Below are 72,089 nucleotides of genomic sequence, written 5' to 3' on the forward strand. Positions count from 1 at the left end.
TTTCTTTGTCATAGATAGATGGCTGGCTTGGGTGTCAGCATCGTGGACAGGTGCAAAGTTCACTGTCCTGTTGGTGGTCTACCTAAAATTAGTCTTGTAATTACATTAACACATGTAACACTAGTGTCATTTCAGATATGAAGAGAGACGCATGTCACCCTGCACACCTAACAGTGCAATCATAGAAACATAGACGGGAGACAAGAACCATTTGGCCCATCTTGTCTGCTCTTTTTTTCCCCTTGACTTAGATCTTGATCAGTCCTTGTTCTCGTCTTTCAGGACAGCATTATGCCTATCCCATGCAAGTTTACTGTATTTACTTCCGATTGTGTGTGCAGTCATTACTCAGAGTGCCAAAGAAGGAATTATGTATGTAAAAATTAGTTTTATTGCAGAAGCGTAATGTGTTGTAACAAGCATTATAAGCGTCGCCTGTGCGTACGACTAGATCTACTCTGCAGAAATGCATTTTCTGGTTTTATATATATATATATATATATATATATATATATATATATATATATATATATATATATATATATATATATATATAATATTATTATTATTCCCCCCCCCCATATATGCTCACAAAACTTCTGTCCTAAAACACAATCATCCCTTTAACATCTTGTTCTTCTGTTTATCTATCCTATTAAGGAGGATGTAGGCTTTTGCTGTCTTCTATAGGATTCTTTCTTCAATAAAGATTATAGCTTAACGCTAGATGATATGTGTATATTCTTCCATGAGCTTGATTTCCAGTTGCTGTTTCGTGCTTCATTTTTGCCTTTTGATTTTTTTTTTTGTCGGATTAGGCATATAGAATCTTTTTTTATGAAAGAGAATTAAGGACCTGCTTTTAAAGGTTTCTTTACAGAAGTAAGTTTTGGTATTACATACTAACACGGTAATTGGTGGCAACTGAAGGCTCTCTGGTCTTCTGTGGATAAAGCACAGTCGGGTAGATTCAAAAGCTTACTTCTTTCATTAGATTTTGACGCGTTGATATACGTACTGTGGAAGAATTATAGCATTAATTTCCTTCTGCTAGGCATACAACACTTCTCGAAGACATGTAGGGGTTGTAGCTATAATAATGTAATCAACATTTAGAACAACTGTCCAAGCATTTTTCCCTAGAATGGGCTTTTTGGAACCTAGCTCTAGGGAATGAAGTGACTGAATATAATTATTTTTTCACCAGTCTCCAAGGGGAAACAAGTCTTTTTTTATTTTAAAATTATTTTTTAAGGGGTAATCCTTTTTTTTTTTTTTCTCATCTTTTTTAACGTTTATACACTGACGCTGTTCTCAGTTAGCCATCCATTGTTGCTATGGAAATAACGCCATTTTGCGTGGATTTAACTAATGAGCCAATTGTGTAGGACATTTGCATATACCATACCTTTGGTCAACAAACAATGGATTTAAAAGTGACTATTTCCTTTTTCCTTCCATTCTATGTGTGTATATATATATATAATATAATATATATATATATATATATATATATATATATATATATATAATATAATCATGCTGATAACTTCTGATTCCTGCATGTGATTGTCAGTAATTATCACCAAGTGACTCACAGGCAGCATTGCTAATTTCAGCCGTGAATTGAATGTAGCTCTCATCTTTGCTTATGTTCCTACAAATAAACTTTATTTCTAGTTTTGTTGTTTTTTTTGCCTGCTGCAGGCTATATGAGAATATTGTCAAAGCATGTTTTAAAAATAAACTATTAAAGATACGCATGAGAAAGGTGATCATAACTGGATCCTCTGATAAGCAGATCATAGGAAATTCACTTTAGAACGAGCCCCGCTATCTCCCAAATAAGATATAATAGACGCGTAGCCTGTTGCCTTGGCAACGACAACATTCTAATAGACAGATCCCCGGTGTAGATGTGACGTTGGGTAACATTTTAAATATATATATTTATTTAAAAATATATTCGTTTAAGGAATTTGGTCAAGTCATAGTGGAAAATTTCACTTTAAGAGGTTAAACAGTACAGTGCACCAATGTTCTATAAATATGAGGCTCTGTAACAAAGCGTCTACCAGCTCCATCATTTCTTTTCTCCCGCTGCCCTTTCTCCTTTTATTTATTGCAATGTCTTACAGTTGCTCGCCAATTCAATGCTCCCTGGCCTCTCTCAACCTTACCTGCTTATAACAAAGCAGCTGAGGAGGTCAAAAATGGAGGGTGGGATATTCTGGAGGGACAGAGCCGTCTTGGCGAGAGCTAGTTATTGAAGTACAACAAGGCCTAAGGGAAAATCTGATAGAGACATTAAGAAAAGAGGAAGGGCAGCTTTGACATTAGAGAGAGGATATAGAAGGGATGTTGAGTGACAGAGCATATGGGCAGTACGGTTACAGATATAGTTACCCGCATACAGATATGGTGTTGGATTAGACTGGCATTATTCCCTCTAGTGTAGCGAAAGCTGGGGGTTAAGAGTTCCTGGTACGCCTTTTGATTTCATCATCTCTTTGTTCATACTCGTGTTGGTTTCATTAAAACATGTTGCTTTAGTTATATTTTTGTTGCATGGTTTAAAATAACATATTATTCAGACAGTGAAAATGTTACAGCATGAAGTTATTTAGGATTTAACTGCATTCTCTGTACGTTATTTTTAGAAGACCATGAGAAAGAACAGCACGTAATAACAAATTACGTGAAATTTCCAATAGCGTATGTTATGTTTTTTTTTTTTGTTTTTTTTTTATATCTATACAAAAAGTTGTTGGCTGTTATGGTGGAATAATTGACGTGTACACCTACAGTGGAACAATAGGTACAATAATAACATTTGTTAGAAATAGAGCTTAAAATCTACAAAGGTTTCATATACAGGAAAATTTAAGGGACTCAAGATCTTTTGGCTGTAGGCCATTTGGCAAGTTATAGTATGGTGCTTTAAGTGCCAACGTAGACTATAAAATGGTTGAAATCTAATTTATCTTCTAAAGAGGTCTTTATCATGCTGCTCCCCAATCCTGAGATGGTTAGATAACATTTAGAAATGCAGTGTTTGTTGACAACACGTACAAAGGGTTTTGGCATTCTCACACCACATATATATATATATATATATATATATATATATATATATATATATATATATATAAATAATATATTTGTGTTATTTAAACACTGTGCTATTATCACCAAGTAGGATAAAGCAGGTTTTGTTATTTCTGTGCTTCAGTTTTAACACCTTGGGATTTTCACCCGCCTCAACTTCCTATTGTTGGAATACCAGCTCTCAAGCTCCACATGAATAGGAAAAAAAGAACAGATGCTTTATCAAAAATGAGAAGCTGCTTTCTAATTCTATCTCGGCTATATATCAATGCAAATATCACTGAACAGGTGGCTTATGGGATCCCCAGAGACTGTTTACAGTAAAGGTTACAACCGGAATCGATTGCCTTGAGCCTCTTCCAATTTCAGTGTGGGCTTGTGTCTTCACCACCCGGAGTAGCAGCATCTCATTAGTGCTGCATTTATTATGGTTCCAACATCTCAGGTTAAAGTTTTTTTTTATTTTATTTTAATAATCCTTCTGCCAAGACAGGCATCTGAGTGATAGACACCCACAGCACCAAAGCTCTTATTAAAATATGTAGGTATTCTTCCAACTATTTTATAGGAAATCAACACGCTGCAGTGTAAAAATTAACCCTGCATATAACAACTAGGCAGCATATAACTTAAAAAATAACATTATTTTTGCTGTGGATCCCACATGGAAGTATATATAACTGAGTACTTAATGCTTTAAATTACACCCCAGCTCTGTGTGAATAGTACATTGTTCTCAAATTGTTCTTTTGGGTGATCCATTACTCTTATAATTGATGCTATAAGCTAAGAGGGTGTTTTTCAGCAAGCAAGGTAGGATCCATTGTATTCAGGGGAGGATTAACATAGATCCCAGAAATATAGTGTGATCAACAACAAATAGAAGGCACTATGTTTAGAGGCCTCTATCCAGCCCCGTCCTACACATTTTCAACAAAAAGGGAATGAAAAAAATATCTAGTCAAGTTACAAATGAGTTGAATAGCCCTTGTTACTCTAAGCCCTAGTGGCAGTATGTGGAATTGCAATTAGAATAAATGAAAATCTTATACTGGGGCTTAAAATCATCAAATCAGAGCAGCATGGGAGCAACTGACCCTTTGTAATAGAATGGGGCATATTAAGACATTGGTCTACGCTCCGTTTTCAGAATTAAATGCAAAATAAGGAAAGCTTGATTTATTTGAAATGGGAGAACAAACAATAGGGGGAAGGTAATCTAATGCAAGATTCATATGCCCTGACAACAACAAAGAAAAATAACACAGGCAGATGTAAGCTGCCTAGGTGTGAGAAGCTGAAAGATCTCTGTGTGCTGCCGTCGGTTCATCTGTCTGTTCCACAATATGTGTGTTCTTAAATTGTTGACAGTATTGACTTGTTGACATACAGAATGAAGCACAAGCCCGCAGGGAAAGGCTATATTGGATGTTTAGGCTAATGCAATACATAAATAGGCATTACATTCAAATAAAATCTCTTGTTAAAAAGCAGATCCTGCAGCAGTTTAAATTATTATGCAGTTAATGTTTATTTTAAGTACAGCATTGGAAGTTTATTTTGCTTTTACTGCTGTCAGAAAGCTTTTGTAATTTGAGACGGAAGGTTCCTAGTTTTGGGAACACCTCTTTATAATGAGAAATTATATCCTCTATATTCCATCTCCTTGTCTATATAGATTATATTGTACATGGGTCTCTGGGATGTCTATTTTGAGCAGAAAATGTTATTTTGAAGGTATCTGTGGGGTGTCCATGTTTTTTGTTTTTTTTTTTTTATTTCTGTCTAGTCTTGCACATGTATGTGGAGTTACCCAGCAGATGGGTCGATTTCAGCCTTAATTATGTATTATAAGAACTGTGCTCATTTCGAGAAGCATCTTTGGCAAATGACTAGCTACGTTTAAATAACTTATAAAGACGGTCGCAAGCAATTTTTAGGACTACTAACTCCATCTCTAGACCGGGATTGGCAGTAGATTGGATTGGCCAAACGATTAACTTCCATCAGTTTCAGTAGAAGGTTTTCATTTGTATGTCTAGAATTTAGAAGAAGCTAGGATTCAGAAGGGTTTAGGTTTACAGATTTATTGAGATTTAAAGATGAATAAAGGCATTGGTGTTTATTATTATATTGTTTTGCATTCATAATGTTGAATATTTCATGAGTTCTTTGATTTTTGTGTACTACATGCCCTAGATAGTTTCACACTTTGCTACACTTTAATATTAATAGGTGCATCTGTTTTAAGTTTGGAAAATTCCCATCGGCACTGGATAGTTAAAAGAGAATATGAAATTTGTTTGAAAATTTGAACAACCGCAAAATAGCAGTATAACTCATATTAAAGTAGATATTTTTTCAACTATGCAACTCTTTCAATGCACGGTTTGGCTATTGTGCAAATATAACTATCTTTTGTGTCAGACTGATAGCTTTTGCAAACATCATTAAAAACTTTTCTTCTTCTTTTGCTTGAACAGGGTGAAGTGAAAAGTTAAGTCTTTGAGCTGATCTACTATGAGGTCAGAAGCTTTGCTGCTGTATTTCATGATACTTCGGTTTGTTGGGGCTGGTTTCCCAGAAGATTCTGAGCCTATCAGCATATCACATGGCAACTGTAAGTAAATCAACTTCAGCAACAATATCTTAAGCTACATTAACTATAACTTGTATTAACTTTTTATTAACATTTCTATGTTTTATGTTACCTGATGTAATAAGGTCAACAATAATGCGACCCCGTGTACCTTGGTTTGTTTGCCAATGCACTTCTTAGCATTGTGTTGGAGTTGTCTTATGTAAACCCCAAGGGTTAGTGTAGTAGCTATATTTACACAAGGTGGGCTGGAAGCCACTGTTATCATTCCTGGGCGGAAGTCAAGCATCACCTTTCAAGCCTTTATGTGTGCTGCACAGATGCGTGACCAGAATCCTGGGTGGTTGAAATTTAGATGAAGCGATACAGTTAATCTAGTCTGTTAACTGGAGATTAAAGTGTTACAATTTGAAAGACAATGTTTCTCTTACATCTATAATATAATGATTGACCTATTTCTAATCAAATCAACTCCCAAGAAGGAAGGTGCAGGAAGGTGTTCATAAGGATCTTTAAGAATTAGCAAATTTAAATATTCATTATTTGTCATGGGGATCGAGAAGTAAAATTACTGACATTTAAGTACAGCTCTGTGAGCATAAATGTATATCTATCTGCCTTTGTCTCTTTCTCTCTCGCTCGCTCTTTCGCTTTAGCTGTATATAGATTTTTCCTATTCCTAGTAAACCCACTCGATGTAAAACCATATAGTATAGATCAGCTATATACATACCCATGGATTTTTTTTAAAGCTGAGAAACTGCAATTGCTGCGTTCCTTGGCTTAGTCAACGAATCCTTACAAATTAGAATATGAATAAAGAACTTTAGAAAAAGGGTAACATTTGTGCTTGCTCCATTGTTTTTTAATCTGTGCCTTTATTGTAACAAAGACAAATCAGTCTACAGGGAAATAACTACACAATGCGAGGTAAAGCACATGTTTATGAAAACAAAAACAAAATGAATATGTCTTTCATCATGTTCAGTACAAGGCCCCGGTGGATTTGAAGAGTCTAGGGTTAGCAAAATATTCGGCCTGTCGAGTCTCCAGCTGAAGAATCCTGTTTCCAAAGAGCTTGTCTGAACAAGGGATAATCTCTTGGCATATCTACTGCTAATCTTCTATGGTAACCTTCTTAAGAGCTGGAGGTTCTTAAATCCAAAACCAGTCTTATCTACCTGCAGGATGTATTTAGAGTTACTGAAAAGTAGACTTCTATCTAGATTAAATAAATTTAAAACTATGCACATATAATGGAGAGTGCTTTACGTCTATACAAATGAGATGTGTCTGTTTAATTTGTATTTAAATTCATCAATTATATATCAAAAAATACATTTAAAAAGGAAAAGGTCTTATCTTTTATATAACTTATAGGGAAGTGTTCAATGTCACATTTTAAATAAGTGCCGATGAATAGTACAGCACTGTTTAAATGAAAGAAAATAATAATAATCTTAGATCTTTGAACAAGGGTAGGGTTATTGGTTCTTATATCCCACAACCTCAGTTAAATAAATGTATGAACTACTATATATTAAAGGACATAGTTTAATATTAGAACTTGGTCTGTATCATTGCCCCCCCAGAGCAATTTTATCTCCATTGTACATATTGGCAGTTCTGATATCGACTGCACACTCCCAAAGCCAGCCATTCATATGTAATTGAAACAGAAATACCCTAGTAATTGAAATGAAAAAGAAAAATTAATATTATTGCAAAATGTTAAAATGTAGATGCGCACAAAGAAAATAAGCACGCCTAGGGTTGCTTAGCACTACTGGGAAAATATAATCAATACAGATTCTTTTATATATTGCATATCAAAACACTGTGTAGGAAATATAATCTGCTGAAAATAAGGCAAGAAAGGATTTCCCATAATGGATAAATTCAGTGCGGGCAATCTGTTAAATTATTAGTTTCAGATTACTAACCATAAATCTTGCACAAACGCTGAAGAGGAAACAAAATGAAAGATGATCGTCGGTACCCTGCAGCACTAGAATTCGAGGGTTTTTAAAAGAAAATCATTGTGAATAGGTACAGCCTGAAATAAGAAACCATTAGGAATAGAATTGTTTTCTTATGATCTTGTATTTCTACTTTTGAACGTAGCCATTGTTAGAGATCTTAAAGCCATAGCCCCTTGTTTGTAATAAGACACACGATGCGTCTGATTTTAACACGAGAATCATATTTTCTCAGGTGACGAGTATATGTTTTAATAGCCTATACCATTGTATTCCACAGATACAAAACAATATCCGGTATTTGTCGGGCACAAACCAGGACGGAACAGCACACAAAGGCATAAGATGGATATCCAGCAGTTCATGATATTGAACCGGACCCTCTACATAGCTGCTAGGTTGGTAGGCTTTTGCTAACTTCATATGAATATGACTGACCGGTCTAGACTTGCGTACTTACTTACATGTGCTGACCATGTCACTTTTGTGGGTTAAATGGACAATATTTACACTTAAGTAAATTTAGATAATTTACTTTTCTACTGGAATGAGATTTTGGACATAAGACAAAGAGTTGAAAGTTTTTAACTGTAGTAGGATGTACAGTTTATGGTATTTGCCCTAAACATAATTTTCTGCTGTAGATGGAGTCCAAAAGGTCAAACTTTAAGCTTAAGTCATGGCCAATTTCCATACAAAATGTATGTTGTCTTATTGGAAATGATATAAAATTGGCTGATCTACACCAGTACCCACGTGTATAAACAATTCTATTTGCTGACTGTACTTTAAAGAGGATTTGTCTATTTTTTGACATTTAATGAGCTTATACCATTTACTTCCTGTTTTCAAGATTTGGATGATTAACCAAAAGCTAGACATCTACTTAGGTTAAATTGGTCCTCCTGTTTGGTGAAAGCAGTTATCCCTTGTAAGAAAAAAAGAAAGGCCAGATTAGGGAATTACTTCTGAGGTTGTTCTTGTCACCTTCTCCCACTGAACTCAACTAATTTAAAATAGTTGTACATTTTACAACATATTTCCCCAAATCAGTTTGACTCTGATTGAAGATCAGGCAGTTATATCTAGCTTTAATAAAGTGATTTACTTATGCTTAGACTATATAGATGATAGTTTCCCTTTAGTGCTTGAAGGTGAAGGATGGCAGTGTTTTTTTTGGGTGGGGATTACAATGTAATGTTATTTAGTATATCCTTAATGTAAAATACGGAGTTTCCCTTAGCCCCTTTGGAACCTATAGTTCATAATTATATAATTTATTATCCTAAAATATAAGGCTGCCAGGGATTATATACAGTTTTGTTCTTTCTAAGAAAAATCTGCAAGAAAACAATGATATATTCCATCCTACAGGTTGTTAAAAAAGCAACAACACAGTATTGTGTCTATGCAGGATATTAAAGATAATATATATATATTATATATATATATATATATATATATGTGTGTGTGTGTGTGTGTGTATGTTGCAAAATGTCAATTTGAATAACAAATGCTTGTTTTTTTATGCAGTGCTTTTCTTGTGATGTCAGAACCTTTACAGCTGATCATATAATTATGATAATATCTTTCATCAGGATTGTTCTGGCTGTGAACACAGAACATGAGAATTAATAGAAGCTTGTGTGGCATTCATTGCCTATCTATAATACAGTAATGAAAAATTGCCTGGGTCATGTACAGTTGCTGCTACAGAATCCTAGTATGACATGGTATTTATTTACCAAATGACATGTCCTGATCATCATCCTCGCTGTGATGTCTATGCCAAAGTATCCATCTCTTTTTAATTACTATGAGCGTTGGCACTTTTGACTTCCATGAGATTGCTGTCACTGCAGTGAATAGTTCCATCATCTAACTCTTGCCCCTATCATTGAGACATTCAGACTTTATGTAATTACCATAACAGACAATACAGATTAGACAATCTGATAACTTTGTGTTAGTAGCTGGCTGGAATAAACGTTGGAGGATGTGTTAGATAAAAATCAGCTCTGATCATCTGCAATCCAACAAGACCATCACAATAAATTCATAGAGGTATTCTTTCTGCAAGGGATAACAATTTACCTTAATATTCACATCCATAGAATTGGCAGGCTCTGTGATGGCTACATCAAAGGTTGCTATACTAGGATAGAGCTGAATTCTATTTACTGTGAACTGGTTAACCCAGAGGAATTATTTCCAGTATTTTGAATACAACCTAGCCTGGAGCTGAAAATCTTTTCCCACTATTGCTGAGAGGCCCTTGTCAAAAGGTTCTCATCCTTGAGAGGACTACTATTTCTACTATCGTTTATCATTCAGCAGATGTTCTAGCAGAATTCCTGCACACACACTCAATATATGCAACCATAGGTTCTGAACAACCAGTGGCTTTTATACAGATACTTCTCCTGCATAAGATCGTGTCATGGCAACAGATTCCAGTATGGCTTGTTGGAGGTCTGAAGAGCAGGAATATTGAGTTAATGCAGCAGAAGTAAAGGGTGGTTTATAACACGCAATTTATGGAACTCTTTGAGTTAGACAAAGGGTTATATTGTTCATAACAGAAGGTGATCTTGTTTAGTACCGACATGCGGAAAAAACAGAGTGGATCAGCAGACGGAGTCTTACAAAAGTGCAATTATTCACTGATTACGTTTCATTGAACACTGGCCTTTTATGGCCTGCCTAGATTTTTTGGGGGGACTGTAAGGCCAATCAAACAGAACACAAAGGATTCTGGGACGTGTGACAAGTCTCGCAGAGGTGTCCTTCATGAACGACCCATTTTAATGAGGTTTCCTGGCATTCTCATTAGAGCTCTAAATTTCATCAGTAAGACTCTGCTGATGTGTGTAATACGGCTGGATTAGAGAGACTGCCACACACTTTGCGGAAGTGAAGCAATTTATGTTTCAATAAACAAAATAACTATTCAGACAAGGGCATGGCATCATGTTGGGTTAGTGCACACTATTTAGCATTTAGGTAACATAAGACGGATAAAATTATTTTATTCATTGTCTGTGTTGCTATGCTATAGAACAAAGTGGGCAAAGCAAATTAAGCGGAAAGCTAATGTTATTTCTCTAATGACCCAGACTGCGGTTGAGCCATTAAAGTGAACGGCATGATAAACTGCAGCATGTAGCTCCCAGGAAGCAAACAGAAGTCCTTTTCTTTAGCAATCCCAAAACACTCCATATTGCAACATTTGGCAGACAACAGAACCTAATTACAAAAGAATTTAGCCACAAGCATTAGTTTGTTGGAGACCCTAACTCATTCCCAGTTGTTTTGGCACTGTGTAAAATGTAAATGGTTTACTATTTAAGCTCTATAATGCGTTTTATTATCTCATTTAATAATGCCAGCTGTGTGTTCTAGAGCTAAATATTACATCACAGAAATAATAAAAAGATAGATCTTCCATTACGTTTATGGAGATAGAGTATTTCCATTTCTCGAAGAGACCAAAAGCTTCACCCCATCATCTGCTTTTGTTTTGTTTTTTTTCTTCATTTCGTGCTGTCTGTGCCTCCCAGACATAAATGCCCCTGTGTCCTTTTCTCACTACAGGAACATTTTAAAAATAGGCTCGCACCTGAGCCTTTCATTCTGTTTTCCCCTCTCCAGAGGCAGAGTAGCAGACTATTGTAAAGACAACCCTGTTTGCGGGAAACCAAGAAGGCAAATGTACTCAAGCTGTGTTAACTTTTTTTTTTTTTAGCTGGGGCACAATTCACAAACTAATGGAGCATCAAAATGTAATGAAAAGAATACCCAATGGAAAGAAATGTAGCTGCTGCGTGCTTTTTCCTTTTTTCACAATGTCAACGAGATGCAGATCATGGTGCGGCTACGGCTTAAAGTTGTTAGCATCTCTCAAACCGCTTACAGATTGTGCTTCATTAATACGTAGAAGCATAGAATTTGACAACAAATAAGAACTATTCTGATCATTTTCCAAATGTAAGATTCGGACCTTAATTAGTCCTTGATCTCATCTTCAGGATAGACTTATGCCTATCCTATGCTTGTTAGGATTCAGCACCGTATTAGCCTCTACCACTTCTGATGGTAGGCCATTTCACTCATCTACCAACCGCTCAGTAAAGTAAAACCTCCCTATAGTACATCTAAACCTCTGATCCTTTCTAACATTTCTCCTCCTTTTGAAATAAACTTCCCTCCTGTATTTAAATGTTTCTATTACATACATACTATCAAGATATTAGAAGTGTTATCTAAATAGGGCCAATAACCAGTGGTTATTCGACAAGTCCCATAGAGGAAGAGTTTTTAGGGTTAAAAAGCCGCTCAGGTTAGAGAACCATAAATTATAGGATATAAACATTTTCACATCCTGTCTTCTAATAACATAATACTGCTCCATTGCTGGTACACGGCTTTTGCTTTGGAATAATCTAGGATGATTAATCCCATCGATACTTTGGCTCCTAAAGTAATGACAAGACATCATTATAATTAGTTGTGTAATTTTGTTCTTAGTATGATCTCTTAATCCTATTAGGAGATGGACAATACTCAAGAAATGTTATTTGGAGAACACCTGGGCTGCTGCAAATGTTCAATAACTAAAATAGAAGAAAAAGTATATGCTTTTGGATAAACAAAAATCACTTAACCTGCATAATTCTGATGATGCTCTATTAGAAAAACTCGTGGTTCTTGTGAGTTAACAAAAAAAAAAAAGTATATGGAACCGAGGAACCTTTCAATGGGATGAAACTCTGATCTCCATCATTTTTATTTTCAGAGACCACATTTATACGATTGATCTCGACACGTCACATACAGATGAAATTTATTTCAGCAAAGTAAGTTGTCTGTCTGTCTGTCTGTCTGTCCGGTCTGGATAAGATTGTGTGAGTCGTTCTCTGGACTGTCATATGTTAGGTGACAAAGCAGATTTGGGAAACAAATTTTCCCACACGTGGATTAGTCATGCCATGTTGTGCCAATGCAATATGCTGTTTTATCAAAATTGCTCAAAATCCCCGTCGGATTATCCACCAAGTGGATAATCTGTATTCTGTAGATTTATGCAATTGCATTGCTTCAGCATTTACTTTTTTTGCATGAACACGCTATATTTTTAATCCTTTTTCCGGGCATAGGCAACACATAACAAATCAATATGTATCACAACCATCTGGCGCATGCAAGGGGTTTATTCACTAAAGTAGGAGCTTACAAGGGGCTCACTACAATTCATTATGAGTCATAACTTCCAACATTTCAAATGGACAAAGAGGGACACGTTTATTTTACATAAGTATCACAAGGGGGTACAACGTGTATATAGATTGTCATTAGCCCTATGCTTTGTGGCAACTGATAAATACTACAGTATGCGTGTGTGTATGGAAAGGTTACAAAATGCTCTCTTGTGGACCATTAACCCCGAGGTGTCTAGTAATGTTTTTTTAATTTGAATAAAAAGAAAAATAGAGAATCTGAAAACCTATAAACTATCTCTCCTGACGAAAGTATTGCAATGCAAGTGACATGCTTACAGAGATCAGCAATTAGTGTCTGTTTTATATGTGACAGCTGTTTTGAAGTAATTGCCTCCATGCTGAGCGGAGACTTGGCAAGGTGTTGGCTTTTTTTTGTTTTTGTTTGTCTACTCCCTTTTAATTTGATGTCCCTAAGCGTCCAGTATACACTTATACAACCACAGCCCTTTCCTCTAATTTCCATAAACACCTTCGCTGTGGTTTGTTTAATAAAAAAAAAGGGGGCTCTTTGCACACAAAGATAAATAACACTTCTACCTGTTTTAATGAGGAATCATTAGAGGAAGTCATTAAAGGGCAAGTATTGTGCTTATTTTTTTAAAAAAAAATCTTATTGAGCTTACTATGCATATAAAGACTTTGTTTTCATGTTGAAATAGGTGCACACTTTCCCCACCATAGCATACCTCTTAACTTGCTGGTATTATTATTCCGGCACATAGTATCATATAAGGATCACAGCTACTGTATCATTTGGTAAATGCCTTTGGTGAATAACTTTAATATGATTAACCTTTCCATGACATGAGAAACAGCATTTCAATAGGTGCCATGATTTGTTGCCATCTTTCATTTTCGATGCAGCACAGATAAAGATAAATCTCTAAATTAGCATATTGAGTGGTCTGGGATAAAAGCACGTTATATAGTTTGACCAACTGTGTTTAATAATGTTGGTGTGACTGTCCTCACTGTACCTTCCAATACTTAATGAATGAATCCTGTAGTATAAAATTCCCCATACCTCTTATACTTGAACTGTCACCTGAATCACATAACCACATACCGCTCAACAATCCAAGTTTTAGCGGGTCACTCTCAGTTTTCTGCTCACTGTCCTTTCGCAGGTGCTGGGGATCAAGGGCCAGTTGTGGAGATGCCCTGATCTCCCCCGACCAGCGCAGGGAGCTGTAAAATCAATTAAGATTTTTATTTTTGCAGCACAGATCTCCACTGTAGCTCCCACATGGCCACCTATGTGCCTTTGTGCCTCCACACCACTCACTTTGAGATGGCAATGACCCCTCGCCATTGTCTCATCGCCATACCCCACAACACACGTGTCCTAATATTGACACCTGAAATATAGGAGGCTGTGTAACAATACTCCAAAAACTGCCTGGGTTTTGCACTGATTTAGTCACTAATAGTCAATTGTGAGAATACAGTATATGCTTCTGTAAAGCACTGTAACAGTCTGAAGCCCGTTACCGTTCTTGGACTATGTCTCTCAAAACCCAAATCTAAATTTACTTTATCACACATCACTAAATCAATCCCATTTTTCAAACAACCTAATTCCCATACAGCTCCTAACCCCCCCATACCTCCTTCCCAATACTTGAACAACATAGCGTTAAGCTACGATCGTATAACTTCTGCAGTCCAAGATATACATCCCTCCAAAAGAATAAGATGCAGAGAAATCCCTCTAAGCCCAGAACACGCTATATAGCTGTGCGTGTTTCTACTAACCCAACCCTGACATTGTGCACCGGGTACAGGGGACATTTGCTGTATGCCTGTTTTAAACTGGATGGTTTAAGGCTAATTAACCATTTGAGATTTGAATGTTTAAAGGAAGCATCTCTCAGACCAGCGTCGCTCAAAGCGCTAAATAGACCATAATCATAAGCGACACAGATATATTCAGTAAACATGTGTCCTGTGGCTGTCTCCTGAATTCAACTCTGACATTATAAATCAAAGGCATCGGAACCTCACGGGCTCTAATTGATTTTTGTTCCTTGATCTTTTCAGAAACTGACGTGGAAATCCAAGCAGCCTGATGTAGACACCTGCAGAATGAAGGGAAAGCATAAGGTAGGCAATTTCCATTTCTTCAGCGCCACCAGGGGTTAGGATTTTGACAGTTGTGTGTGGCCGGTGATTGTGATGTGCTATGGATCAGGGCACACACTGTTTCAGTTGTAATTGCTTTTTCAATTATCTCATTGGCTACTTCAAATTGCAGAACAATTGCTTGCTTACTGTTAAATAGCATGTTAAAGAAATGAATTATTCACCAGTAGCGAAGATCACATATATTGGCATAGATCAGGTGGATATTGCTATGCGTGAAATCCATTTATCTTTCCGTGGAATTAAAATAATGCGTTACAAAATGAATGGCAGCATAATACTCATATTAGATTTCTTATAAACCTTTCATATTGGTTGTCCACTCATAGAAACATCTATGAAACTGTCTGTGACAGAGTAATCACTACAGGTAGCTATCCAGCTGTTGTGGAATTATAGTTTGCCAACACATAGCATGAATTGTGGCATAAGACCTTACTTCAATGATCTTTTTCCATTTCTTTTGTAATTTTGTTTAAATTTATATTTTGCTACTTTTGCAATAGTTCCATCATTTTATTAAATATATAATATAATATTAAATAAAACAATTATAAAATAAATGTGCAAATTTCTTGCAAATAAAATAAAACTTTATCCAGAAAACTTTACATTGTAAAAGAAAAAAAAAGATAAAAGACAAAAATCTCATATAAGGATTGCTCTCACATTTAGAGCTACTGTGTAGATGTAAGCAGTGATACATTTTCATCTTTCACTCCAGCGGTTTGGTCATCAGTGAAACTTGCTAAGCCATAGATAAATTTATATCTGTGCGTAATCGCTAGTGAAGTGCAAATATTAATTTGTCTGCCATATCTTCTGAAATATTCTTAGTAATGAAAATCCTATTGCCATCTGTCAGATTTTTATCCCTACTAAAATTCATTGTTTCAGCTAAAATAACTATCTATATATATATATATATATATATATATATATATATATATATAACAAAAAAAAAAGATTTGGCTGGGTCACATGCCAAACTTTAACTCCCATGACGCCTAGCTTTTTTATTAATTGAGTGCTAAGGTAGATCTTGTTTAATAACAGAAGGGAGAGTCGCATGGTGCCAAGCACAGGTGTAGGGTAATAACTTTATCACATCTGTTCGGTAGATTGTTGCACTACAAGAAAACACAAAATCTCAAATTTGATGTTACATTTCGAAATAAAGTATCTAAAGCAAAAGTCAGATCGTGAGATGTGATTTGAGATTTAGAGAAACAAGACAATAAATAGAGGAGCCTGACCAAGCGCCAGGAGCCCTAAACACATTTTTCTTTTATCTTTAATATACAGGACGAATGCCATAACTTTATTAAGGTTATGCTGAAGCGAGATGAAGACACATTGTTTGTCTGCGGCACAAATGCTTTCAATCCTGCCTGCAGAAACTATAAGGTAAGTAATTGTGTATACACATGAGGCATTGTGCCTGTTACAGCCTGTTAATAGGCTTTGCAAATAAAATGGATCTCAATGACGCCAATGCAACCTTCCCAGATTCCATAGCTAATGCATTTCCATTGTTGTATGTATGCCAGGGAGTTGGGGTAAGTTGTAGGGTTGACGTTGTAGGGTTGACCCCGTATTTGCATATGGTGTGGGCTCTCAGAGGGCTAAGAGGTCCACCTAACTTGTGTATGTTAAATATTTATGGACATCTCTTAAAAAAGGGTAATAATGTTTGAGCTAAATGGCCTTTCTAAATAGATATTAAAATAATATATATTACACACACATTGGTCAGATGAACATTTCACATTCCTGACCCGATATGCCCTAACTGTTTATCTGTGCTTGGAGATAAGCAACATTTGGAAAATCATATGTATGTTGTTTTCTTCTTTTCTTTTTTCTTTTCCTGCTCTACTCCCAGCAGAACGCAGCTGGCTGCTCAATGCTCGTGCCAAGCTGCGACTGCTCTTACTCCCCCTAAACCACATCAATCTCGTTACAATTAATGCATTTAACTACTCCCAAGTAGTCGCCCCAGTTCTCTTACACTGGTCTGTGTTTGAGAACATTTGTAATATAGTTTTATCATTTTTTATTTTTTTTTTAGAGGGAAGAGAGCATAATTTCCAGAATACAAATGATCCTTCTTCTCCCTTCTCACAGACGTTTCCTTAGAATAATCTGTAGCCCCTACTGATTTCATCACCTGCTGCCCATGTCATGTGGACCACAAGTGGGGTGTCTCTGGTAGCTGACAGAAGTTTACATGGACACCTGTGTTTCCCTTGTCTGTTTTTGCTAGCATTACAGATGGCAAACAATCAACCTTTGACATGAGACACAGCAGACAGAGCCTCTTCATGGGCTGTAAAGTGAAAACGCAGATGGGCACCAGATACAGTAGTCCTTGCTTGTAAAATATGCTCAGCTTATTCCCTTGTTCTGACACTTCATGCCCCAGTCTAATTGTGCAGCCAGCAAAAGTAATTGCTTTCAGAAAGGCCGGACAGTGAAGATTCATGACAGGAAACAAATGATGACAGATCCTCAGATGGATGATGAAAGCTTCATAACGAATGAGATAAAAAGTTAATTGCAGCCTCATACAGCAACTTGATTTTTTTTCTCATGAACTCTAAGCTGTTTTTGATTTATGTCAGGTACACCATTCTGGTGAATATATCTGAAAGACGGATTACATTCAAATACACAAAATAGCTGTGGATGATGTATGTCTAGCAAAAAACGCTGTGTCCTCCGCTAGATTCTGTACAGCTCTGAGACCTCTGGGCAGTGCCTCAATCACCGCATGTATTAGTTTCTTGCATATTGAGCTGAAGTCATTTCCCAAGAACAGAGAGTGGCCTAATAACATGATTTGCTAGGGGTTCATAGAAGGATGGAATGGACTGCCATCTCTGGATTTGGTGAATACATTGTCACAGCCTTTCTTCCGCTGATCAGTAACCCGTCATTCACTTCATTCCGATGCAACTTTTCAGTTATGCGTTTCCAATGAATGAATGTTTCACCAGACTCCATTACTTCCCTGTAGGCATTGGGTCTGATTGATCCATCTTAATTCTTCGCCGTCGTTAAGTAGGTTCGCCATTATTCACCAAAATCTGCAACACAATAATTACAGTACACAAAAGTCAGAGCATATAATGGCATTTGCCACATTGTTTATCATCAAGGCTACAGACCCCTAGCAAATGGTTGTCTTCCACCCTGTATAGCTATAACTTGCATGTAACTCGATACATACTTTGTAACAGGAAATTACAGTGAAATTATAGTTTTCTCACAGACATAAATAGTTAAAGCACCATCTTGGCTGCCATTGTTTTAAAGATACGGTAAAAATCAGCGAAAAAAATAATAATAATGCATTACTTGGATTCTAGTTGGTAGAATGCCAAGCTTTTTCCTCTGGATAGAGGCCCCTTTCTTGCATCATAGTACATTGAAGATAACTTCTGAAAAAGTTCCAGACACCACAGACCACATAGTCAGTCACAACTCAGAAAAAAAATCTCATAAATGGATAAAATATCAGCTGAGAACACAAAGTGAAACATTTCTCTTTGGCAGCGGGAAAAAGGGGGGGGAGTCGCAAAGGGTTTTCTAATTATAAGGCATATTTTATTTCATTTCTTGAACCTTAAGATTTTTTTCTAGATGTTTCATTTGACTTTCTATTGTGTGTAATAGAGGCAGAGGCAGCGAGATGGTAATAAGGACCCGGAGATTCTTAAACACAGGGTCATGTTCTTATGCATGCATGTGTTTATTTATAAAAATGATCGTAATCCTTGTAGTCAAGGGGTGGATTAGCAATGCCGGCACAATAAATTAAGTGGTTAAGCCAAGTATATGAGTGCTGCAAAGAATAGTGTAGGAAAGCCGAATGGAGCTTTATTCATTTGCGAGTGAGAACACAGAATGCACCTTCAATGGTTCAGGTTCTTCCAACTGGTCAGGTGGGACCTCCTTATGGATCTCTGTCATTTCATAACGAATGCAATCGTTTCTGCTACACTGGCAGCGTCATAACCTGGTCTTTGCACGGCTACAACGTTTTTAAAAATCTCATACATAAGCTTGTATGCTCATTAACGTTTTGAAATACTATTCCAGGAATTTGTCTTTTAAACAAAAAAACTTTGCTCACTTCTGGTTGTATTCTACTTTTTCAGATGGACACGCTTGACTATTTTGATGAAGAGATAAGTGGAATGGCAAGGTGCCCGTACGATGCAAAGCATGCCAATGTTGCACTGTTTGCAGGTATGGCAAGCAGTTTCCATTAAAAAAAAAAACAACAAAAACATAATCTATGTAGTAAGACAGAGATGAAAGTATGTGGACAAGGCTTTATAGCTGGCCAACAGAGAAAACATATACCCCAAGAGCATATACTGTATTATATAGAATATACTATGTGCATTTTTCACATCTAGCGCTCTCACTTTGTGTAAGCATTAATCTTCTTATGGTGATTTAAATGACATTATGTCTGTTTTCCCCTATTAGAATGTGTATTTTGTAATGTATAACCACCACTTAAATATTCCCTAAAGGAACCCATGATATGTTACTCCTATAGATAAAACTGGCAAGTGTGAAAGGTATTTCAGTGTTCTAGACCGCCGAGACATGAGCTGTTTTTCATTAGTGTTCTTCAAGTGCAACTAAACTCAGACACACACACAAAAAGGGATCCAGAGGGGATAATGAGAGTGAAAGAAAAGATAATTTCCCATGACTCGTTTGTGAGCCTGCAGCATCATCCAAAAAGACTACGTAAACACACAAAAAAAAAAACTTTAAAAAAACCTAAATGGCCGCATCTGCTAAGTTTGATGTTAGAGACATTTGACGTTTAACCTATTGAGTGCCAGAAGGCTGTGCCTTGCATCACTGATCAGTGTTTGGCACCACCTCTTGACAATCAGCGGGTTACATACATTCAGCAGCCATAAAGTCCCACGTTTAGAGTCCATCTCTAAAGTGAAAGCAGAACGCTTTATCGGATATACTGAGAAATGTGTCTTTTTATATGATTTTGTTAGCGTTGCTAAAATTCAATTGTTAACGGGCTAGATAATGAAGAAATGGGAAATTAAAAGTAGATTATAAACCGTCAAAACCCATGGTGGAGCTGCTGTACAAAATGTCACAGGGTTGTCTCTTCTCTTCTTTCCTTCTTAATTCAAACGATATACTTTTGACTTGAGGGTAACATTCATTTCATTTTAACCTTTGACCCTGCTGTCCCAATCATATTAAAATAAAGCCTGGTTAACAACTGGAAAGAAGGAGTTCATGGAATTTAAAAATATTGCAAGCTTAGATGGCTATTAGTAAGGGAAATGTGGAACATTACTCATATAGTCTGGTTTCTCTACCAAGTTAAACAGCGATCTTCCTCAACTCTGATTGTTCTGGAAACAATCAGCCATGAGGCTCAAATCCATAGGAAACATGGTCTCATTAATTCCCGAGGGAGCTACTTGTTTTCCCAATTATGTCTACCTTATAATCTTGCATAAATGGGCAAATGTAATGTAGAACTCCGTGTGCAGCCATGCGTTGTGGAACACAAATTACAGCCCTGCTAATATGAGGATTTAGTCCATTAGCTTAATGTAAGCGTCTCATGCTTGCGAGCTGGGTTCGCAGCACACAAACCTTTGCGTGGCGTACCTTGCATGGAGGCCCATTATACTTCCTTCTGCATAAAATACATTTTCACCGGAGGCGTTCGGATTTTGCGAATGGGTTACCACGCGGAATTGTAAATTAATGTAACGTTTAGTTTACGCAAATGGTTTATTTTTTTTCTCTGCAATTTACCAATTTTTCGCCAGATGGGAAACTCTATTCTGCCACCGTGACAGACTTCCTTGCAATCGATGCTGTCATTTATCGGAGTTTGGGGGATAGTCCGACCTTGCGGACAGTGAAATATGACTCCAAATGGTTGAAAGGTGAGAACAAAATGTAGTGAAGTTATAGTTTTAGCCGATATGTGGGCTTTGTGTCATGACAGGAAGAGCCATGCGTACAAAGAGTAGGTCATGGGGGAAATCTCTATATAGGCTGCAGTCACCATGGCAACCAATGGAAGGTTGTTGCTTCTTATTTCCCAGTTTGCAGAATTCTTTTTTATACATATGGCTTAATGACTTCTGGGCTGTATGTATTCTGTTTAATCCATTTAGTCATCTTTAAAAGTGATTTTGGTTGGGTTCTTTATGTACTTTCCTCATAAGGGCCCTATAAAGTCCAGGTCATATAATTCTTAATTTGTGGCTCTCCATTCCGGTGTCCATTTTAAGAACCTTAAAATTTCCATTTGCTCGTAAAATCAAAGTTATGTGGGTATAATTGCATAAGCAGTCATGTATTTGAACAGTGTGTTCCCTTTACTAGAAAAGTACATGTTACGTTTAAAGTAGCCTTCGGTTAACTTCTATAAACATATTTTTTTTTTTTTATCGTTTCGGCTATATTTTGTTGCAATTTTGAAAAATTTACGGTAATATGACAATTTCCTCTTCAAGCCCACTGAAATAATTGTGTTTGCCAATTTTTCTGAAACATTCCTTTAAAAAAAAATAAGGAAAAATATGATCTGTTTTTGTCGGACAATATTTATTTGTCACTGTTATATATGTACTTACTTTTTAAATGCGTTTGGGTAAAAAGCACGACAAATATTAGTGCCAGCGAGTAAAGATTCACAGGCCTGGGTTTAATGCAGCTTTTGTTGAACTACAACTCCGAAGATGCTCAACCAATACCATACACAGATGAGCATCTTCAAAGACAGGAGATTGTATACATAATGGCCTCCTCCTCCTTTCCTTTACTATAATTTAAAATTTGATAATTATCTAATGCAAGCATATTTATATGCATACAGATGTTCGATTGAGCAAGGGATCTCATCAAGTGGAGCTAGAGTTAACATTTAAAAAAATATATATTATTAGTATTATTATTTTTATAGTAACATAGTAACATAGTTCATAAGGTTGAAAAAAGACCAAAGTCCATCAAGTTCAACCTATATACATATTGTGTCCCTACTGTGTTGATCCAGAGGAAGGCAAAAAACCCTTATGAAGCAGATGCCAATTGCCCCATACCAGGGGGAAAATTCCTTCCCGACTCCAAATATGGCAATCAGAATAAATCCCTGGATCAACGTTCTGTCCCTATTAATCTAATATCCATAACTTGTAATATTATTGCTTTCAAGAAACACGTCCAGGCTCCTTTTGAACTCTTTTATTGAGTTTACCATCACCACTTCCTCTGGCAGAGAGTTCCATAATCTCACCGCTCTTACTGTAAAGAACCCCCGTCTGTGCTGGTGTAGAAACCTTCTTTCCTCCAGCCGTAGAGGATGTCCCCTTGTTATAGATACAGTCCTGGGTATAAATAGGTCCTGGGAGTGATCTCTGTACTGTCCCCTTATATATTTATACATAGTTATTAAGTCCCCCCTAAGCCGTCTTTTTTCCAAACTAAATAACCCCAATTCTGATAATCTTTCTGGGTACTGTAGTCCTCCCATTCCCCTTATTACTCTGGTTGCCCGTCTTTGAACCCTCTCCAGCTCCACTATATCTTTCTTGTACACTGGTGCCCAGTACTGTACACAGTATTCCATGTGTGGTCTGACTAGTGACTTGTACAGGGGTAGAATTATTTCCTTGTCGTGGGCATCTATGCCCCTTTTGATGCACCCCATGATTTTATTTGCCTTAGCAGCAGCTGCCTGACACTGGTCGCTACAGGTAAATTTACTGTTAACTAAAACTCCTAAGTCCTTTTCCATGTCAGTCGTCCCCAGTGTTTTCCCATTTAATACATATTCCCAGCCTGGATTTTTCTTCCCCATGTGCATAACCTTACATTTATCTGTGTTGAACCTCATCTGCCACATCCCAGCCCAAGCCTCCAACCTATGCAGATCCATTTGTAATCGTGCGCTGTCCTCTATTGTGTTAACCACGTTACAGAGCTTAGTATCGTCTGCAAAGATTGATACTTTACTATGCAATCCCTCTACAAGGTCATTAATAAATATATTAAAAAGAATAGGACCCAAAACTGACCCCTGTGGTACCCCACTAGCAACAGTCACCCACTCAGAGTATGTACCATTAATAACCACCCTCTGTTTCCTATCACTGAGCCAGTTACTTACCCACATACACACATTCTCCCCCAGCCCAAGCATTCTCATTTTATGTACGAGCCTTTTATGTGGCACCGTATCAAATGCTTTGGAAAAATCAAGATATACGACATCCAGCGATTCACCCCGATCTAGTCTTGAGCTCACCTCCTCATAAAAGCTGATCAGGTTAGTTTGACAGGACCGATCCCTTGTAAACCCATGCTGATATGGAGTCATACACTTATTTTCATTGAGATACTCCAAAATAGCATCTCTTAGGAACCCCTCAAACAGTTTACACACAACAGAAGTTAAACTAACAGGCCTATAATTCCCCGGGTCACTTTTTGTCCCCTTTTTGAATATTGGCACAACATTTGCTATGCGCCAGTCCTGGGGAACAGACCCTGTCACTATAGAGTCCTTGAATATTAGAAATAGGGGTCTGTCTATTACATTACTTAACTCCCTTAGAACGCGGGGGTGAATGCCATCTGGATCTGGTGATTTGTCTATTTTGATTTTTTTTAGGCGGCACTGCACTTCTTCCTGGGTTAGACAGGCGACATGTACTGGGGCATTTATCTCATCCTGCTGTATATTACCTGGCATTTCATTTTCCTCTGTGAATACAGCAGAGAAGAATATATTTAATAGATTAGCTTTTTCCTGATCCCCGTCTATAACTTCTCCCTCATTACTTTTTAAGGGGCCAACGCTTTCATTGTTAACCTTTTTACTATTTATATAGTTAAAGAACATTTTGGGGTTTGTTTTACTCTCTTTGGCAATGAGTCTTTCTGTCTCCAATTTTGCTGCTTTTATCTGATTTTTACATATTTTATTTTTTTCCCGATAGCTTTTTAGTGCTTCCTCACTGCCTTCCTGTTTTAGTAGCTTAAATGCCTTTTTTTTGCCATTTATTGCCCCCTTTACATTTTTATTTATCCACATTGGTTTTCTCTTGTTCCTGACTCTTTTATTCCCATACGGTATGTACCTTTCACAGTGAGAATTTAAGATATTCTTAAAAATCTCCCATTGAGCGTCTGTACTCTTGTTTTTTACTTATAAATATTATTGATATTGTTACTGTTAGAGTTTCCCATTTTCTGTGTTACCAAATTTCTGTGGGTAACATCGTATCACTTATGCGTAGAGCTATAGGGATGAGAAGGAGTTTTTTGTATTTGTGCGCTGTATGGAATCTTCATTAGTTTTCTTGGCTTAGCCGCATCCAGGTATTTTTTTTTCTCTGCTCGTAGCCTGGATATATCTAACGTGGGACGCGCAGGGCATGCACTGGCTTGCAGTGACATAAAGCAGACACGTCTAATTAGCTCAAAGCATCAATGCTATAATGACTTGCCACTTAGCCACATATACTGATTGGGTTTCTAAGTGAATCCAAGGTCGGTTGCCCTTGTCTCTGCCTAAGCAATCTAGTTACGTTATTATTATTATTATTATCCTTTATTTATATAGCGCCAACAGTTTACGCAGCGCTTAATACAATACATAAATTCAAGGGATATGACAAGACAAGAATTGACAGACTAAGACAAACCGATACATTTGGTGGAGAGAGCCCTGCTCGCAAGTTTACAATCTAGAGTGAAATGTAATCTAGAGTAAAGTGTATTTGCTCCATATTCCAACAAGGAACACACAACGTTAAACTTCTTTTATGTGTGACATAAGGCAGAGGTGAACATTGAGTACCAGTATGCCAGAATGACTTATCACCTCCATGCAATGGAAATATACATTTAAATAGTAAGTAAAGCTACAGACTTCAACAAAGTATTACATTTAGAATGCTATGTGGGATTGGATTTTTTTACTTTGCTTTTATTAAGAAAAAAAATCTGTGCTGTTTCATGTATAGGATTATTCTTTACAAGCAGAATATCTAGCGGCCACCGAGTATAATACAAAAAAAGAATGGTAGACATAATAAAGAAAATATAATATTGATTCTTTACCCCCGTACATCTTGTGTTTTCAGAGCCATACTTTGTACATGCCGTGGATTATGGGGACCTTATCTACTTTTTCTATCGGGAAATTGCAGTCGAATATAACAGCATGGGGAAGGTAAGGCTGGAAATGAACATAAAATTACCTGTTCAATTGCTCTTAAGGCATCTTCTCAATGAATGACCTTGCAATGAGACTCATTAATCACCCTGACAAGGCTACCTTTTGGGAAGATTGCATTGGAGATCCGAAACTTCATTGCAGTGCGTTTCAAGCACTATGCCCTTATGTGATATATTGCGGAGAAAAGATACCAGTCCTTTAATCATTTTAGGGCTAAAAAGATTGGGTTTGCTGCTGAAGAGCCTTTTATACACATTTTAAAGTTGTATATATGACGTGTTCTTTTTTATCTTCTACATGTTAAATATACAACTGCAATTCTTTTTTCAACTTCCAATAAGTCTTATGTATATAAATGAAACCCATCTTTTATATATACAACAGAGCCACTTATCTTCATTTCCTGTTCCCAGGATCTAATGATTATTCTTCCCCATTAGGTTATCTCTGTAACATAGTAACATAGTAACATAGTTCATAAGGTTGAAAAAAGACCAAAGTCCATCAAGTTCAACCTATATACATATTGTGTCCCTACTGTGTTGATCCAGAGGAAGGCAAAAAACCCTTATGAAGCAGATGCCAATTGCCCCATACCAGGGGGAAAATTCCTTCCCGACTCCAAATATGGCAATCAGAATAAATCCCTGGATCAACGTTCTGTCCCTATTAATCTAATATCCATAACTTGTAATATTATTGCTTTCAAGAAACACGTCCAGGCTCCTTTTGAACTCTTTTATTGAGTTTACCATCACCACTTCCTCTGGCAGAGAGTTCCATAATCTCACCGCTCTTACTGTAAAGAACCCCCGTCTGTGCTGGTGTAGAAACCTTCTTTCCTCCAGCCGTAGAGGATGTCCCCTTGTTATAGATACAGTCCTGGGTATAAATAGGTCCTGGGAGTGATCTCTGTACTGTCCCCTTATATATTTATACATAGTTATTAAGTCCCCCCTAAGCCGTCTTTTTTCCAAACTAAATAACCCCAATTCTGATAATCTTTCTGGGTACTGTAGTCCTCCCATTCCCCTTATTACTCTGGTTGCCCGTCTTTGAACCCTCTCCAGCTCCACTATATCTTTCTTGTACACTGGTGCCCAGTACTGTACACAGTATTCCATGTGTGGTCTGACTAGTGACTTGTACAGGGGTAGAATTATTTCCTTGTCGTGGGCATCTATGCCCCTTTTGATGCACCCCATGATTTTATTTGCCTTAGCAGCAGCTGCCTGACACTGGTCGCTACAGGTAAATTTACTGTTAACTAAAACTCCTAAGTCCTTTTCCATGTCAGTCGTCCCCAGTGTTTTCCCATTTAATACATATTCCCAGCCTGGATTTTTCTTCCCCATGTGCATAACCTTACATTTATCTGTGTTGAACCTCATCTGCCACATCCCAGCCCAAGCCTCCAACCTATGCAGATCCATTTGTAATCATTTGGTTAAGCGGCTGTTGTTGATTTAGGTAGCTTTTGTAAATGACAGTTCCCCTTTAATAAAATATGGAAAACACAGGAACATAAAAAAACATATCTGCAACACTACAAGGGATCTGGAACCGCTAATGAGAGTGTATGAGCAATGCGTTATATGTCCCTTTAGGATGCCATGTATTAAATTAAGCGAGTACAAGAAGGGCCAGAGGTGTTAAAAGGTCACTTTCCCAGATGAGTCATTTCTTAGGTAGTAACAGTTGTTATCTTGTGAAATACCCCACAGGTATACTAGTCAAGGGCTCCTGGGATGTACAAGAGACCTGATTAACAATATCTTCTTTATTTCTATACATATATTCTTATACACAGACGTATTAAACTCTATTAGTTTCCTAATACAAGGTGGAGTACTGATGTCACATAATGCAGATTTAGTATTTAACTCAATAATAGTAATAATAATACGTTATCAATAAATACATATTTTTGCAAATATACTACCACGGAGCCATAGAAGACAGCAGACACATCTTATGTGCAGACAAGACTTATTCTTATTTCAAAATATCCGTCTTACTGATATCAACACACTATTTCAGCAAATTTCCAGCTTTAATTGCAGAGAAGTGCCATGAAGCCAGGAGCTCTCAAGATACTTCTTTCATCCGCCTGTTAAATACAATGACAGTGACAGCCAGCCCAGTGGTACTGACCTGCCGGTGATCCCTGCTGCTGTGTTAGTTTTAGCGTGGTCATTGAGTCCCTTTTCAACGTACACCACATACAATAAAAAAAAAAAAGGGACAATAGTTGGACTATGGAAAAAAAATCAGAGCAAGCGATATATTAATGTTATTGTGCTTGAGCATTTGAAAAATGTACAAGTGACTTCCCACAGTCCTCAAAATGTATAAATAGATCCTATCATTTTATAAAGGAGATTTAGCTGCAGGAACGTCAATGCAGGGGCAGTAAAAAGAATCGCAAATGATAGTTATTAATACGTGTGCAAATAAAGGTCTTAAAGTCTCAACATTCTTATGCCGAAGCCATTAGCATTTATCATACATTGCCAGACAAACCAGTATGTACGAATGTAGGTTGTAATTTAAGAAATGAGCGGAATTCTCTTTCCACCCCTCCAGCTCCCACCTCCCTCATATACCCTCAAAGCGTCACAGCCCCCCCTGTCACTGGAAGGTTAAAGAGCTGTTCAACCCTATTTATACATATAGAGAATTAGGACTTGTGAAACAAAAGCTCTGTGTTCACGGGCAGACGACTATAAAACATATTTATATGGTGTTTTTTTATTTTTTGAAGCGCACGGATGCCAGCCCAAATACGTCTTCTGTGGCTTCTTGCTTGTTTTATTTGTTATGGCGTGTTCCTCTTATAAAACCCTTTCGGGTATATACAGAAAATCGTAAGTTGTAGAGATGTCGGTTCAACGCACGCGTGTTACTTTTCCAGTTAGTTAGACATAAGGAATTTTGTATGGTACCAGTATACAACAAGCCCCAGTGGGAGAACGATCCAGTGTGTGTCTCTCTTGAGAATGAATCTTATGAAACCCAAGGAGGAATTCTAGAGCCTGAAATGGAAATTCTGATCACGCTGTTTTTTTGTTTGGTTTTTTTGTTGGTTTTTATTTATTTTTTTTACTGCCAGTTTGCAAACATTTTTGCAATGCACATTTTCTACAGAACAGACATTTCTAGCAGACACGCATTTTCTCAGGTTACCGCCGACTGTCCTTATGCCATATCTAACAAGGACTCAAGAATTCAAAAGAGCTAGGGTTAATTCTGCATAGGCTTTAATTGCTAATTTATTGGTTACAATGGCAAGATGATGTCATTTTAATCCTTGCATCATTTTTGGTAATTGATTAAGGAGTGTACGATTTGTTCAGCCCTTGGGCAAGGCAGGGTTAAAGTTAGAAAACCTATCCCATTCTCTAAGTAATCAGTGCTGGAAATGCAAAACGTGCATTTGTCTGTGGAAATGAAAAGCTAAGCAGTCTTACCAGAAATTAATTTATATATTGCAGACATCTGATCTTCCAAGGGATTTATTGTATTGCTTGAAATGGCACATTCTTATCTCCCGCAACACATGGTTTCAACACTGAACTTCCCTTTGGTGACATTATTTTTATGGGATTTTGCATCCATTGTGTCTGTTTCAACATCCTGCCGTTTTCTGGAGCCCAAACTGACATATTGTCTTGCTCCATAGGTGGTGTTTCCGAGGGTGGCACAGGTCTGTAAGAATGATATGGGGGGCTCCCAGAGGGTGCTTGAGAAACAGTGGACGTCATTCCTTAAAGCCCGACTGAATTGCTCAGTTCCTGGGGATTCACATTTTTACTTCAACATACTGCAAGCTGTTACAGATGTGATTCACATTAATGGCCGCGATGTTGTGCTAGCCACATTCTCAACACCATACAACAGGTACGTCATGCAGTTTCTTCCTATTTTAACATAGGTATTATGCCCATTGGGTTTCTACCTTTTGACCAATGCATCTTTCAACGTCTTCCATTTACGGGTCTTTTTATTTTCCAAACGCTTAGCTGATGCTGAGAAATCATGACCGTTGATAACGTTCATAACCAAAATGAAATGGATACCCATAAAACTGGCTTCCAAACCATAATGAAATCCATCGATAAAATCCTGAACCTCTACATAATGTCCCCATTTGGAGCCAGCTGTAATAATACAGATGATGTGTCTGAATAAAGTACAGAGCCCTTAAGCAAATATTACTGTGGTTAGCTCTATTCTGCACACCTAAGGCGCTTTCTTTTTGCCCGTTACTAAACAGCAGTAATAGTAATGTTAACGTACTGATATTATTGCTGAAATATGTGGAATGTTTTCTAGTAATGCTGAGATTAGATGGGAAATAAATCAATAAGAACAGCGGAGTTATTCCGTGGACTCTCAACTGGTCACTGGAATTTATCAATGATTTGTCTACTTAAGATCTCCTGGGGAGAATTTTTGTTTTTGTTTTGTTTGTTTTTTCCTCTATTTCTTTTGTGTCATAAAAATTTAACCTAGAGATTCCCATGATCTTTCTACAACTGGTTCTTTTATGAATGAACAAGCAATCCAAAAACCTAGAAAAAAAGGACACCCAAAAGCTAATTTTGTTTGAAGGATCAGTATAAAAGTCTTAAAAAAAAAACACAAAAAAACATTGGGGATAACTTTATTGCTGAGATCAACTTTCAATACTAAAACCATTATTACCAAAATTTAGAAGTTTAAGAAATATCGTGAAACGACATATTTAATTAGTCGTGTAGCATTATGCAGTTTTCTACTTTAAGCCTTATGACCCTCCTGACACATTGTTGATTCTGTAAGAAGCCAACTTGACTAATTTGTTCTGTCAGTGTACATTGTCATTGTTGCTACATGTCATCATCCATTATGTCCTGATGGCTGTATTTACTTGAATTGCTTGTTACTAAAACAGTGGAATAAAACAAACTGTGGGCATATCCCCCTTCCCACCACACCAAATAACATCAGAATCACAAATTTCGGACAATGTAGCACTGCTTCAGGCTTAATTGGGGGCATTAGCATTAAACAGTATTCATTCAAAGTCTTCCATAGGTTTTGCATCACAGTTGGGTTATTGTGAATTAACATTTGAAATGTGTTGCTTCTACAGGACAACACTTCTTAATAAAAGACCACCATTACCCACTGTGCAATCCCCGAAGCAGAGATGGTTTCTCAGGGTTATTCTTTCTTTTTTAAGTTGACTATAATTAAGCTCTTATAGAATTTGTTGAGGGGGGAATCCTGCTAACGGGAACTTGACTGTTGTTATATTTGCATGGGACTGTCCCCAGTTATCAATAGACAAAGGTTAAAGAGTTCATAGCTAAGTATTCTGTGGCAGGAAGACTTGTATACAGAGTGTGTTTCAGTTACAAATTGTATGCATAGCTGCGTAATGAGTAATTCTGGGAAATGTCACATTTCAGCATCCCAGGCTCCGCTGTGTGCGCTTATGATATGGCCGACATTGCCAGCGTGTTTACTGGGAGATTCAAGGAACAGAAGTCTCCAGACTCAACGTGGACACCGGTTCCTGATGAAAGGGTACCTAAGCCAAGGTAAAGGACCATTATGAATGTCGCATATGGCAAATACATCACTGTGTGAATTAGTACATTGTATCTTGGGGACGCATATACAGACTGTACAGCTGGCAATAAGCCGCATGTGTATAAAAACAATTTGGAAATAACAGAAAACCCCAAAAACACGTTTACAATCTCTAAAAAAAAAAAAAAAAATAAAAAAAAATGCACAGAGGAACCTAGAATGTGACAGCAGATAAGAATCACTTGCCCAATCTGTTAAAACCTTTAACTATATTTGATCCTTATGCATCATGCATGTTTAATTCCTCAATGTATTAACAGTTACCATTTCTGTTGGAGGGCTATTCCACGTGTCTACCACCCTTCCAGTGAAAGTAAATCTTTCTCGAATTACATGTAGATGAGGTTCTGGCAAAAAAAGTCAGCATCAATGAAAAAAATCTGTGTGTAGGCACTCTTATTATTCTTAACAGAAGGTTAATTTTCATAACCTATTTTGTAATATAAAATGCTTTGTGTGGACGGCACAGAGCAGCATGAAGGCACTTGAATATTGTTACCTGAATCCAAGAGTAGCTCCATGGCTGCAGTAATTTGAGCAACATTACCAGAATATATATATGTATATAGATATATCATAATTTTATTTCTTTTTTGTCCTCTTTGTCTTTTAGGCCAGGCTGCTGTGCTGGCTCTGCCTCAGTAGAAAAATATGCTGCTTCCAATGACCTTCCAGATGATACACTTAACTTCATTAAAACACATCCCCTCATGGATGAGGCTGTGCCGTCTATAGTAAACAGACCACTATTTCTCCGGACCATGGTTAGGTAAGCACCTTCTAAACCCTTTGATCTGCCAGAAGGCAGGTTCTGTGTGCACTCTCTGCTCTTAGGGAACATTTCTGGTACTTTGATGGCCTGCAAACATCTCTGCTATCTTTGGCACCTCTCCAACATGAACGGATGAGAGCTTGGGGCAGATGCCATGAGTGTCCCATGGCTGCTTTCAAGATATGAAATGTCATTTAAGCTGCACTAAAACCAGATGTCAGTGAAGATAGAGATCAAGAGGTCCTTCGTTATTAGCCATATCTCCTGAGATTTGGCAGAAAAAAAAACCATTTATAGGTCTCGTTGACATATTGATCATTATCCCATATTTTTGCACACGTGCCATGCCTTTTAATTACCACTTGGCACCAAAAGAATTGCCATGTAACCCAGTAAACGCAATATGCCTAAGCACCAACAGTTATACGTAGCTGAGTCTAGAAATTCAGTGATATATTTTTATAATAAATATAAAGGGTAGTATGCGGCACCCTTTCTTGCGCTGAATAGGTTAAAGATTTAGGATGGTTGAATTGCTCTACTTGTGGTCTAATGATCGGTGCGCTTTTGTAGCAAACAATGAAGAGTGACAGTAATTCATACGAGAGCTGGCATTTTTAGGTTAGAGCAGAATAGATTGTATCTTTTCTTATTGTATTAATGAGAAAAAGAAATCTGAATGTTAATAAGAGACAACTGATTACAATGTAATGAGCTAAAAAAAAGTGTTCTCCTATTTTAGGTATCGTCTAACCAAAATAGCAGTTGACACGGCTGCTGGTCCATACCAGAATCACACCGTGGTTTTCCTTGGATCGGAGAGAGGGATCGTTCTGAAGTTCCTTGCAAGGACAGGATACAGTGGTTTCTTAAGTGATAGTCTGTTTTTGGAGGAGATGAACGTTTACAATCCTGAAAAGTACGATCATTGTGTTTCTTTTCCCCCCAACATGCGGAATTATTGAAATCCACTTTCTTTCTGTTGTTCTATACTTCGGAGTTGTTTTTCACATGGACAGAATTCAGTCTGAAATTAGCTGACATTTCAGAAATGTCATCATTAAAACTTGTACTTTCCAAATCTTTTCCCACCTTGTATACTGACATTCTGTTTTCCCAATTTTGGGCCTAAAGCTTATAAACAGTTCATTAGCCCAATGATCGTAAATATGCAAAGCCCATGGGTGGCTGGCACACCAAAACCTATTGGCATGACTGATGAATATCTGTACAACTTGGCAAAAGCGCTACATTTTACATGGTAAATAAATGCAATTCTAATCGCTCGAGAGCTTTCAACTATTCATCCTGTTTGTCTTTAGCCAGCAACATTTCTAGCAACTCTAGAACTTTGTTGGAATCTGGAAAATCCACCAAAAATTAAATTTCCGGTTTAGAAAACTTTTTTTGTAATCACCAAACATCGATAGTTTCACAAGCAGATCACATGGCGTCCAAGTATACAAGAGGAAAACATTGTTTCACTATTTTATAAACTACCATTTCCTTTGACGTTACCTTTTTTGTTATTGGCCATAAGCAGTTTGTGTGCATTTATTCTCCAGCGCCTTCTGAGTAAAGGTAATATTGGGGACTCTTGTTGTTTTATTTTAGGTGCAGCTATGACGGAGCAGATGACAAGCGGATAATTGGTATGCAGCTAGACAAACAAAGCAACTCTCTGTACGTGGCTTTCTCCACGTGTGTTATCTGGGTCCCGCTTGCGAGATGTGAACGACATGCAAAGTGTAAAAAGTATGTTTAAATTTGATTTTTGCGATCTAAGGTATACTGTCAGCCTGTCGAAACTGCCATGTCATAATACTCCCCCGCAGTCCATTGATTATTAGTAACTAAGTGTCTGTAACCCTCAGGTCATAACAGATTCTGGACACTAGTTGGTATTCTTCCTCTTTTCCCTATATTTCACCAATTGTCGGAAGAGCCGTTATGGTCTCGGGGACATACCTGACCCACATTAGATCACAATTCCTTTTTGTAGCCCTAGGGTAACATTAAATCCCCAGTGCAAACATTCACTTTGCTAAACTGGCTTTAGAGCAGTTAAAGATGCCGTTCCACTGAGGCAAAACATTATTTGCACCCTCAAGGAAGTTAACACGCTCAGGTCCAATACTGTTACAAAATACCATATGCAATAAACCATTAGAGGGAAGTATCTCGCATGATTATCCCACCTCATGTTATTACCTCCACTGATTGATGATGGTTCAGGTAGCAAATTGTAGTAAATTGCGGCCCTGCTACTCAAAGACAAGATTTTAATATATATGGAAAACAATTACACCGATTGGCAATCAGAAGGTTATATGTAGTTTTAATTGTTAAGTTTAGCAATCCTAAAAGCAGAGAGCCAGTATAATAAGGCCACCTAGTTTGCCTGCAGAGGTTTAAGCTAATTTCTCTAGAGTGTTTATATATTCTTATTTTCTGTAGTGTAACATTCTAGCACATTCCCCTATGTGCTTCTAGAATGCCTCTGCATGTCTGGCAATTATTTCAGGAAACTGGTTAATTGAGATGAAATCCTCATTTTACATTCTCTCTCCTTTGTGTTTAGGACTTGTATTGCTTCCAGAGACCCGTACTGTGTTTGGTTACGAGAAGGGGGAACATGTTCACAGCTGTCACCTGGTACTAAGTAAGTCGACAGAAATCAACTGAAATAACTATGGCACAGATTATGTCAGTGAATGTTTTTTAATTGGATAAACAGTTGACTTTGTCTTGGAGCTCTGACTGCTCTGATTTAGTGGTAATTATAATCAAATAATAAAATGAATAATGTACAGTCAGCTAAGTACAATGAGCCAATGTTTCCAGTGTGCATTATAGGAATTTGCTCGGAATTTTAAAGGAGCGGACTAAGTATTAAGTTGCCTTTGGCTAGAAGGGCTGTCTATTCTGGAACATTCTAATTATGGAAATTAAGATCCTAGAGAATTCATCAAAACAGCCTTTATGCAGTGACTTGTTTCCATCACAATAAGCCTTAATGAGGACAGGCAGGGGTACCAATTAGTTATTTATAACAACCGTCTCATTGGTTCTGTTGGTGTATGGCAAAATGGGGAAAAAAGGCTTTCTAGAACAATACGTGTGGTGGGAAGAAAAATCTACCCATCTAGTGTGCCTGTTCTTCCTGCTTTAAAGAATAATATTGAGTGTTTCATCTTTTATAGTTCACTGGGATCCAGTGCTCATATCTGAGACGGTTGGGCATAGCATAGTTCTAGCTAAAGCCCTGCCTTGGATTATTGCCAACCAACATGAAAAATAGATAAAATATATCTGTTACATCTATAGCTCTGTATTGTCTTAGTCGGAGAGGGTGGCAGCCTTAAATTAGTACTATTTCATTTTTGATATAGCACCGTAGACCCCATCTATGGCCACAACATTTTGAAAGAATTAGCTACATGCAAACTACGCATAAGTTGTGTGGGAATTTAGTAAAATGATTCTCGTGTCTCTAATAATAGCCCTTTTACAGACTGTAACTAGACGCAGTCGTAGCAGTAGCTGTTGCATCATGAACTAATAAAAATTCCGTGACGTCCATGCACCAATCACCATTTTCAGCCTGATTTCACTTCCAAAAACCATAAACTTCTGGCTTCCCCAATTATGCATTCACTTTGTTTACTGGTAACACGTGCAAAAAGCAGCCAGTCCCCCTATTTATTCATTATCTTGTTTTCTGCTGCTACATCTCAAGCACATGTTGCTGGACGGAGTGCAGACATCTGACTAGCTTATGGCGATGTTTCCAAAAATACCATCCATACATCTGAGTAGCATTCCACGTCACAGCTGACAGCAGCCGGCCCGCTATAGAGACATAACAACTTGCACAATGGGCTATTTGGGTTGCGCATGTGGTAGTTTGCCACTAAACTGTTAACCCTTCATTTTCCCCAGGGTGGGCAAAGCACTGCAGAGAACAATAAACAGAGTCAGCACTTTAAGAAGTAGATAACTGGTCTAGTAATGGTGGGGATACATTTGTGTTCATCTCCTTTTAAACCTTCGCTGCACTGGAAGAAAATATCTTTCTATTTCAGTTGCATATAGAACATATACATGCATCCTTGTTATCAACTGGATAACTGTGACGATTAGCGACAATATATTTTTAGCGCTATTCATTGTATAAGCCCTCCGCACAAGAACCCAGGAACAATTGCTCATATAACATCAGTCAAACTTTATTCACTAAAATCCACAGAGCTTTAATGAACACTTCTGATACATCATGAATCATAAATTATTCTTTGTAACTTTTGCAAAGTATGTTATACAATGGGATTGATTGTAAGAAAATTCAACACATAAAAATCACTAATATTATTTTGCCTTATTATTTTTTCTCTGTTGATGTTCTAGGTCATTGCTATTTCATTTTAGGTTTTTTGTGTTTTGTTTTTTTTTAGCTTTGCACTCTTGCTTCCTGACTTTGCCATCAAAACTCTATTCATTCGTCTTTGATGTCTTTCACACCAGCTGCATGAAGTCTGTTCAGCTCCTAATCCTGTGTTTCTTTTTCCCCTCCGCAGAGTACCATTTGAGCAGGACGTTGAGCATGGCAACACAGACGGACTTGGAGACTGCCAAAGTAAGCAAAGAGTCAGCCCTATATTTAGTTTGGGTGAAATAAGCCTTTTTTAAAAAAAATTCCCAAAGTCAACAGTACCTGCAACAATAATAGCAAAGACACTGAGAAGTAGAGGTCTAAAAGAATTCTAGCTTTGTGAGATGAAAAGGAATTTCAATGTTTGCAAAAAGGGGGAGAAGGCACCGATCTATTAAGTGTTGATTTTGATGTGGTAAAAATCACAGCCAAAGTAGATGGACCGTGGGGAAGGTGTTGTATTTCATGAAATGCAAGCAGTGCGAAAAAAAGTGGAAGTAAAAATTTCTATTTCTTTTTTTTTTTCCAGATTCTTTTGTGGCATTAAATGGTAAGAAGCGTTCACATTTAGCAGAAACATTATTTTTCTCCAGCTTCTCCTTTTTTCGTTTTTTCTTTTTACCTATTCTTTTATTTTCAGATTTTAATTTTATGACTTCACCAGTTTTACCTTCATCTATTTCTTTCATAGAATTTCCAACTACTCCTCCCGATCAGGAAATATATTACTACACAGTGTATGGTCAGTTTATAATTGTTCTGTAAATAATCCTCCTTTTCAATAGAGCCATTAGTTCTAGATCTTTTTGTTCTTTTCTCATGTTTGGTCCCAGTTTACCAAAATTGCCATTATTATTATAAGACATTTACATTAGATCCATATTAATGCAGAACAAGTAACACACTCTAACCAGTTTATAGTGCCAGTATCAGTATATTTCTTACATAAAAGTATATAAAGCATTTGCACGTTGACTTGATCCAATCCCATTTCCTTTCACCGTTCCATAGATACTGTTATAGCTATTTATTTAAATCCCTGATGTATATTCTTATTTCATAGATATGGGGATGGAAGATATGAAACTTGAAACATTACACATGAAGCAATTTTTGATTGGGATATCCAGTGCTAATAAATCGATATCCCATTAATAATGTACTCTACACTATTAATGTGATATGTCATGCACTTTAAGATTGCTTGCCTTGACAGTACTTTCATACAGATTAACAAAGGAAATGTCATCTCTTCCCCTGAATGTGTAGGTGAATAAATGACATATCTAAAATTAACTAACGCTCTAAGTACATTGCAGAAAGCTCTGCATTGTTTCTCTGTACTTAGGTTTTTGCGTGGAGAAAGTTTGCACTTTGAAACATTTATGTGAAATTCAATTTTAAAACTGATAATCCCAAGGGACCTTTTAAACATGTAATAAATGGCAGTTTTTGTGAGTGGGGCCCTCAGTTTAACAAAATCCATTCTATTTTCTCTTTTTTGATGCTTCACTCCTTTCTCTAGTAATCTCCGCTAGACCAAAATAGTTCTTAGTACAGTCGGTTTGGGAAATCTATGGACATCCACTGTTGTTCATACTATAACTCCTATCAATAGCTGTCAGAGTGATAGGAGTAGGTGTGTGACAACAGATATGGCTTAAGATACCCAACCCTGTGCTACAGCATCTCATCACCCTCGAGTATTAACACATTTTAGCTTAGTGCCCCTAGACTAGATGTCTTTGTTTTTAGTAAATATCTACTAGTCTAGCTGTGCCTTTTCTCTCCAAGAATTTTGTACGTTGATGTGTATTGTGGTGCCATCTTACAAAACAAAAAAAACCATTATTATAATTATAATGCAGATCTCCTAACTATAAGTATATCTACAGAAATTAGATATTAAGTTGTAGGCAGCAGGTTTTGTGGAAGTCAACGGTGCCTATGAGATATTTTTTCCTGATCTCACCGAAAACAAACATTGAAGAGGCAATATGTTTTCCCATATTCAGGATTCTCATCAATCCCCATCAAAGCCATCTGCTTTCTACTGAGTCTCACTTGACTTCAGCAACAAAATATGTTGTCCAGCTAAACCAAGTAACATACTCTATAGACTCATAGACTAGTTTAATATTGAACTCAGAAGACTACAACTAGTCCATATTTCCGATTATTTACTCCATTCAGATTTAGACTAGCATCTCCAACTCTCCTGCAAGCCTCTTCTTTTGTTGATGAACCCCAACACAAATAGCACAAGCTATTGCTAGTTTAAAAATGTGGCAATGGTAAAAGCTGTGAAGGTGACAATTCCCCTTTAAGTCTTCTCGAATCGACCCGTGTAGGTAGTAATAAGACTTCCAGTGTCCCTCTGAAACAGCCAAACACAAATTTGGTGGCATGCTGAGCTCTGTTGGGGTTTTCTGAACATTGTCAACACAATAGTCCTTTTGGATTCAAGCAATACTCTGACAAAGAATCTTTGTTGGGGAAAGGCAGGGTGTTTTTTGTTACCATACAAAATCAACAAGACGATGAGTAAGTCAGTTAGTGTCCTGTTTGTCTTAAAAACACATTGTCTGATTGCAGTGTGTTTTCTATTTTATCGACTTTCCTTGGAACCCACAGGCACATTGCTAAGGGTACAATAGCCTGGAACAAACACAAACAACTTTGTTTGCTGCATATATTGATCCCCCCCGTTTACATTTATTTTGAAATATTTCATCGTGGCCGATACACCAACATTTCCTGTAGATCCCATTCTAAATTATAGAGGTAAACATTTTAATGAACAGAATAGAAATTGCAATTACAAACGTGGTTGAAGGGAAATGGTGCAGAGAGGTATAATTTTCCGAGGATGTCAAGAACTTCAAGGGAATTGGATAAACAATTTTAAAAGAAGATGAAATATGGAATAAATCCGAAGGGCAAATGGCTTCGTTGATACATTTAGTAGCACATTACCTTGAAAACTATGAATTGGTATCAGTTTTCTCCAGTAGCAAGTCTTCCACAATAACATTATTCTGACGGCTAACATTGGACAACACAATCACATGGAAATGTAAACTTAAATGGACAGTGACAGGAAGAATTTAAATAGACTAATTCATTTACATACACTCTACGCCTGGTCATAATTCTATAGTCTTGGAGAAATTTTGTTTGCAAATTCAAATTTTCACTGGAACACATTGCGCCTGCTATTCATTAATGTTGTGGCTTTCTATAAATTAGGTCACTTTGCTGCTATATTTTAATAGGCTAAATATTTTACCAGTAACCGTACTTGTCAAACTGTCAAGACCTAAAAACATAATACGTTTACTGGTAATTATGTATTCTTTTTTTTATTCACAGCCAATTAAATTAAATCTTTAGATGGCATGGAAAGGCAACAGTGAATCACATGCAATGAATTGTATACATTGTACTGGTTTCAATATCGCTAACTATGCTTGTGCTAAACAAAACCCCTCGAATTCCTTAGATCCCAGCACTACTTCCCACTCAAGAGACCACGGGGTCTACGATAGGGAACGAATCCTGAACTGGATGGACCCCTATGACTCATCTGAGAATACAGATCCACATGTGGCAGACTCATTCCATAATCACCAAGACAAAAAGGGTAAGGCCTTGGAAAGCACTGTCTTGATTTATGCTGAGAGGTCACAAGGGGAGAGAGCTAAGATATATGATGTGGATGCTTTCAGCTTCATTAAGTCAATATGTTGAACCAAGGTTAGGGCCGTGAACTAGCAAAATAGTCACAAACAGCACTATAAATTCTGGTTATTATTCACTAATGGAAACCACACAGGACAAAAAGAATTCAAGACTGGCAAAAATGCTTTAGATGTTCAATGTTCCTCGTATTACTATTATTTAATCAATACTAGTATAATGGTATTATTATGTGGCCATTTTAAAGTAAGTCGGTGTAATCTCGAAGAGGAGAGCAATCTGAATAGAATTTAGAATATAATACAGTCCTATTAGCTCAAATGTGTTCTGTAGATGTAAACAAATGCGCAATTTCCCCTTCCTAACCCAAATCAAGATAATGACAGGAGGTGTAGTGGGTTTTCTATAACATATGTCTTTTAGACCTGCCTTCTGTTTCTATTACATCATAAAGGATTGTGAAATAAAAGGACATGGTCATTTGTTATCTATTGAAGTAGGGCTGATGCTAGTCATTGACCTGTGACCCTTTGACTGTTCTTTTCTTATCTTCAATCCCACTCACTACACTGCCTTACGTCATTGTTAATATAGGTGTTTCTACTGATTAAAGTTGTGCCCTCGTATTATTAACCCACACATGAGAGTGAAATGCCTACTGCATTTCATCATATAATAGCCTGCATTTAGCTCAGTTACAAAATCTGTAACAGTTTCACTTAGTGATCCTGGCCTATTAAAGAAAGAACTCCATTCTAAAAAGAACCATTATCTCATCTGAGTCATCCAAAGAAGTAATTTTAACCATTATGCTGATGTTTTTCCCCGGCCCTTTGAGCTGATTTTGCTGCCCCTGCTGAGTGTGTTGGACACCTGTGCAGTGCTTGATGGGGTGATTGGATAGGGAACAATATGTGCTATGTTTTGGAGAGGGGCAAAACCATATGCTGAAAATGGTTAGGTGACTTGATGACATCAGATTGTTCATGAATAGTCATCGATGATATTGATTTATAAATGTCATACATTTATAAACAGTTGGATTAACAGTTACATGACCTTGTACATCACTGCTTGAACAGAAAAGAGGACACATGCATTTTTAACATCTCGTGCATTTTTATTCTCTGCCTCCACTGACCAATAGCCAGTACTGGTTTCTCAAATTGGTCAAAACCTACACCATTTTCTTCTGTGTGGTTCCAGCTCACATTGTGAGCTCAGTACTGAAAATACTGAGCAGGGCAAGTTTTCAATTTCTCATTTCCAACTCTTCATAGTCCTATTTTAAGGCTGTGTTCCGTACTTGTGTATCACAAAAGCCAGGATTATCCCGAGGAAGCTGAAAGCATCACACACCCAAATGCAATTTCTGAAAGACACAATGGTGGCAGAGGTTATGCATGGGTGTTTCACCATTATCACGTGTGTGCTTTAATACTCCTTGTCTATCTTTGTACACGTATGAGCTGTTAATGTATGGCGTTTTAATATAATCCCAGTGCTGTCCACTTATGCAGCAATGATGTTATTTGGGAACAGAAAGACAATGAGTAACCTTGCTATGTGACAAATACAGACTGGTTTGAAGCTTGATGTTTTCTTATGATTTTGTTTTTTTATTATTTTTTCACTTTTTGCTAACAAATTTAATTTTATTGATCTACTCTGTTTTTTCACGTTTTGTTTTGCAAAGTGCTATGTGGTGTTATTTAGTGTAATTTCTTTGAGAGGTGTTTTTTATATTATTTATTTTGTTTTTCACGCTGACAGTACGTTTTTGTTTTTTGTCTACTAATTCTTAATTCACTTGCTGCTTTTGTTTGCAATGACACTGGTGGTTAAATGATGTCACATCCATATGCTCAACATATGTACAAGCGCTGGTATCTCGAGTATTGTGAACGGGGAGGTGGCCCATGAAATAGCTTGGCTCATGGGGGATGTGACATTTGTGCACCATTGCTTAATTAGCTAAATATACTCTGGAGTTGTTTTGCGTAGAGTTTAAATTTCCATGTGAGCTTAAAATATACATGGTATAACTGGCCTATGGTTGATAGGGATTCTCCCTACCTTCCTCTTTAACATAGTAACTAGTGGTTCACTTTCATTCTTCTTCCATTAACAACTTTGTTATTATGTTTGTACAACTCCACAGTATGTTCTGTTTCTATGCAGTGTTCTTCACAGAATCTTGTGTGTTTTTCACCTTTGCCGATTTAACCAAACCTCACCTTTTTATATTAACCCCCTCCTGCTGCCATTGTACTTAGCTTCCCTCTTTGACTCCTTTTTCCTAAAGGGAAACTACATCCAATAAAATAATTTAGGTATAATTACCTTTAAAAATACGTAATACCTTGCTGCTATTTGTTTTCGTTGTGCACATATGCAATTTTCTGTATTTTATTAGCAAAATCTAAGGTTGGTGTGTTTGTGTCCATTTTTTTTCTTCTTTAACCCCATAACTGCCTTTGCACATAATACACAGTGTTGATTTAAAAATAAGTGGTGGTGGATTTCCACCTAATATCATAATTACACACATTCGGTGTAATTCATGATTATTAACATTTAACTCGTGATTTTAAGAAGCAGCTGTGTATTAAAAAAAATAAAATGCCGGCTCCGTAGCAATTGGTGATTTTGCTAATAAACATCAGAGGATTGCAACTGCCGCAATGAACAAAAAATAGCGGCTGGACTGATTGCTACTTTTTTTTTTTAAAGTTTGTTATCCCCGATTTATTTTTTGATGTGGTTTCCCCTTTAAGTGGATTACTATCATTCTTAAATGATTTTACTTTGTGAAATGTTCCAAGGCTTTACCCTTTTAGTACTGACATAATGCTTTGTATATGTGAAGTAGATATACTATTACTAACTGATCATTTAGATGTTAGAAACTGTGTTATGGCTGCAGTTGGAGGAAAATGAATTCATTTTCTTCATTACTTGAAACTGCATTTTCCACGACACCCCCCCCCCCCCCCCCCCCCGTCTCTGTCTGGTTTCTCCTGTCTCTGCACCTTTCTCTGTTTATAAATGCTCTTTAGTGGTAAATACACCCAACCCCCTTCTTATCTTGACACCCCAAATGTCTGGAGCCTTCTAAGCTTGCCTAATGAGGTTGATAAATTAGCAGTAGCTATGAACTGCCAAGGGTTCATTCTCTATCCCCCCCTCGCATGTAATAGCCAGCATTACGTTATTGGACACATATGTGAAGGCCAGGTTTGTTCTAACAATTCACCTTTTGTCTTTCTTCTCTTCCTCGGTAGTTGGTAACACAAAATGAATGCTCTTAGCAGACTTTTCATTATGCGATATGTTGATAAAACATGATTAATGAGGTTTTAAAGTGAAATTGGAACTCATTCTACTAGTTAAGGTTGTAATTGCTTTCTAAATATTTTCAATGGTTTTCATTAGACTGGCTGTCAAAGAGAATTGGCACAGATATTATATTGTCACCTGTATGAATGAAGGAAAACCCCATAAAAATATAACATATCAAACCAAATTAACATGCAGATAAACAGACTAAGCAATGACACATTAGTGAGCAAAAATTCTTTTTTTTTCTACGGATCAACATGAAATGGGTAAGAAGAAAAAGGTACAAGAATTTCTACTGTTTTTACTCGCTGGCTTAATAACTGATATCCCCATATTACTGCTGCCATATATTACTTATTCATTTTTGTAGTTTCTCTTAATAACATTCTTGCCAGCGAACTTCATTGTTGGCTATAAGAGTCTTGTTTGTTTTTTCCGTGCATCATGTGATACAGTATTAGAGCTATTTTTGTACATTTAATATAGATTATTTACATTGATTTACAAAATTTGTGCAGTTGAATTGGCTTGCATTTTTGATATATAGAGGAAAATATTTTAAATGTAGCTGGGTTTTTCAGTTATGTGCTGTTTTGAGTTTAGATTTTGACTGTTTTTTCATTATGAAATAAAATCATGATACTGTCTCGGAGGAGGCTATGTGTGCATTATGGAGCCTCCTGTGAATGAAGCCATTGGGACAGAACAGGGACCGCGCTTTGGAACAGAAGTAGTGTCTTAATGAATTGTACCATTAGTCGAGTGGCTACCTCCACCGGGCCAAGAACGTTTCTTTTCTACTGCATTTCATACCATACTAAAAGGTTTTAGTCGAAAAACATGGCTTTGGCTTGGAGTTTTTGAATGGATATTGGTAGTGGCTGGAGTACAGATGATTGTTGTGGAAAGCAGTATCAGGCTATATTAGTGTTGAATAGGTCAGACATTGTTGTTGAAACAGCTCGATTTAAATGACTGAAAATGAAAGTAGGCTGTATATATATAATATAGGCCAATATGGCTTTTGTACAGATTGGGGTTAATGCTATATACTTTTTGAGCTAAATTCATTCATTCATATGGGTAAGAGATACATCAACTCATATTTGTGTTGGCAGCAGTGTTCGTGTTTATGCGGGTGACATTGTAACGTATGATCACTCTTGCGACAGAGTCCATGTTATACAGGTGACGTTGCCGCAGAATACCATGTCTCCACCTGCTTTGTGCACACGCAGTGCCCTATTTGTAAACACCATTACCAAAAGCCCTGTGACTTTCTGGGAGGGTAGTTCCCAGTTTAATTAGAACTGCTGGCAGTCCAATGTGGTCATGGAACAAAGGACCGCTATGAAAAGGTTTTTTTCACAATATTGAAAGCTAGGTACCAAAATTATTAGAAAAGCCCTCCTACTAATATTACCTGTACAAACTGCATATAACAGGCAGTGTAAAATGATTCTATATGACCCAGGCATCAAAGATCTATAGCATAATGTTAAAATGGTACAGTGAAAAGTCTCCTACTTACAACATGCCATCTCTTAGGTATGTGGCTTTTGGCAGACACAGATTTCCTTAAGCTCTGGCTTATAAAGCAGTTTTAGTCTTCCGTCCACTTGCCCCAATAGACATAAACACTTGATGAGGAGTTAAAGGTCAATGAAGGAACATTTCCTAATTTATTTATTTATAGATTTTTATAGAGTGATCTTTTTTCTGCTTGGCTTAGGTCACTTAAAGGATTTCTATGGTATGGGTATCACACGGTTGGATGCATTCTTGCTGTATTAGCTGGGTGTCTTATATTAAGATATGCTTCATTTCCACACTGAGGCATATGGTAGCAATGAAATATAGATACATGTTTCCTTAGCAGTGCTTTGGGGTTTGCTGCCCTAATTCAAAATCTCCATTAAACTTTAATACATCTCCCCAAGATATGTTCATTACAGTGTTACTAATGCACTGATTGAATGCTGACTTCTCCCCTGGGCATTTTCGTCTGGGGTTTTCTTTCATTAAGCTAAGTTGGATCTGCTGATATTTACCAGAGCTGACTTCTTCTGACTGAACTCATAGGTCAGAGCTTAGAATAAATATGAAGTGAAAGATAGAATGACAGAAAGCGTTAGGATAATGGTTCGTCTTCTTCTTGTGTGCAAGGCGTAGTACAGAAGATGCAAAAGTAGGGTTAGAATATAAAGTACACAGTTTTACACAGTGATAGAATTTAAACATACCTGTGATAGGCATATGGCGATCCAGAATCTAAGACAAGACCAAGGACTGATGAAGGAAAAATGATCAGACTAGATGGGCCCAATGGTTATTATCTTATGTCCATTTCTTTGTTTCTTTGTTCTTTGTTTTTATGTTTTGTCCTTGACCACAAAATACTAATTGTGTGTATCCCTCACCAACATTACATGTCTATATAATAATGAGTGGAGAATTAGAAAGAGGTTAATGTGAAAACTAAAATGACTTGACGACGACAACCCCAAAACTGGTGCCCACACAAGTAAAATTCATCCTTTACCTTATATTGCTATAATGAACTCTCTCTAACTACATATCCTTTAGGTTTTGTTTTTTTATTTAAAAAATCGTAATCATTTTCTCTTTACTGCTAGCGCTGAAATTTTTATCACAAATGCAAAGTGACACGTGCGTCTCGCAGTATTTGCCCAAAAATATTTTATCAGGGGTAAACACGAGGATGAGGTACTGATAAACAGACTCATCAACATTGTGCTGTATTTACATAAATTAGCTCTTGCGCTGTGGCATGTATATAGAATGCTAATTTCCTGATTTGCATATTTTACCAGCTCACGCGACACTTTTATACTGAAGGGGGTTTTCATTTATTTTTTTTTTAAATGCTTTCCCGGAACCCTTAATGTGACTGAATATGATTTATACTATATGTGTTATCTTAGCGTTAAGTAGTCAAGAAAGTGAACAGTGAGAATTTTACTTATCCTCCAGCCTCACTGGTCCCTGAGGTGACAAGAAGACTTCATCTTATTCTTTTGATTAATTGTTTGTGTGTGTGTATATATATATATATATATGTATATATTTTGGGGGGGGCTAAAGATGCAGAACAGTTCAGTTACATTTAATACTTTGGTATTACAGGATCATTAAATGTAGAGTATGGAAAACACATACATAAATATTTCTTATACTATCAACATAGCTCAGTGTAAAGAATACCGGATGGCTGTGCATTACATGAATCATTCGTAGTTTCATGTATTATGTAAAATATGTTATGATAAGCGCTGTGTAAATTGTTGGCGCTATATAACTAAACGATAATAATAATGGTGTAAGAATTTCAGAAACAGATGTTCCGGTGTTAACATCAGTTACTCTCTTGAATTAAACATACATATGGCATTGATCCAAATAAACATACACAGGAAGTACTGGTACTTGCATTAATAGCGTTATTTAAGTAAGTCGTTTGACAAAATAGGTGGCAGACAATAGGTTCCTAACTTTGAGCAATGTGCTTTTCTATGTCATAAGATTTTTTTAAATGTACATCCATTACAGAATGGATGAATGATTCATAGATCAGTACATGAACTGGGATTCAGTACATTCTCTCTTGTTGCTTAATTCATTTCCCTTACTACCATTCAATGGCCTTTTTTGGATTTTTTACAGGATAATGATGGGTGGAGGTAGTTTTTATAACAATATAGCCAAAGCATGATAAAAATATAAAATAAAGGAAATAATTGCAACATACAGTTCATTTATCCCAAATTACCAATTACCAAGAATAAAGTAAGTAATGTTCTTGTTAAGTACCCTACATAGCACCAGAGGTTTCTTCCACGTGTACCACTGGCTAAGGGTCACTAGTTTACGCTCTTCCAACTGATAACCCTAAATTCTGGAGGAGTAGTCTGAGAACCATCTACGCGTTATATATATTATTGGGATAAACACAGCACATGCTAAATGTATACCTTAACCAATATCTAGTTTGGATGAATTGCATAACTGGGTATTAAGTGTCTGCAAAGAATCAGGGCCGAACCTTAACTCTCAAAATCCTTGGGCACCCCTTACAGATGTTGTGCAATTTGCACCTTTGTAAGTAGTTTGAACAGTTATAGACAAATACTGGGGGGGCAATCTCCTTGTGCTATGCACAAAGACTGCTTCCTATATTGGTGCTTTCATCAATAGGAAGGAACTCTGATGGGCATAAAGGCCAGCCCTGTGGACAAATATGCTTACAATGACCATGCCACTTATCAGATACACATGAATACTAAGTTAATAACCAGATATGTAAACATATTCTGTATATACTTACAGGCTTAAAAACAATTCTGTAGGTGATTTTAACAGTGTTTCACATCTGTTGATACCACCCGTATAAGCATGTTGATAGAGCGTTATCACCATTCTGCTGAACGCTTTGTACATCTCTGGATATTGTGCCACTTGGAAAAATCACAAAGGTGGTAGAAACACCTTTTCTGTTCAAAAGTTATGGGAGTTATAAACAGCTGGAAAGCTAGCTTTTGGCTTCTGGCCTATTATGTTACCAAGAATTCTAATAATACATGTATTATTTAGGCAGCCAAGTATTTTATCTAGAAATCCATTAGCTGCACTTAAATTGACAATGTTCTGACTTAAGGTTCTTAAAAGAGCCAAACAAAATATACTCAAGTCTTGGGGGTATCTCTATTCTTCGGGAATAAAGACCAGAATTGTCAACTAATAAGTGATACAGACAGTTTTTTGTTTTTTTTAAGCAACAAAAAAAAAATGTTTTGTCTTTCCTTTACAGGTGACAAAATATCAATAGATACTGTAAAATAAATTAGCTACTGGTCCAGGGCAGCGAATCGAGTCATTTGTCCTCAGTTTAATGGCAAATGTATGTATTGTTGGAAAACATTTCCGCTGTGAACCTTTGTGTTGTTCGTTACACTGCTGACAGAAAAATTGAGTTGCTAATCTTTCTAAATATTAGCCTTTTGTTTAGTATTTACAAAATTCGGCACAGAAAGCAAGGCGATTTTAATCTCAATAAATATGTCTCCCTTTCTGCAAAAAATAAAGCACAATAGATACATTTTGCTAAAAAAATCAATAGGCCCAACCATTAGTTTGCTAGTAGTACTTCACTAAACCTTCACACAGAAGTCCCCATATATTTGCAGTGGCGTATTTATCGTCCTCAGGTAGTGCCTCCTGCTGCTCCTTCGGGATAGAAGGAACATATGGAGTACTGTGCTGACTCGGACAGCACTCCATATTGTTGGTGGACATGGGACTAATCAACATATACCAGACTATGCCACTGTATATCTGTGGCACAAATGTTGTGTGATAACAGCCAGTTAGATTGTGTCAACTTGTATGATTAGTAAACAACCAGTTGGTAGTGGACATGATTAGCCGAGTGTGCTGGGTCATGCTACCTGGGCACTTCCTAGCATCACTAGGCCAGGCGTACTTACTCCTTATCCATAAAGGCGTCAAAAGGAGGTGGTGCCTGACTGGAAAGTGTGGCTATTGGCAAGTGTGCAGGAAAAGGTGGCAAGTGGGCAAAACTTGGAGTAGGAGGGGAAAGGTCCCTGCCATATTGAGACAAGATGCCTGGTAACCAGCAGTGGTATACAGAGCCTCTGAGGCAGATTTAAAGCGTTTTAAAGAGTTGGGGCATATCTGTTTATATGCTGCATAATACATATATGTGCATAATTCAGACTGCAATATCACTACATCATCCACTACCTTTTCTATGTAAGATAAAGCATGATTTGTTTTTTAATCATAAGTTTAGCCATTAACTGTGGCAGAGTTACCGACTTCTCCTTGCGAAAAAAAAATGCTCTCCAGTTCTCTCAAAATGTGTAAGTAACACATTTTTATAAGATAAATGATAGTAGGACTGTTAAAGGACTGGTTTTTTTTCAAAAGATAAAGAAGCGCTTTGTGTGGTGAGAATGAGATGTAATTTTTTTCACACCTTTAAAACTCATCAAACATCAAAATGATGTGGTGATCGGGTGCCCTTGCTGCACAAACCTCTAGCGGCTGTGTAAGTGGAATACATACATGGAATACATACAAAAAACAAACTTGTGATATTCCTAAAACTGAAATTGTGATATATATACACTCTACTATTCAAAAGTTTGGGGCCACTTAGCTGTCTTAATGGAAAACAGGAGCATTTCTATGCTAACATATTTGAAAAAGGGCTTTCTATTGATCCATTAGCCTTTTAAACTTAAATTTGGATTAGCGAATACAACGTGCCAGTGGAACACAGGAGTGATAAAAGTGATAAAGGGCCTCTGTATACCTATGAAGATGTTTCATTAAAAATCAGCTGTTTCCAGCTCCAACAGTCATTTACAATATTAACAACATATAGGCTGCATTTCTAAACCATTTCATGGTATTTTAATAAACAGATATTGTTTCCCCCCATAAACCATGGACATTTTAAAGTGACCCCAAACTTTTGAATGCTACCGTATATACATTTAAAACGATGCAAAAGGCTACATTGCACCTGAACAATCACATTAGAACCCCTAAAAACGTATAACATTAATGCGTTTGTTGTATGATATTCAGTGATGACACATGTAATAATGAAAAGCTGGCATATGTTCTCCCTATAAATATACTTTCAGTCAAACAGTGGTTTCAGGAGGAATTTATATTTTTAATGTAGCTTGAAACAATGCAATGCATATACACAGACTCATAATAGGCACAGATACACATTAAGAATACCTACAAGTACATACCAGTAAGGAAACAACTGCTTCATTTAAATAGGAGATAATTGAACACAAATTTACTGAAATATCCCCTATGTGCCGTTTATAATTGGCACAACAGGCCAGTAATATCTAGGGAAAGGCAAGCATCACATTTATCCACAGCAAGCATCGCCTCGAGATGAGAAGCCTGAAATAGCTTTGACACCCACAGCATGCACAACTTACTGGCTGCAACACATTCAGCCATTGAAAGTTTGCAACTAATTAGTAGCTTCATGAAAGATCTTGTCTTTAATTTATGGCATTTCGCATCCTTTTGCCAATGTTTAGTTTTTATACAATGCCATCTGTTCCACATTACTGTGTAAGCATTAGAAGGAGGACTGCTTCTCAAGATACTTTTCAAATGCTTCCAATTGGTATCGCTTTTAAATAAATGTGCCCAGTTAGCAAAACCGGTCAAAACTGTGAGTGGTGTCGGAATAGAGTTTGTGATACAGAATTAATAAACTCATTTGGGGGGGGGGGGGGGGATTAAAATGAAGTCATGTTTTGATTTTGGAGCTACAGAAATAAAATAGTATGCCAAAGTAAGGGTTTCTCAATGTGCACATTGAAAAATCACACATTACACTCATTCATCACTCCTAGAGAACACTTCACATGTTTATTTCGTGGCATCCGATGGTTGCCAGTGGTTGCAAGTTATCGACAGATACGAGAGCCTCAGTAGGCACTATACTGTCATGTTGCTTAAGTCAATTTTGAGCACATTATTGCAAGTTGATTCAGCTAGATCAATAGTCTTTTGTGGTGCTCCTCAGAAATATGCATGGGACATTCTTGTAGACATGAACCACAATCTCATTAAATGTGTAAGCTTACATAGTTTCTTTTTACCTTTTTTTGACATTTAGAAAGGGGAGATGTCTCCTGATTAGGGTTCATTGATGGCCTGTTTTACTGAGGTTGCCTATAAATAATGCAGCCCTGGAGTATGCATTCTAGATTAAATGGGATGTATCCGTATCGTTGAGGTCCATTACATCTTTAAAGCGTAGACATGAAAGGATACCATCTTTACTGTTACAGAGGGTTTGTCATAAGACAGCGTTTGCTTTAAGATTTGTGTTGATATTAAAGGGACATTATCAATTAATGTTGAATTATGATGACAGTAAGAGGGTTGTCTTTACTAAAACATTGCTATACCACACATATCTTCTTAAAAATGTTTTCCTTAAAATGGTAGATTCTTATCGCCTTTACTTTCATATTTTGTCCAATGATCTGATTAGTGAGCATCTAGGGCGAGTTTTAGTCTCTGGATTGTTTTGTCCGAGGCTTGGCTTTACATCTATGGAAGAACCTGTCTTTGGCATGGCTGTTCCTGCCGCTACCTTCCAGACTCAACTGATAGCAAGAGGAGGCCTCCGGGCAAACAAGTTTTATTTCCCCAACAATAGTTTAGTGGATTAACTCTTTTAACCTAATGAACTTCATTTATGGTTTATAGAAACATTTATCAGGTAGAGCCAGGTTCATACTAAATTAGAAATTTGATTACACACAAATTCCTAATCCATCCTTCATATATGATATGATCAAGTGGCCATTTGCAATTGTACATTTAGTTAGAATTTGCCATGACACAGAGTTGATGTCAGTTAATCAGATATAATGGTTTACTGTAGATGTGCAGTACAGTTGTGGATCTTAAAACTGAGCATTGAATAACAAATCTATATTCATAGGACAACGTTGACTACTAGAACACTGTGTTTCCGCCAAGTATACGTCCACTGTTGTCAATGATTAATGTGTTTGAGGGAAGTTGACCTCCTTTCCACATTCCTTAACTGAACTGCTGTGTTATTCACAAAGAACACCAGGGAAAAGGATGCATTTTTGCTTCCAATTCTAATCCTAGTGTTGCCTCCCTTTCCAGTCACACAAACACACCCTTCATAAAAATCAAGGTATAGATTTCCATAGTACCCAAGTGTGGGAGTCAACATATAAGCCATATAATGGACCGTAACTTTGCATTTTCACATTTTTGAGCTTAACATTACTGTTCATAGCCCTATAAAACAACTCAGCTAGTCCTCTTTTAGGACTGAATAATAAACGCTAATCCAGAAATGGATCAAAATAACTTGTAGGATGTATGGTAAGCTTTATTTTAGCGTGCCGGCTGTTTTCATCTTATGTCACGAATCTATATTAATACTTTGAGTATTAGAATTGTTACTTGAGGTTCTTAGCCCAGAGTATATATAATTATCTTCAATTATATAATAACCACAACCAAAATGTACACATTTCTAAATGGGGCGGAATTCCTGTTAGGAAATAAATGGAAGTGCTTGGTGTTTGTGGTGTCCATATTATTATTTTTATTATCTTTATTATCATTTATTCATATAGGACCTACAATTTACACAGCACATTTACATACGTATTTTCAACAGGAATGGTGAGACTAGAATAGACAAAAGACAAACCCATGCATTTACATACCATATGCGATCATGTATAATGCCCCGATGACAATTTTGTTCAAAAGTTTTTTTAGTTTTTTTTAGAGGAGATTCACCATAAGAATTATGCAGCTAGTAGTTGTACTTGTGGCGATCACTAATCATTGATAAATACAAATGGGTATACTAATGTTTCCATTCCCATACAAATTGTACGATTCCTGTTATACTGTTGGGTATTGGGTAGAGTGCTTATTTATAAAGGAAAACAATCCCAAAATGCGGTCAAATCGGACTGTATATACAGGTGAACTGTATTTCCCCCAATGCTCATCTGTGCATAGGAATATATAGGATACGTACATTGGTATGATGATTAGCTACCAGCTCATGTACTGAACTGTGCATGTCTTGCTGCACCATGGGAGTTGTAGTTCAACAGCAGCTGTAGAATATATGGATCTGATAAAATGAATCCTATATACAAGTCAAATATTCCATCAACTTCGTAAATGTTTTATAAAGCTAGAAAATGGTCAGACTGGCAATGATAAGGCGTCCCTGGTACTTGAAGGCCACCAACTTTTTGATGATGGCCGACAACTGGATATGTGCGACCCCCGCACTATGTATTTTAGCGCATATATTGTGCATCTGGGCCATTCATATTCAGCCGTGGGTGGCACTGCTGGTCAGTGGCCCACAGGCGGTTTGCCTGAGCTAGGGATATATCAACATACCTGGGAACTTCCGGACTCTGGCTACCCGGAGCCTGCCCTTGCGGGACGCATCGAGGACTGCCCACTGGCGTTGGGGGCATGCCCGATGATGTCAGGAGGCTTTCCCACTGACACTGTGGGGGAAAAAAAACCATTTACGGTAAAGGGGAAATGGGCAGAGAGTGGGGCCTGTCAAGACCCTGTTTCTGCAACCCAGAGGATCTGGGTGTTCTCCGGGTCAAACCCGAAGTTCCCGAAGTTTGAGGTCACTTAGAAAGTTCCTTGTTTTTGAAAGTAAGGCAAATTGTGTCCATTAAGATCACATCAAATGGATCAGAAATACAATATAGAGGTTATTAATGTTGTAAATGACCTAGAATAAATTGCCACTGGGAGTCTATATGGTTTTTATTCAGTTTAGTATTTTTTTTATTTTTTTTTTATTTTTTAAGATGCTCCTGATTTAATATCTACTCGTGACGTTAAATTTCAGCCCCTTGCAATGAATGGAATTCATGTTTCAACATAAATGTAAGGCAAGCACAAAGGGGCTTTTTGTTGAGGTTATAAGGCCACTGGTCATTTGTTGAGCCTTACACAGATGCCTATTTATCAGTGAATGCTGTACTGTGACTGACACATCTATCATGTGTAACCAGCTGTAATCAATAGAATATATTTCTGGCAGGCTGTTGAACTGATCGCAAGATAAAGATTAGGAGAAGTGGCATAAGTTTGTTAATAGCACCCAGGCCTTTTTTGTTCAAAGCGTTCAGTCATGCTATTTTCTAACTTGCTGCCTACATGACTGGTGTGAATTATGGCTCTTAGTACAATCTTATTTGTATTCTCCTGATGTAATGTCTTCTGATATAAATTGCTCACCAAGGGGTTGTAGTCATCAGTATGGTTTTGAAACTGAATTTCTATACACTACCTTATCTTATTGAGCAACATAAAAGTGATTTATGCTCAGCTATAATCAAGAATATAAAAAGCATGTTCTTGATTTTTTTTTTCTACAAAAATATATAAAAGATATAAAAGTCCAGTACCAGGAGATAATGTATTTACATTTTCTGTGTTTTCTTCGTAAGTGAAAGTAGATGCAATTATTATGTACACCCTGCAGTTCATGAGGTAGGAAAGTGGGTTGAGACAAAAAAAGATTATAACTAAGTGACTTGGTATAAGCATTTTCCAGATTGTATCTTAATTGAAGCTCGTTTTTATAAGCTTCCTTACGGCTCAGGTACCATCTTTCCCTTTTTGTAATGAATAAGTGCATCAGGTAAAAGTACAAGCTGAAACTGAGGCTCACTTTAAGAATGTTTTTATGCATTTCTAGGAACGTTAAAATTGTACGCACCAGGCTCTGTTTGATTGATTGTTCGGCTTCATGTGAGCTGCATCACTCTCTTGGTAGGGTTGAGTAACATGTTACTCATCAACTCCTAACACCTTGCTGGTGACCCTCACTCATTCCCTGTTTCTGACTCGGATTGGGGATGACTAGGTGGCCCTGGCACTCTAAGGTCAGCAGCCACGTGTATCTAGCTGACATCCTCAAGACACAGTATTTGGTCAGTAGTTACACACTGACTATCTGCCCGGCATGCCAGATGGCCAGTCCAACACATCTCACACACAAGATTTTAAATGGCCAAAGAGGGACACTTATCGCATTGCATATGGTTCAAGGCGTTACATGTGAGCAGGGCTTTAACAAGAGTTTTCATGTGACCTTTTGCATGTCCTGTAAAGGAAAAACGTATTTTAATTACATTATATTAACTTATAAATGCATTGCATGCAGTTTCTATATGGACTATGGTGACTTTTATGGCTGTAGAACATTTTGATTCACTCATACCCAGCAGACATTCTGATTTTGTAGAATAGAGGGAGATAAGGGGTATAAAGAGAGATGTCATACCTAAAGAGGTACTTTTGTAATGTATATAAGAAGATCAACATAAAAAAAACCCCCAAAAAAACAATAATTATTGTTTTCAATTTAGTATCATGTTATACTTTCCTTATGCTGTAAATTGTATTGTTACCATCCCCCTATTCATTTTAAAGACAACCTGCCATAGGTTAATGTTGAAGGGCATCAACCTGTTATTTATTCTTGCTATTCTTGCATTCATATGTGCTCTTCAGCATGCATTGTACCTTAGCTTTCAATGGAACTCAGTGAGCAAATTAGGGATCCAGACCTTTTAAGTGCTAAATGATGGCCTCAAGGCTAATTGACAGTGAGATTGCTCAGAAAGTGCAAATGGCTTTGATCAATACCTGTTCATGATACACAAGATCCTAAAAATCTATGTCATGACTTTGAGAATATCATTTAAAAACATATCCTATATGGAAACTTGAAAGCTGATGCTATAAGCTAATTGCTACAATTTCCCAAAATGTATAGTGCTTTGAAATTTACTATACACATTTTTATTTTTGTAACTATAATTTATAAAAAGGATGATGTACTGCATTAAATATGAGTTTCGTTTAATTTATCACTCCTCTTTATCTTAAAGATCTTCATGTATATTCTAAATAAAGAACAATTTAGATTTTTTTAGGAGAGTGCCACATGCCATATATTTATCATTACTTTTTATAAAATATTTTATAAAATTTTTGTATGAGAGACACATTGGTTCCTCGATAGTCCTCCATAAATATTTTCAATAAATATTATATAACATTTTTATTTTCATTTCTTGTAACCCCTTCAATCAACTGCTACCTGACTTAACCTAAACTGCATGCTAAACCAAACCCTCTCAAGGCGCAGAACACAAAGCGTGCTGTGCCAGCTCTGCTTTGGTTGGATTCAGAAGAAAAACTATCCTTTTACCCTCTTTCTGCAGCATTGGAAATTCGTATGGTGATCAAAACTTCTGTACTGTAGCCTGGCTCAGTCACCATTGTTGCGTGAAGCTGCACGCTCTGCGTCATTTGCATCGCGTTGTATCAAGTTATGATGTCACGGCATTGCCGTGCTTGTACAAAACTGAAATAACGTCATGTTCCTGAATGCCACGATGTGTGGCACATCCCTTTTTTAAAGACAGGTTTTGAGATGAATAAATTTCAGTAGCATGGACTCACTCTATGCTGCCGGACAGGGTAAAAGTAGAGTTTTTCTCCTGAACTGCGTCGAGAGGTAAGTGAGCTTTTTTATTTAAAGTAATTAAAAAAAAAATAGCAGTTTTGAATATTACCCTTTTTATTTTAATCTCTATCCGAAATCTAAATACATTAGACACACTAGTACATCCGTATAAATGTGCTGTATAAATACATTACTGGTAACAAAACCCTAATGGTACGTGTGTCTATATATATATATATATATATATATATATATATATATATATATATATATATATATATATATATATATATATATTAGAAAAGCATAGCCATGGTAAACTAGTATTTTATGTGGTGAGGTATAGTTCATCCCTTTAGATTTTTCCTTTTGACCCCAATAAATTTAGTTTTTATGCACTGTTCCCGTAGTTTATTAATATAATAATAAAAGACGTTTTATGACCTTTTCAATATTTAATAGTAATATGTCGAAAAAAACCCAAAACATTTTTATTGAAAAGAAAACTTACCGTAGTAATCAGAAAGCACATCTTCATTTTTCAATATGTGCAGTGTGCCTAAATTGTTTAGTTACAAACCTACAGCTAAACTGCAAGAAAAAATATTTTCTGTATATCCAGTACATTTCAATAATTTCTTTCTCGATATAGGGTAAATTAAAAGTATCATGTTACCTTGGCATTCACAATTATCTTGTTGTATATTCGCTACTTTATATATATATATATAATTTACCAGGTCACTTTGAATGCTGCCAGTTTTCAAATTATTCCGCATAGCGTTTGTTCCCAGATCACTTTTATAGCACTTAAAAACTATCTGTTACTTTTCTGTGTTTAATCAAACATGACAAGTTGGCACGTTAATTTTAATTTTTTTTCACTGTCTTAATGATGGGGGAATATGTGTTATTGCACCAGTCGTATCTGATTATTAACTAAATGAACTCAGCGGCTACATTGTGCTTTAATTTCCATATTGCTGCTTCAAGCATTTATTGCTACTTACTCACTAATAGCTATCAAACACCAAATAATGCTAACCAGTATACTGACCATAGATTATTCAACCTAAGCTAGATAAACTTCATGTAGCAAAATTATACCTGGAAATTTTTCTATTTACTACCTAGCACTTTGCAGAACAAAATAAAATGAAGGTTATTGTGTTGCCATGTGGGTCCATAAATCTTGATTTTTTTTAACTCTTTGTCGTATTTATTGCAGGGGTAATTCGTGAGAGTTATCTCAAAGGTCACGATCAACTTGTTCCAGTAACACTTTTGGCCATTGCCGTTATTCTTGCTTTTGTGATGGGTGCAGTCTTCTCTGGAATAATTGTTTACTGTATCTGTGACCATCGCCGAAGGGATGTAAATGGAGTGCAGAGGAAGGACAGAGACCTTAATCATTCACGAAGAGGTTCTATGGCAAGTGTCACTAAGCTAAGTGGACTCTTCGGTGACAGTCAGGGCAAAGACCCGAAACCTGAAGCTATCCTTACTCCACTGATGCATAATGGAAAACTGGCTACACCAGGAACTACTGCTAAAATGCTAATCAAAGCTGAGCAACACCATCTAGATCTGGCAGCATTACCGACTCCTGAATCCACTCCAACTCTGCAGCAAAAAAGGAAGCCTAGTCGAGGCAGTCGTGATTGGGAACGAAATCAAAACATTATCAATGCTTGCACGAAAGATATGCCTCCGATGGGATCACCTGTTATTCCAACTGATTTGCCTCTTCGAGCATCACCAAGCCACATTTCTAGCGTTGTGGTCCTTCCAATAACCCAACAGGGGTATCAACACGAATATATAGACCAACCAAAACTAACTGAGGTGGCCCAAATATCTATTGAAAATCAGAATTCTACTCTAGAGTACAAAGCAATTAAGGAACACCTTAATGGTAAAAGTCCAAATCATGGTGTGAATTTGGTGGAAAATTTAGATAGTATACCACCAAAAGTGCCCCAAAGAGAGGCTTCACTAGGGCCTCCAAGTTCTTCAATGTCTCAGAATGGAATGGGGAAGCGCATAGACATGCATTCACCAGCGTATAGTGTAGATTACAAGAGAAGCTACCCTACAAACTCACTCACAAGAACTCACCAGACATCAACCCTGAAAAGAAACAACACCAATTCGTCAAATTCATCTCACCTCTCCAGACATCAGAGTTTTGGTAGAGGGGACAATCCTCCTCCTGCTCCTCAAAGAGTAGACTCTATACATTTCAACGCTGCTCAAGGACAGACAGTAACTCTGACAAGGCAGCCTGGTATTAATGCCTATAACTCTCTACCCAGATCAGGTGTGAAACGTACTCCTTCTTTAAAGCCAGATGTACCACCCAAACCTACATTTGCACCACATTCATCATCCATTAACTCCAGTGATGCATGTACATAATTATAAAAGGAAGGAATATCAAGGGGGCAGAATTTGCCATTTTGAGCCAGTCTACTGCAACTCCATCAATAAACAAAAATTTCCAAGAAGGCTGTTAATAAGCTACGGACTCTTTGGAAAAGAAGAAGTGAAATATTTTCTTATGAAACCATGTGACGTACGGTTTATGTCTGCAGCTGCAGGACTTGCACACAATCTAAACAGTCTTTACTGTTAACAAATTCATCCCAGAGCATCACACCCATGAGCCAAAAGCACAAAGTTGAATGTTAACTTCACCTCCTGATACACGTGGACTTGTAGAGGAGAGCAAGAAGACTAACAAGCAACAAGGATGAAAAGGATGTCGCATGACTTCAAGGACAATGTTAACTCAAAATTAATAATGGCAGAAGTTTACTATGTGCAGATACTGTGAAATGCCCATCAGTGTTACAGCAGCTTGATTAGCAGAAGAATGCCGAACTGGGCACCGCTATTCCCAATCTCTGCTATTCCTTTCTTTTTAATGAATAACATGTGACCGATAACAATAGTAACTCCTATTATTTATTGTTCATTTTGTCTTTCCTAAGGAAATGACTTTCCTGCAATTCACTTTCTGAGCAGCTCTATGGACGGAAAAAAAGAGATTATGAACTCAGTTCTATTTAACATGATCTGCTAACTGGAGTAGTTGAGTACTTTTATTATAATTATTATTTTTTTTCCAATAAATTGGATGAGGAAACAATTTTGAGCTGGCGTTCTAAAATTTGTGTTTGGATTATTTTTTTCAATTTCCCTTACTCTTCATTTCCATTCCTTCCTTGCTCATCACCACTTTTTATTTTTAAATTTTATTTGCTTTTTTTCTTTTTACATTTCTTATAACTATTGGCATTGGGATGGGGGTCTGTGACATATGGCATAGGACTACTTTGCAGATTGATCCTACTCTGAAAAGATTTAGGGGGATATTTATTTTTCAGTCACCTGACTAGCTCACTGGCTGAGCCTTTGATACATATTTTATTATTATTATTTTACAATGAAAGATTTCTTTAACCATCTGGGTCCCAATGGTCCTTCACCTCCTCGTTCCAGGCACTGAAAGGGTTCAAATGAACTTTACTCGGGACTGTAACATCCCATTCGATCACCCTGCAGTTCTATGTGCACTTCTCTGCATTATACCATTGATGTCAATATGACCTTGTCAATAGTGATTACTTTTTCTGTGAAGGCACAAGCTTGCCCTGTGCTGTGCCATTCCATTCCATGTTGCATGTAAACGAGTGAACCGTATCCAAAATGGATGTGAACAAAGTAATATGCCAGCTTTGAATTCATGCATAGAAGTTATGGTCTTATCTCGCAGGTTTTTCATGGAACTTTTTAATCTGTGAATAACCTTTCTTCCACATGTAAATTTGTGCCTTACACCCACAGTCGTGTGTACTTGTGATTTGTAGTACCTATAACTTTTCCCATCAGATAGTTGCAAACATTTATTTGCCCCATACTATCCTTCTCATTAGCGCTGGCAGTGCCTGCTGGGTATTGTGGATGGTAAACCACAGAGGTTGGGATAAGAATGTAGCGAAAACACATAACTCCATGGATTCTTTAAAATTAAAAGTGCAGTACAGAATCCTGCTTTTCATTTAACCATTATGAATGTGCCAATTCTATCATTGAACCACCCTTGTATCATGCTCGCAGTAGCTGTACACCGATGCGGGTGGTATTTCTTCCTAATTCTCTGATTATTTTTTTTTTAGCCTATCATATCATTTCAGTATGTTATACAATGCATCAAAAAATATACCGTCTTAAGGTCTGGTGTGCGCGCCGGATATACCGTGGAATGTGATTGGCTTTCTTCCGCTAATAAAGTCCACGCTTACATTATGTATGTGACCGTCTGAATTGAATATAGTTTAAGGCAGGCTGGCTCCTGCTTCCATTGAATACTGCTAAAAGAGGACAACAAGAATTATGTTAAATATAAAACTATACCCTTTTAGTGATTTTTTTTAAAATTAATTTTGTCTATAATTTTTTCCCTTGATTTTTACACCCGATATATTTTGAAAGCTATAACATCTGTGTAATACTTTGGAGTCTTTGGTTTTTCTTCTTTACCTAAAAGAGTTTTTGTGTTGACTTTTATACCTATTTTGTCCAATTTTTTTTTATTTTTTTTTTGAATGGTTGGAATGAAATATTTTAAGTCTGCTGATATATAGGTGATTTTTAGAAAATTGAGATGATTTAGAAAAAATAAGTGTGTAGCAAGGGTGGATGCATATCATTCCATTCTTTTTTAATTTTCTATTTTGTTATGGTGTCTAAGTCGGAATTCTCCATACAGTGTCCCTTTTTTCTTTTTCATCTTTTAAAAAATCTATGTATACTGCAAAGCTATCTGGTGATGGATCTTTTGATGAGTCTGAGGTTTACCATTTTTTTACCATATTTTTTTATGTTTCTTTGAAATTGGTGGGGGATTGAGGGAATGAAATCACAGAATTTGGCGTGGACATTTGGCTTCTTAACACATTGTGTTGTACCTACATTTTTGATCCTGTAAAACTCAAACAATTTATATATATATATATATAAAAAGACACCATGATTTTTCCCATCCCTACCACCAATCAACTACTGAAAAAAACCCTATATCTTACAAACAATAAAAATATATGTGGACTGTAAACTTAAGCATTAGAGACAAATTAAAATGGACAATGTCCTTATGAGGCTTGCATTTCTCCAAAAAATTTTACATTATCAAAATGAATAAAGGAAAGTTAAAAATAACTTTCTATTTCAAAATTTATATATATCTATATATATATATATATATATTTTTTTTTTTTTTGTTTTACTTTTTTTTTTTTAGATGGCACTATTCACGATGTCCTTAAAGTTTGTAATGACCCAAGGGTCCTGTGCTAAGGCCACATCTAAAATGATTCTGTCATCTAACCAATGTTTAAAGTGAGAATGTGGAGCATACTTAAAATCTAGTCTCTCAAATGGATGACGTAGAGCTGCATGTTCCATGATATCAGTAACTTGTAACGACTGTCTGGGATGGAACATTTTAAATTTAACTCAAAAAGCTGATCATGCCTTGTGTCCAAATACATGCAGTGCCTTATTTAACCATGTTAATAAAACACTATTGGTTAGATTTGAATACTAAACCTTTTATTATAACATTATAACACATACACATAAATCTTCCAGATTCTCCCCAATACACAACTACAATAGTCAAGTCTCAACATTGCGGGAAAAAATATATCCATCTACCTGCTAATCATACCTCAGTATGTTTAAAAAATTTTTCATTTGTTTTTAATTATTTTGGTCGGTTTTTTTATTTTGCATCCAGTCCTGGGTTCATAAAACCTCTGTGTGCCTTTGCTGTCCACCCTTGCTATACACCGATAGACTGAACAAATTCAGACTCATAATCATGTACTATTGTAAAATATTGTAATGTTACCCAGTTGTTTTTTTTCTTCATTTCCAAATCCCTTAACATCTGATTCACAAATTAATGTATGTTGTACAAAAAAAGTTTAAAAACGCTAAAAAAAATCTTTATTACATAAGGTAATAAAACAGACTGTTCAACATTTTTGGTCTGGCCTTTGTGTGTTATCTGCTAAATTATTTTCCCGGCAACTTAGAATTTTTAATGTAAGATTGGCAAAAAAAAGGTTACAAAAGCAACAAAAATGAATCCTGTTTTTATTATGCCTTGTGTAGCAGAATAAACGTACACTTGTTCACGTGACATTTTGTAATTAAAAATTAAATCACATATTTGTATCACTATATATTATTACCTTTTTATTTTTCTGGTCTTTTAATTATAATGTGTTGCAAAATAGGAACACTGACAGAAGCATGTGGGAATAATTTAGATCACATCAAATATGCAAATGACTTGTTTATTTTAGTTGTATTTATTTCTGTCGGTGTTTCTTCGAGTGCATATATTTTCTTGCTTAACACGAATGAAACAAATATGAAAATAAGATAATCTGTGAGCAAATCACATTTTACCATTGAATTCCAAGAATAAAACCTAGGTGCAAAACTACACAGGAGACTGGAGCATTTTCTTTTACGAGTAAAATGTAAAACATAAAAAATCATTAATGGCCAGCAATACCTCTGGTATTTATTAGCTGTGACCACTTTTTCATGACTTTAATGAAATTGTTCTCATTAATCATTCACAAAGTGATATAGGACTTTTGTAAGGGTTCAGTTGGTGTGATGGTCTATTTGTAGAAAGTACCTAGTATAATCAGTGGATGTCTTTGGCTAATTGGAAGCAAAATCGAAATTCCACATCAAAATAGCATGTGGTCAACTCTATAAAGCTAGATTTTTCCAAAATGCCTATATTGGGAAACTTGAACACCAGGCCTTATGGATGCCAACAGACAAGGAACTCACAAATTCCTGCTTGAACACATTTGAATTGAGCTGGTTGTACTCATTCTGGGATTTCTATCCTGCGTTTGTGTGCCAAACTCTAGACCTTGAGGGACAAAGAGTGCTTATTGGTAACTGCTAAAGACATTGTCATTTCTGCTGTTTGTGCAGTATTTTTGATGGCCCCATTCAATCTGAGACTCTGTGTGGTTTACACATCTTCTACAATATTTGATTTGGTCCAAAATCCAAGACCAGCTGGGTTCCAATTTTGTTGATGTTAAAAGCTTTGTAGTGAATTTGCAAATGTTAGGCTCATGCTTTGGTTTCATTTTGGAAACATGAAGGCTATTAAGACTTTGTCATAGAGTAGGAAGAAGTTGATGTATTCGTCAATGCAGTGACTGATTTTGGGTTACCTTGTTTATAGGCTGTTCTAATAAAAAGCAATATTAGAATTTGTATAAAAGTGTCATTAATAACATGTATGGGGAAATAGTCTGACCAAGGATTGTATATTCAGTCAGCTAAACTCAACACATTTTAATAACACCTTATGTGTGTATACCCTTAACCAATGAACAGCCTATTAATTTAAATTGTTAAACAATTATACAAATATTTGTTTAATGTGAACCTTTGAACTATATTAAAATTGTAGAAAAAAGTGATTTGTCCCTGGCCAGTCACTACTACATTTTTAACAGAAATTTGTCACATCATTAATCCATAGTTAATGGTATATAGCATCTTTACCATTGTAACATGTTGGAAGCATGGGTTTATATATCCTGAGTATGTACTATATTTCTTGATTTTGATCGATACAATAGATTTTCTTCTCGCATCCTCTGAGATTTATACAGTATAGACCTGTGGCAGTGCTTTGTATTTGACAGCATTTAATCTACTTCATAATCAATTTGCCTAGGTCAATTTGCTCAGGACATATACAAATGGGGAATAATCATGTAACACCTCTACTATTAATCTAGTTCCCAACATGCCGCATTTGGGCATATGTTTAAAAGGATAAATGTATACTAATCTCTCACACTTTATCAGAAAAATTATTGCTTTTTGAAGGAAAAGCTTTTCTATTTTCTTCAATCTATTTTGTTAATATAAAACGGTAGACCTGTTTTGTTTCCCCCCTTTTTATATATTAGCATCATAGACCTAGAACCTCTATGCAAGTAATTCAAATGTTAAATAGTCTACTAATGGGGCCATATATATATATATATATATATATATATATATATATATATATATATATATATATATATATAACACAACCCATCCCAAGTGTGTGAAAAAGATACAGATTTAGTAAAATGTAAACTTAATCTACCAATTGGACTACTGTTGAGAAAGTCAATTCCGATTTTGACCCAGTTAAAGGGGAAATCCCATGGAAGAAAAAATGACCAAAAAAAAAAGTTTTTATTTGTAGGTTAGTATTGACAAAAATATTGTATCTTTTTTTTGTTTCAATAAACTGCTCTGCAGACCTGGAGGCTGCCATTGTAGTCAATGTTAATGAGGGCCACTCGTTCAAAGACTTGTTTAAATCAGAGTATTTGGTTGGGTGATTTAAACTGAACCTTGAATTCTTTACTCCAGGCAGTAAGACGAGAGTCAGAATGTTCCCCAAGTAGATTTGGCCGACACAACTAGAGCTAGAACACATATAAATGGCTAAAATGCAGCTACCGGAAACATTATACTTTGTAATAACTTAAAAAAGAAAATGACACTTTTTTTTAAACCTGTCTTTTAATTTTATATGGGTAATAAAACTTAAGAGGAGTTCCCAGGTACGTGTTTCTTCCTGGTAAAGATGGGCATACTTTCTAATGCATCTGTCCCTTTTTCCCCACTTGAGGTCCTTATTTTCTAGACAGTATCCAGTGAAACAATACTTTATACATTTTCTGCATCTGTCTTTCAGTGACCGAAAATAAATCTTTTCGTTTTCTTGAAACAAAATACTATACAAAAAAACAATTCACAGGTGTCCAGCGACCATGGACATGACGTTCCCTCCTCCCTGCTGGAAGATAATGTACTCCCACACAGCCTATAATAACTGAACATTGGTCTCAAACGGGGATTAGCAAACATCCATGCTTATCTCTCCTCGTTGCTATATTAGTAAAAAGATAGTTATACTGAAATGTCCTTGCATGAAAATGCTTTGTATATTTAATTTTGTACTGTGCTGCAGGTTTGAAAGCTGTATGTCGATCCACGTTTAACGCAAATATTCATCTTTTGCTCTCCTCTTCTCTATGAGCCTGGAGAAGGAGCTTAAGTAAATTGTTAGATCCTGGCAGCAATTCCTTCCACTCTAGATGAGATGGTTCTAAATTCAAAACCTACCCCTTAGAATCCAGCTTGAATCACTTACTGCAATTAGATTCATTATATGAGATGTCAATACCTTAAAATGTAACTCAAGCACAAAAAATAGTCTTTTCACACTAAATAAAGTATCCGGATTCATTGGTTAGTCGATGTGTTAATTATAGTGAATGAGTTTTAGTAAATGTTCATTTATAAATGAGGGTAATCCACATCCAACAAAAGAACTGAAGTAGGTAAATATTGTCCTAGTTGATCACTGACGGCCATAGTCCTTCCAGAGTAGTAACTTCAAGAATTAAAAAAAAAAAAAAAAAAAAAAAAAAAAACGAAGCAAGGAAAGTTGCTCGGTTACTAGATAATAAAGTGTCATGAAATTTTTTTTTTTTCTCACTTAAGAAAATTATTCAGCACACCTGAAAGGTTAAAAACCTTTTAATAATGATACCATACAAGTAATTTTAGTTGCATAAGAAATACAAACCGATGGACAGATGAGAGGCTCATGGTATTGCAATTACTCTTCCATTCTTCCATTCTATTCATTTAACTTTGGGTCCACTTGGGGGAATACAGGAACTCTGGATTCTATAACACAATCTACTCCTTACAGTAGCTCCTGCATTCAGAGAAATAGTGACATTGAGAGCATTTGATTCTCTGGAATAATGCCAAGTAATTTACTGGTCTCTAAACAAACTGAGAAGTGCATGAAGGACATAGGCAAAGCTTGTTCTTCCTGAAGATCTAGAACTGTGACCATGGTATAATCAAAAGAAAGGCGTTGGAGGAGTGGTGGATCAAAGTGTGTCATTCTATTTTTTTTTAATAACTATGTATATTAATTTACTGCTGTTAAGTTGTTACCTTTTATTGGGCCAACACTGAAAAAGATATAACGTTACACATGCTTTAGGAGCGTCATTGAATTCCATCTTTCCAATTGCCTAAATCAGTATGTATTAATATGGTGCTTTATTCTGTTTCTTTTATTTATTTTTTTCTATCTACTTAAGTGACGCATTCATAAAAAAAGTCTTATAAATGCACAACGTTTGATATATTGTACCCTGATATGAATCATAGGCCATGGTTGTGAAAAGTCTTTATAGCAAGTCAGGGTTGGAGTTTGTATGTTATAGTATAAATGTGTTGCCATCGGTGGTCATTATTCCTGTACATGTGATGCTTATATATGTTAAATGACTACCTTTTACAGCTGATTAAATGAAAGATTTGATGGCAGATAAGAAACATTCAGTAAATCTTCTGTAAAAAAAAACGTCAAAGCTCAAGTCCTTGGTCTCGTCTTAGATTCAGTTTAGCCGTATGCTAATCCCATGCATGTTTAAACTCCCGCAAAATCTCTGCATTCCATTTTCCTCTTTTCTTTTTCTTTTTTCCTTGCCAACTAATGAAACTAATAAAAACACATAATATGCCATAAACTGTAACTTGACCCTCTTGTGTGCAAAAGATAAAAAGAAAGCGTTTAGCGAAAAAGAAAAAGGTTACAGTAAAGTTTAAAGAGCGATTGTTACCAGTGACTGGTCCACTTTAAGGTACATTGTAAATTATACTAAGCACAGTGCAGTTGACATTGTTTAGACTAATTATATATCTAGATTGCAGAATCCATTGTAAGACAATTTGCTTTTACAAATAATTGACGCTTAAAACACAGATGATCTGTATTCTGTGCCTAGTCAGTTGGAAATTTATATTATATTTATACCTATTCTAGAAAAATAGATACATGACCATGTAATGTATTATTTAACGCCAAGAGTTTGCTTTACAATAACAATGGTACAGGGTACCGCACAACTCTATTTTGTGTGTAGTCGGCCATTATTTTCATGCTATGGTTTTGCTGTGCCCAATATTTCTTAGCTGGAGATGTCTGAATGACTTTCACGGCTTGAATTGTGGAATTGTTTTCAATATTTATTTCCCCGAAACAACGAAATGACTAAATAAAACATGAATCCTGAAGCCTGGATTATTATCTGCCTTTGAATCTTTTGCCATGGAACAAACACTAAATAATATACTGTCTTTAATCATTAATTTTTGACAGCCAACATATATTTGGTTTGTTTATTTGTATAAGAAGGAAACATTGACTTTGTATTTTCCCTTCAAATGGAACAAGAACTCTATTGACTTCTGAAAAACTTCTGAAAAACCCTTCAATAATATAAATGTTATTCTACTCATAACTGCATTTGAAATGGATAATTATATATTAACTTATAGGGTAACAAACCGTTATTTGGTCATTATTCTAACCACAATCTTACCATAATTTTGGTATAAAGAGGTAAAAATAATGCAATCACCCTAACAATCAAGGGAATGCTTCTGGTGTTTGCTCTTCTTTTTTTTCCAGTTTGCGCTACAATTGTTCTTTAAACTTAGTTGATATATGGTGCAACCTGGATTTGCAGATTTTTTATTTAGTTCCTTAAATATATAGATAGCCCCCCCCCCAAAAAAAATCCACACTAAAAAATACAATGAGGCTCAAAAAACTCTCCCACTGATTTCATCGGTGACGCTGTGTTGGGACATTTAGACTGTTCCTTTAAAGGGTAAACATACATTCCAAATGCCAAAATAAATCTCAAATTAAATGGCACTTAATGAAAACTAAGAACATATTTTTAATTTAAAAACACGAGCCAGGAATCAGTCTTATGTATGTGGACATGTCCTGTGTGAAGGAGCTTATGAAGCGAGTTACACTATGTGACACTTGCATACGTACTTCACAAAATATCCCAGTGCATTAATGATGCAGGATTTCACAATGATTATATTTAGATAATAATACAAATGATGCATACATTTATCCACCAAACCTATTCAAAGCAAGAATAGGCAACTGTCATTAAGGGTATGAAAATAAGGAGACAAAAGTCATATTTTCTTCTGACTTCATAATTTAAACAGTGTAATAAAAGTAAGAAAATAACTATTATTGGCATCAGAGAGGTGAAAATTACTATGTAGCAGAGGATCATCTGCATCCTATTCTAATAATACTTGATTGACAAAGTTATGCCTTTTATTTGTTGATCTTGCTTGCTTACACCATGTATCCAACTTGCTTGTCATTGTATCTAGAAGGGCAATAGCAGAGGAACTTAGCTGTGCTTATGGGGCTCACACACAAATTGGTGTCCCATCTGTTTGGTATTTCATGATAAAGTTTTGCTTTATTTAACCAAACGGTTAATTTAATTAGCTAGGAGTTTCGATTCCCTGATCATCTTTCAGTTAGAAGTTCAGCAGCTGTGAAAAATAAAATAAAGAAAGTTTGGTTGGCGATTCATGTTATCTAATAAAACAATTACATATAAAATGCCTATTGCCAGATGCATCCAATTCCATTCCCTTAAGCACAACAGAAAATGCAATTATGGAAAAGTAAACCATTGTGACATAAAATATTCTTCTACATATACTAACCGTAACATTTTTATCACCCGATTATGCCCAGGCTGTGAGACCGTGCCCATTTTTACATTTTCTCCTATATGCCAGGAATGCATCTCAATATCTACTCTTCAGAATTGCCCTAGGAGATTGAGCTTTTGCCCATGTTACTATTACCAGCTATATCCTACTCATTAGTTTGTACTAATTAAAGTATTTGTATGAAATGCTTTTCTGATTAGCACCATCTGCAAAAGAAGAAGACTAAAGACAGAGAATTTAACACAATAGTAATTAACTCGACACATCTCTCAACTTCTCTAACAGAATAACCATAAAACGTCGTTATAATACATTTGCCCCTATTTTCTGGTTAGTAAATTAAGTCACCAGTGTGTGTTTATTTTATAGTATCTTATATTTTATCTTATATTTTATAAGAACTACAGCCTAATATCAAAGTATCAATCTAATTCTCTCTTCTTCAAATTTTCTATCTAAAGGTCAATGGTTAGGAGAGGAGCTTTCGTGTATTTAAAGTATGGCTATAAATATGGCTTTGATAAGACCCAGGGTTTCTGCTGTGCACAGCAACATATCACAATAGGATTTGAATGGGTTCTGTTAGAATGATGATAGTAATAGAGATCTTAACACAAGCAAGTGCAATATTACCGCTTTAATGATAATACGAAGTCCAAAGATTTTAGATTTGTTTGAGATTACATTTTGTTGATATAACACCAGCATGCAGGGCCATTATAATGGGGGAGAATGAAAATTCATGATAACATTAAAATTCTCAATATACAAGATAATAAGAAGGAGAAGAGGTGCCTGCTCTTGGGAGCTTACAATCTATTTGGGGCAGTGAGAGAGGATGAGACAGGAGATGAGAAGTATTTTCAACCTGAGCTCAATGAACACTGCAAATTGAATAGACTCTTCTGCTTTTCCAAATTAACAGACATTGTAAGGCAAGTACTTTAGTACTTAGTTGATGGTTGGTTGCTGGGCATGTTATTGTGAATGGGCATTCAGAAGCATATGCAGCGAGATAAAATGCTGTTAGGTCAATACAATCATACAGTTGAATCTCACAGCCAGGATCAGAGTTGTGCAATCCTCCATGGCTTGCATTTGCATCATGGGGTGTCAGCCCTCATTTACATATCTACATGGGTTATATGCTTATTTGTATGTCTGTTGTCAATCTTTATAACACTGTTATAATCTTAAGTGGCTGTATATATTAAAGTATCAGTAAGTTGACATCCAAACTTTCTAGAACAAATTTGTTATTTTAATAGGGGCTGTAATAATGGCCCCTCAAGACTATTCCACCAACTTTAAAATGCCATCTGTCTCCTGTTTGTACAAACATTTTCAATTTCAAGTAATAGTTTAATTGTAAATAACCAAATATAGGGTTGATGTTTTTTTAATATTTCATACTAAAAGTACTCTCTCTCTCATACTATGTGTCTGTAATCCTATATAATTACATGGAAACTGATGACATTCGGTACCTTGGTTGTGTTATTTTTTGTCTAATAATTTTTTTTATTGAGATCTGGTTATATTTTTTTTATCATGGCTGTCTAATTATATCCCTAGAACATAGTTGAAAATTAGAGGCAGCTTGGAACATTTTTGTAACAATCGGTTTTGTAATTAACTTGTTGTATTACTGTGCTTATGTAATTATGTTCCTCCAGGACATACATGGAAATGAGTGAACTGCCAATGAGTTTATTCCTAGTAAATTACTTTATAAATAAAAAAGAATAATGAAAGCTTGATTAAATCACATATATATTTCAATTACTTCGTTTAGGAGCGCTTGCCAAAGACACTGTGGCTGTTTTTCATCAAGACGAACAAGACACAGAAGAGGAAGAAGCAGCTGTAATACATATGGCTCCTCTTGCAAGTAATATTGAGGCCACCAAACCAGAGGAATATGTTATCTTAAAAATCCGGGAAGACCTCCCTAAAACAAAGGAAAAAGACTACATGAATATGCTAAAATTGCCATCTGATGAGTCCATCAAAGATCCACCTGAGCTGTCTCAGTATACCAGTGAGCAGATACCTCATGGACTGCATAGTAGCATTAGAGACCATGCTGCTTTCATACATGCAGAACAAAGTCAGTTCAGGAAAACAATGTCAAGAAAGATCAATGTACTTAACGGACATGTGAAAGACTTAAGCAAATCTCTTAAACAGATCACTGTCACTGAAAGGACAAACTCACAACTTCTTGTGCAGCAAAATGCAATTCTAGAAAAAATTGCCTCTAATCTGATGTTCATGTCTCAGCAACATCAGCAGTCCACAGAATTATTCATTAGCGTCTTACAACAGGGTATACAGGCTATAACTGCTGGGAAGGAAGCCTCGCTTTCCGGAAGAACTTGTGCAAGTGAAGCCACATCAAAGGTCAAGAATGAAAGTGTGACCCCTGTGCCTAGTTCACTGAAGGGAGGTGCCCGTCAATTCAATGGCAGAGCAAGCAGACTTAGTAGATCGGTTACACCGCTTGCAAATAAAGGATGTGGGAAGCATTAACAATTCCCAAGGTTATCAGGCATTTTATAATATATAGCTGTCATTGAATAAACCTACAAGGCGTACTTGTAGGTTATTTTGTTGTTATTCATTTACAAAAATATCAGTAAATGTTACATTACGTTTTTTTTTTTCAGTTAGAAGTGTACAGAAGTGCCACAACTAGTTATATTTGAAGGTTATCCATGTTCTAAACATAGATGTTCAATCAAAACTTTTCATCCATCTACACGTTACAGTATCCAAAAAGACAGCTTAATGGGTGGGAGTTCTCAGTTATCCATAGGTACATATACTAAAACCTATTTTGCCTTTCAAATAGAACATTTAAGGCAGTAATAAAAGAGTGCAAGAAGAAATCAGCATGGATTGGATTAGATGGTATATACATTAAACTGAGACGTATATGTAGGTACTAGAATTTTGCTACACAATTTTGCTTTGGGTAAGTGCCTAGAAAGTCCTTTGGTCCTGAT

General features: G+C 36.4%; 1 protein-coding gene across 2 annotated transcripts; it reads left to right on the forward strand.

The window, feature by feature from the left end:
- The first annotated feature begins 5,628 nt into the window (after window positions 1–5,628).
- On the forward strand, window positions 5,629–58,788 carry LOC149302963 (semaphorin-6A-like). 2 transcript variants are annotated; one of them, XM_089481687.1, is made up of 19 exons: window positions 5,629–5,728; window positions 7,967–8,084; window positions 12,482–12,542; window positions 15,006–15,068; window positions 16,413–16,514; window positions 19,271–19,361; window positions 20,945–21,064; window positions 25,277–25,365; window positions 29,054–29,271; window positions 30,828–30,959; window positions 31,625–31,780; window positions 32,526–32,702; window positions 33,398–33,538; window positions 34,365–34,445; window positions 36,361–36,419; window positions 36,745–36,765; window positions 36,907–36,961; window positions 39,704–39,858; window positions 57,599–58,788. In XM_089481687.1, exons 1-19 carry the CDS (start codon window positions 5,629–5,631, stop codon window positions 58,786–58,788), a joined length of 3,129 nt encoding a protein of 1,042 aa, XP_089337813.1. The 2 variants fall into 2 exon arrangements, with proteins under 2 accessions (XP_089337813.1, XP_089337814.1); XM_089481688.1 differs by lacking the exon at window positions 36,907–36,961 and having other exon boundaries at window positions 36,745–36,769.
- The last annotated feature ends 13,301 nt before the right edge of the window (window positions 58,789–72,089 follow it).

Source organism: Sceloporus occidentalis, unplaced genomic scaffold, assembly GCF_023333645.1.
Source record: "Sceloporus occidentalis isolate IW3139 unplaced genomic scaffold, rSceOcc1.0.p SCAF_16, whole genome shotgun sequence".
In the NCBI taxonomy this organism is placed as follows: domain Eukaryota; kingdom Metazoa; phylum Chordata; class Lepidosauria; order Squamata; family Phrynosomatidae; genus Sceloporus; species Sceloporus occidentalis.

Bases quoted from the DNA above. Each gene is read 5' to 3' on its own strand.
- LOC149302963 (XM_089481687.1), top strand. From the start codon at position 5,629: ATGAGGTCAGAAGCTTTGCTGCTGTATTTCATGATACTTCGGTTTGTT. The intron at 5,729-7,966 runs GTAAGTAAATCA...TGTATTCCACAG, and splicing joins CAGCATATCACATGGCAACT to ATACAAAACAATATCCGGTA. The intron at 19,362-20,944 runs GTATGGCAAGCA...ATTTTTCGCCAG, and splicing joins CAATGTTGCACTGTTTGCAG to ATGGGAAACTCTATTCTGCC.